At 33.1% G+C, this 72,089-nt stretch overlaps 2 protein-coding genes across 3 annotated transcripts; one reads left to right on the top strand and one right to left on the bottom strand.

The window, feature by feature from the left end:
• Positions 1 to 8,884: 8,884 nt before the first annotated feature.
• LOC145324189 (uncharacterized) lies at positions 8,885 to 24,114 on the bottom strand. 2 transcript variants are annotated; one of them, XM_080166812.1, is made up of 23 exons: positions 23,985 to 24,114; positions 23,718 to 23,750; positions 23,295 to 23,352; positions 23,029 to 23,081; positions 22,612 to 22,670; positions 22,159 to 22,242; positions 21,596 to 21,664; positions 20,813 to 20,864; positions 19,920 to 19,999; positions 19,321 to 19,409; positions 18,874 to 18,922; positions 18,218 to 18,349; positions 17,512 to 17,630; positions 16,542 to 16,641; positions 15,763 to 15,844; positions 15,156 to 15,217; positions 14,829 to 14,904; positions 14,332 to 14,442; positions 13,675 to 13,732; positions 13,176 to 13,251; positions 9,901 to 9,942; positions 9,392 to 9,466; positions 8,885 to 9,020 (listed from the first exon to the last, which is right to left on the bottom strand). In XM_080166812.1, the coding sequence occupies exons 1-23, from the start codon at positions 24,037 to 24,039 to the stop codon at positions 8,940 to 8,942; spliced, it is 1,695 nt and encodes a 564-aa protein (XP_080022938.1). In that variant the 5' UTR covers positions 24,040 to 24,114; the 3' UTR covers positions 8,885 to 8,939. The 2 variants fall into 2 exon arrangements, with proteins under 2 accessions (XP_080022938.1, XP_080022939.1); XM_080166813.1 differs by having other exon boundaries at positions 15,156 to 15,202.
• Positions 24,115 to 30,020: 5,906 nt separating this feature from the next.
• LOC145325019 (uncharacterized) lies at positions 30,021 to 69,460 on the top strand. Its single transcript, XM_080167811.1, has 14 exons — positions 30,021 to 30,640; positions 33,026 to 33,396; positions 33,724 to 33,797; positions 42,185 to 42,259; positions 44,798 to 44,855; positions 46,572 to 46,661; positions 46,972 to 47,025; positions 47,254 to 47,359; positions 59,731 to 59,788; positions 60,192 to 60,263; positions 63,328 to 63,411; positions 64,015 to 64,382; positions 67,471 to 67,573; positions 68,049 to 69,460. Exons 2-14 carry the CDS (start codon positions 33,028 to 33,030, stop codon positions 68,134 to 68,136), a joined length of 1,599 nt encoding a protein of 532 aa, XP_080023937.1. The 5' UTR covers positions 30,021 to 30,640; positions 33,026 to 33,027; the 3' UTR covers positions 68,137 to 69,460.
• Positions 69,461 to 72,089: the final 2,629 nt, after the last annotated feature.

The following is a 72,089-nucleotide window of genomic DNA, read 5'->3' as shown; positions in this document are numbered from 1 at the left end:
CTAAATAATAATCAACATCTATTTCAGTTGTCACTTTATTGAAGGTCTAAGAGTTACTAAAGTTGTACAACATAATATAAATACATATGGATTAGGAATAAAGATAGTTAAAGATAAATCATACAAGTAAAACATAGATAATTGCAATGGTTAGGTAGATAGCTATCCCTGTCTGGGGAAGGCAGGATAGCCCATGGAACAGCACAATAGGTAGATAAGCATAGAGGGGTTGAGTGGTAGGTCTGGGTACTAAAGAGGGAAGGTTTGATGATTTCTGTGACAACAACAGTCTGTGTGGGGGGTGATTCTATCAGGTGAGGGAAGGCTTAGATCCTTTATCCTCAGGGTTGAGGTGGTGCTGATAACTTGGTGGTTGAAGGGGAAGGTTCCGGTGCTTAAGATGGGAGAGGGAGGGGTAACACCCCTCCCTCCATTTGCAGGACAACTGAGAGATGAAATCAATACCGTTATCTGACATATTTTCAGGTGGCTTTACAATTGTAGAATAACAGGATTTAGCTGGGTGCGTAGCATCACTATAATGTCTTGGTTTCTGCATGGTCCAGAGTTGCCGCATACCACAACTCTCCCCTCGGAAGGCTGGGAGGGGTTGTCTGCACCGCCAGACTTCCGACAGTGGTTGCGGCCTTCAGTTTGTTGTCCTTGTGGAATGGGTCCGCCAGGATACCAGCTGCTGAACGGTGGTGGACTCCAGCCCTCCCCAGGTCGAACGGAATCTGCTATATCTGCTGGAGTAGCTGGTCCTGTTGGATGTTCTGGCCGTTGGATGGGTACCTCTGAGGCCACCCTGGCAACCTCCAGGGGTGGCACAGCACATGAGGAGGCTTGGACCAACAGCCGCCTGGTATACACCTCTTCAGGTTTCTCTACTGGGCTGGTGGTCTCCATCGTGTTGGTCACCTTGCTGCTGGCAGGCTGGCTACTGGATGCAGGCGCAGCTTCTTCGCCCTCGGGGCTGGTCAGGTTCATTCGGCTTCCAGGGTCTCTGTCAACGCGGGCAGGTGGTGGTTGCCATACTGTAGGAGCGTTGCCTCCCTCAGGCTCATCCTGGACATTGGCAGGGTGGTGCATGGCAGTCAGACCTGCGGGGTAGGGGAAGTTAACAGTCCATCCCTTATTCCAGAGGCTGTCTTGGATCTGCAAGGGTGGCTCCGCTCTAGTTGGCTGGGAGACAGGCCCATCCACGGCCACTGCTGCTGGTGGACTGGAGGCACAAGGCTCCGGATTTCCTCCCCTAGCCTGAAGGGGTCCAGGCACATCGTCTCCATCTTGGGTAGACATAGTTGTTGGGGATCCTCTACTTCTATGGTTGGGCTCGGCACTTGGCACATCTAGCTGAGTTACTCCCCAGGCAGCGGTCAAAGCTTCTTCAGTTTGGCTGGTAATGGCTGATATCCTGGTTCCTGGGGCAGATGCAGGGGGCGTAGGCAAGTTTGACCCAGCCCAAACTTCCTGGTACACCGGTGCAATACAATTACCCTGGCTTGGTTGAGGGAGGTAGACAGCTGGATGCAGTTGAGGGTGAGGGACAGCTGGACTCTCCCTGCTGGCTGGGGGCTCTGGCTGGCTGGGGGTGATGGGTGTCACCCCTTCCTCTGGGGCTGCGGGCTCGTTCCGGGGTCCAGGTATCTCGGTGGCGGCGACGGTTGTCGCCCCAGGCACCAGCGTGGGGGCGCTGGATAGCACCCCCCAGTCTTCACAGGGGTCCAGGTCTCTCGGTGGCGGCGACGGTTGTCGCCCCAGGCACCAGCGTGGGGCGCTGGATAGCACCCCCCAGTCTTCACAGGTGGCGGCGACGGTTGTCGCCCCAGACATCAGCTTGGTGGTGCAGGGAAGCACCTCTCGTTCCTTCCAGGTGGCGACGCCGGTTGGCGTCCCATACATCGACTCAGACTCGCTGGCTAGCGCCTCTTGCCTCTCCCACTCGGCGGCCGCCAGGGCCTCCCCGTGCCCCGTCCCGGTGGCGCTGGGTAGCGCCCCTCGGCTCTTGCTGGGGGTGACAGGGGTTACGGACACCGGTCCCCTGTGGTTGAGGCTGAGGTCCAGGCCAACCCGGTTGGGTTCAGCCGCTCCTCCCAGCACGTTGATCCTGGCCACTATGGTCCCAATCTGAGACACAGACTCCTGGGTAGCCGCGGCCCCAGCGGCGGCAGCTGGTTGGAGTGACGGCTGGGCATCTCCCTCCAGGTGGACCTGGGTGTCAGACTGGTTGCATGCAGGTTGTTGGGCGGCCTGGTGTTTCTTCATTGCCTGGTCCCAACCGGTTCTACACTTGGCGGCTGTGTGGCCGTTGAAGCGGCAGCGCTCCTTCGTCCAGCTGGGTCCCATCAGGCCGGCTTCCCCAGGGTGTATCAACCTGCCAGGTCTCTCCTCCTCCAGTTGGGGCACCAGCTGACAAACAGGGTCTCCCCTACTAGGGGTCAGGCGGTGCTGGGCTGCTTGTGGTGGCTCCTTGGTTACATTCAGCCTCCTCCCCATACACACAGGTCCCTTCCATCCAACAGCGGCTCTCCTCTCCTGGGTGGCGAGGCCAGCCTCGGCCTTAGCTTCTGCAGGTGCTTCTCCACATGAGGGATCCTGCCTCTGGGTACGCCAGGTAGTTGGTAGCAAAGGCCGTTGATGGTGCCAGTCGGAAGGGGGGCTATGATCTCTGGGGGGTACCTGTGGCCAGTGTGTGGACAGGTACCCACAGTTGACCCAGCAAGGCCCAGAAGATGCCATACTGATGGTAGCCTGAACTGTATTCTGGACTGCCAGCAGGCTGTTGGTAGCCACCTGAGTTGGGCCAGAGTTGCCAGCTGGTATTGCGTCCCTGCCAGGCTCCGTCAGCTGCTGGTGGGGAGCCCCTGCGGTGGTTCTGGTTTTGGCAGGGGGTGGCCTTCTTATTGACTTCCCTAGTTGGAGCTCTGCATCCTGGTGGGCCTCCATCTTCAGCAGCATGGGGGGTCTTGGCTGGGACATGTGCAGTGGTTCAACAGAGTAGAGGCATCTGGTCTTGGAGTGTGGGGGAACAGCCTCACTGCTGCTGGTCAACCCTGCTCCCTTCGTGCTGGGTAAAGCCTTCCACTGCAGCAGGTCACCATTCCCCATCCTTAGGCCGGTCCCCAGTCGTTCCATGCCTGGGGGCTCCCAGGGAGGCTTGGGTGGCGGCTCCCCCACCCCCAGGTACGCGTCGGGCATCTGGGTGAAGAGCCTATTCCCCTGGGACAGCTCCTTATCCTCCAGCTTGGTGAGGCCAGCGCCAGGGAGGACCTTTCCACCCCAGGAACAGGTGGTACTGGCCCTAGGGCTGGGCCCCTTTGGAGTCTCGGTTCTGGTGGTAGTGTCCATCTTGGGGCTGGCCACTAAGTCTCTGAAGCTTGTCACCTTCTCATTAGGCTCAGTTGCATCGTTCAACACCCCCAGGAGGACACCTACAGGTTCAACAATCCCCAGTCCAGTATCGCCATTTCTCGTGCGTTGAGCACCAACTGAACAGGAGCTGTGCAGCGGACATTCAGTCACCCTTCCAGACAAGGGCATCTCAGGGACCAGGGGTCTGTGACCTGGCATGTGTTTGATGTTCACTGTACTCAACACAGTAGGCCAAAGTAATAACAGAAGCAGTATCTTGTATGAAGAAGCAGAGAGTGGTGGGGTACAGATGTTGGTGGTTCTGGTCCAAATGAAGACTTCTGTCCACTACAGTGCCAGCAGCAGGCCTAGGCACACAGTTAATGCCCAATCAGGAATGTCTTCTATTGCCGCACGTCTGGCTAGGGGCTGACAATTTCTTATCTTGCAGATATAGGAGCAGAGTAGAGTAGCCGCGCCGCAAGGAGGTTCGAGCCGGCTCACCCCTAGTATAAATACTATAGCTGTGTAATTAGGGTGGTAGTCCACGTAGCCGTAGGCTCGGTCCTCCTGGCTCAAGAGTTTCTGTGGCTGGCGCGTCCCCATGATAAGTAGCAGGGGGTTGGTCTGTTGGTGCCAGCGTCTTGTTTAACTGTTGAGCCTGAGTTGTTCTCCTTTCCAGTATAGCTCTTGATTTCTGTGATAACCAGCGGATCTTAGCTTAAAGATAAAAGGGAATATGTTAGGTATCCCTAGATGTCTCTAGGAGCGTATCCGCTAGTAGATATATGGATAGGTAGGCTATCTATATATATATGGCTACACTCCCATATATATTTATACGTGTATAGGAATATCCCCAGAGCTAGCTAGCTTTCCTCCTTGCTCCAAAAAATCACGCTTCCTCTGTATATAGTTCACAACTATGAGGGTCGATGGTCCAGGTACACACCACCACTGCCCAGTGTGGGGCATCAAGTCAGGCTATGTCCACAGGTTGGGCGTACTTTCGTTCAGTTACCATATCAGTTTCCAGTGTTGTATGGTGAGGTTAGTATTCACTTACTTGCACCCATGATACAAAAAAAACAACACTATTTATCACTTGGGTATTTATATATACATATATTTGTTTCACTAACCAATCAGCTTTGAAGTAGGGTTGGCAGGGCTAGGAAGATGTTGAGGGTCTGAGCGGGTTTAAGGAACTGGTTTAGTTTTCCTTATCACACTGTAGATAGGGAGGGAGGAGCTTGCAAGTTTTTCTCCTAAAAAAATATCTCTGTTGTATGCTATAGAGTGGCCCCTCTCCTGTGTGTGTGTGTGTGTGTGTGTGCGTGAAATCTCCTTTCCTTGCAGCGCGCTTACGCACCGTCAATCCGCGCACACAGGTAAAAACGCGCACTTATCCCTCAACTCGCTCTCTCGTTGGTCCGCTTTGTCCGTTGAATTTTATGATATTTCCGCACTCCGTTGCGCTACCCGTAAATGGCGCTCTGTGTTCCCGGTCACTAGCTCCACACCGTGGGCGGACTTAGTCAAGTGTGGGTAGGAGGGGGGAAGCGCGTGAGGGGACGGGGTGAATCCGTCCGTTCCCCCTGTGAGGAAGGGGGGAGTGTTGTGGGTTTGAGGTAACTGTGTGATGAAGTAATGGTGCCCTTTCTCCTTAATCCTAGGCTTATCTGTTATATCACCTTGATTGTATTTCCTTCAGTGGAGAATGGGCCCCTCCCTTTCCTCTGAGATAAGGGGTGTATTGTTGTTGTGCTGTAGGCTTGAGGTGATTAGATTGTGTATCAGGGCATTTGTTATATTACATCTAGCTTCTATTTTTGTCCTTATCACAATTACATAACAGATTTGTTTACCAACCCTGTTCTATTTTTAGTTGTTATCACAATACACAATAAATCCAAGCCTGTTCTATTTTTAGTTTTATCACAACACAACAAATTGTTTGCCAATCTTTGCTCATAAATCTATTGTTTAGCCATCACACCAGGGTGGTAATCCCTGCAATGTGATATAATATCTGTTTTTCTAGATGGGTGGCTGCGTTGTAGCCTCTCAGGATACTTGGAGTTGACGTAGTTTTCTCTGCTTTGGTGCACTACACTCGTATGTTGGCTCGCAGCTTGCAGCTATGTGGCGTGTTTCAGCCTATCGGCAGCAGGGAATGTCCCGTCCTGCAGCGCCGTATATCCGAATCCGACTGTTGGCGGCAGGGAATGTCCCGTCCTGCTAGCGCCGCTGGTTCGAATCCTTGGCTTGTTTCAGTCTATCGGCGGCAGGGAATGTCCCGTCCTGCTAGCGCCGCTGATCCAAATCCGGCTGATGGCGGCAGGGAATGTCCCGTCCTGCTAGCGCCGCTGGTTCGGATCCTGCTATCTCTTGCAGTAAGGTTGGCCTATTTTCAGCCGTTTGCACTTATTTGGCTTGTTTCAGCCAGTCCGCAGGCCTGTTTCAGCCCTTTGAGCGCTCAATTCTCCGTTAGATGTCGGCGCTTCTCGCGGTTCTCCGTCAAGTTTCGCTGTTTCACTTCCACAACTGCCGGATGCAGAGTTAGACCTTGCTATCCAGGGTGGGTAATTCAGGTTGCTTGTGTCAGTTTTGCCAGTTTCGCTTCCATAACTGCCGGATACAGAGTTAGACCTTGCTATCCAGGGTGGGTAATTCAGGTTGCTTGTGTCAGTTTTGCCAGTTTCACTGCTGGGAGTACCTTAGCCTCAGCTGCGCGTCTGCTCTACACTTGTGGTTCGCCGTAATCTCACACAGCTGTCACCAAAAGTTGTGGTATCCGCCGAGGATAATGGCAGACACCGGAGTTCAATTAGATTACGGCAGTGTGACAGACGTGGACACCTTACTATAGAGAAGCTACGCTTCTCTAGCATTCACTAAATAATAATCAACATCTATTTCAGTTGTCACTTTATTGAAGGTCTAAGAGTTACTAAAGTTGTACAACATAATATAAATACATATGGATTAGGAATAAAGATAGTTAAAGATAAATCATACAAGTAAAACATAGATAATTGCAATGGTTAGGTAGATAGCTATCCCTGTCTGGGGAAGGCAGGATAGCCCATGGAACAGCACATAGATAAGCATAGAGGGGTTGAGTGGTAGGTCTGGGTACTAAAGAGGGAAGGTTTGATGATTTCTGTGACAACAACAGTCTGTGTGGGGGGTGATTCTATCAGGTGAGGGAAGGCTTAGATCCTTTATCCTCAGGGTTGAGGTGGTGCTGATAACTTGGTGGTTGAAGGGGAAGGTTCCGGTGCTTAAGATGGGAGAGGGAGGGGTAACACCCCTCCCTCCATTTGCAGGACAACTGAGAGATGAAATCAATACCGTTATCTGACATATTTTCAGGTGGCTTTACAATTGTAGAATAACAGGATTTAGCTGGGTGCGTAGCATCACTATAATGTCTTGGTTTCTGCATGGTCCAGAGTTGCCGCATACCACACTTTAACCCTGGTAAAAAAATAAACTATGGAAAAAATTTGTGTAGATTAAGTGATATAGCTTAACAAATATGTTTTGTTTTAGTCATACAAATGAGAGCTTCATCAAATGTTTTTTTTTGCTAGGTTTGTTTTAGGCTATTTTACTCCCCTCCAGCCCCTCAATGCTAACGACAAAGCCACTAGAATGACATAATCTAAAACTTTACAGACACAATTACGTACAAATAAAATAAAATTGCTAAAAAATCATGCATGAAATTAAAATAAACATAATATATACAATTAGATTTATATCACATTTACATAATAATATGTAACATATTTGCAGCGTGGCTACTCATTAATACATATTTTCAATAGGAGTATGTGTGGTGATTTCAAACAAAGTTTCCTTGAGCACTGAAACTCCACTTTACATCCTTCCACTTATTTTAAATAAGATTGATTAAAGTAGGGTGACGCAGGTTTTGTTTCAATTCATTTTAAAAGTCAATGTTGACCACTTTGCTAAAAAAAAAAGCATAAAATGTTATGCAAAACCATTGGATTTTTTATATATATATTTCTTTGCTTTCTATGAATTCAATCATCCTTGTTTTATAGATTTAAATACTGACCTTTTTTTATTTATCTAACAAAAACAAACGAAAAAATAGATAGGGTTATCCTATTATATAAAGTAGTAAGTGTTTTTTGTCTGTCCCGAATGATCACGCTAACCGCTGAACCGATATTGTTCTCCTTTACAGTATAGCTTCTCATAGGTCCTGGGAAGGTTTTAAACTATTTTTGGGGAGGGTGTCTTCACCCCCTTCCCTTCAAAAAAACTTTTTAAAATCTTTTGAAACTCAAATTAAAAATGGGACGAGGTCGACTTTTCTCTTCCTACGCCCCTAGAGGCTTCTAGGGGCGTAGCCGCTAGTATACATAAAAGTATTTCATGTGCTTTTTTTGAATAAATCGTTTTCTTTTTGAAAACGTTTACTCGGCCGCTTTTATTTATCTAAAAAGTATTAAATTTTTATGATTATTTTCATTAATCAACCCCTCATTGATACATACAAATATATATTATATAATATATCTGTCACTTTACATCCCATTGTATATTAGCAAAAAATCCTCCTCGGTTGACTAAACTTAATAGGTTCATCTGAAAAATTGCAGACTCTAGCCTTGTACTTCATTCAACATGTATTTTTTTTTATCTATTTTTGTTTGAAAGGTTTCGTGATTATTAAATACAAATATGTCTTATTAAGGGGGTAATCTGTTGTGTAATACACCCGTCTAAATTAGCCAAGGGAGATAATACATTAAAAGTTAACACTCCTCTTAAAATTTGCATCCTTAGATAAGCTTAGACTTTTATTGACTTCCGACCTAAACATTAGCGCTGTTCCTGGCAAAATCGTGTGCACGCCACTAAATAAGTAAGTTCATCTTATAGAGATTTTGAACTTTGAAATAATAAAAAAATAAAGAAACGTTGACACAGTATTGAATTTTTAAAAGCAAAGCTTTTCTTTAATTAAGGTCGGTCCGTCCGTCCGTACGTCTGTAACAGATAGCTTTTTTCATTAATTTAGGCATGTTAGATTTCAAACTTTGCATGGTGATTCCTGTAGTAGTTAGGAACGATTTAGAAAGCCTAGCAACTCTATAATCATTACCAGAATGTCCGTACGTCCATATTAAACATGTGGATTTTTTAAATTTTTTAACAACATATTGTTATGTGATCTAATTATCCAATTGATCTGATTTTTCTTATACTGATTCCTGGGACAACAAAGTACAATATTATAAGCGAAGCAACTTTATAATCAAGTCCTAAATATGTAAGTATGTTAACAACCATTAATCTGTATAAAGCAATTTTTCAACAAATTTACTTATAATTTGCTTTGACTCTCATACATTTAGATTCTGCTTATTCAGTTCTGACAAAATACAAGTGATAATGTCCGTTTGTCCTACCGATTCAGTGCTTCGCTTTTATGGATGTTGTCATCCTTGTTTAAATCAAAAAATCTCTATACTGATACCTAATTTTATTGTTATTCTAATGTTTTGTAATAATATACATTGTACATTAACTTAAATTTTTTATTCCATAAAATCTTGATGTTCTTCCTTTCTAAGGCCCAGCTTCGTTGCCACATTTTTAACTTTGTCCTTCACTTCTTCCTGTAAAAATTTTTATTTATTTTTGAAAAGTTTGCTAGGATCGAAGTTTGGTATAGGTTAAAACTGCATTTTTTTCTGGTTGGTTTATATAATTTCATTTCAAACTGGGGTGCTTGCTCTTAAAGTGCCTATCGAGCACTGACACTTTCCACCTTTTTAAAAATAAATTTAAAAAAATGAAGTACCAAATAAAATCTAACATAACCTGACAAAGTAAAAAAAAACCTTCCCCCTTTTCCCTTTTATTTTGTATTTATTTCAACTTAAAGGAGGGATGGTCTTTTTTTGGCTCGACTATGTACTTTTGGGAAAAATGCAAAATAGTAAATTAGATCATTTCAATATGTGAAAACATCTTGTAGACTTCTTACCCCAAGTAGGCTGAAAGTAGTTGCAATCAAAGCCATACCAAACATCAAATACAGTGAATTGATCAAGATACTAACCTAAACAAACAAGCACGTATGTATAGCTGCAATAACAAACTAATATTTAATTTGAAAAGGGCAGTTATTTCATATAAGGCCTTCTTTGACCACCTTAATGTTGGGCGAAAGATGTACTATATAGGTATTGAAAATTTTTTGGTTATAAAAATTCATGATATAAAGTAGAAAGGTTTTTTTCTGTCTGAAGCTAAAGATCTCGGAAACTACTGGTCATAATTGATTCTGCTTTTTAGGAGGCTTTATATATGTCGTAGGCTGGTTTTAGGCTACGTTTTTTTTACCTACTTTGCCCTGCCCTAGGGGCTAGAGGCGAAGTAACTAATAATATAAATGGTAGAACTGCCTTTAATAAGATGTTCATTTTAATAGATAAACAGGTAAGTCAAAATTCTAGGTATTTGTGTAAAATTTGTAGTTTTAAAAAATCTTACTAGTCCAGCATATTCAGGTGACACTCCTAACTCTTCCATCGCCTAAATAAAAAAATATCATAAAAAAATTAAAGTATATGATAATTATTGACAAAATGTTTGATTACCTAAGATTTTTTTTGTGCTTCGCAGATAAGAATATTGTCATCTATGTTAAATCATAGATAAAAAAATTGTACAAGACAAAACACTTTACATTACTTATCACAATATGACTTCAAGATATATTTTTACTGACAATTTTATATATTATTTTAGGTTTAGATACACTCAACTTATGTCCTATTGGGTTGGAGATAATCTAGGAGCTAGAAAAAAATGCAGATGATTCGATAAAAGAATTTGTTAGATACATGAAATGTTTATATAGAAAAAAGACGCTGACGATTATTCTATTTTGTGGCTGACGGTTGGCGAAATTAAAATCTTTTGGCTGAGTCCTTGAAAGTCGCGTGGATAATTAATCATGTTTCTCAAAGCCACGAATTTGTTAGTGGCTGTAAACGAGGCTGCCGAGCCCTGCAACAATTGCAATGTGTTAAGAACACGAAGAAATAAGTTGGAATGACTTTAACTTGTTATTATGCATTTTTTATAATATTCATACTGTATTGTTACCACATGTTTATGAATTATTCTCCTATAGCCTTTGTTTGTCTTATATAGACAATCACCTATAGTAGGCTTGATAAGAAGATTCATATTTTTTTTTATTAAGCGGAACTTTTCTATAACTAGAGTCGGTCTATGCATCCTTGACGGATAGCTTTTTTCATTATCTTAGGTATGTTGCAATTGTTTTATCTGTTTCTGTTGGAGTTGCGATTTAGAAAGAGTAGAAACTCAATAATCGTTACCAGAAAGTCCGTACTTCCATTTAAAACATTTTGATCTTTTATTTTTGTGACAACAATTTTTGTATAATATAATAATCCTATTTATCTGCTTGGAAAAAATTACTTGAAGAACAACAAGATACAATGTTAAAACAGAATCATGTCTATAATCAAGTCTTAAACATTATCATGTATCTAAGCAATTTTAAAACAAATTACTAATGAAAGGCAGTGAAAAAAAATAATGATAAAAATTTTCATTTATTTAATTCCATTAATATAGCTAGATTAATAAGATTTATGGCATTGCCTTATTTATTTGTTGCAAGCCTAGTATTGTTGGTTAATGGTAATGACTTGCCTAAGTGTATATTTTTGCATGTTTCTAAGTATATGGCTGTTATGCTCTTACAGTTGGGTCGTTGGAACCACTTCTCTAATAGGTATTCTAAGTATATGGGTGTTATGCTCTAATAGTCAGGTTGTTGGAACCTTGTCAATTCTCTTTTAGGAATAATATAAGATAGTTATTTTCTTCTTCTTTATCTTGTATAGATTTAATTTGCCTTTATGACTTTACTTATCTTCATAGACTTCTTTGAAAATCAAGGTTTTAATTGGACCATAACCAATTGATGAACGTTTAAAAAGTATTTTCATTAAAGAAAATATTAAAATATAATTAAAAATTTGCACTATATATTGGACACAAATTTGCAAATAAAAAAAATGGAGACAGTTCTTTAAAACAAAGCTTTTCATGTTTATAACTATATGATAGTGTCGTATAATTTGCTTAAATTTTTAAACACCTTTGGTGCCATTGAACGTTATCGTCCTTGTTTTAATATCAAAAGATGTCCAATCGTTGCTACTCTGTGATTGTTAATGTTCGTTTGTCCGTCTGTTTGTTTTGTCAAGCTTTTATTTTATGGTTATTGTCATTCTTGTTTACCAGAAGTTTTTGGCCATCAGAACATTTACCAATTTTTTATTTTAATTCTGTGGATTAATTTACTTTATAAATATTCTCAAGTGCCTGTAAGGGTAAGTTTTAATTGTAAATAAGAGGATGAGTGATAATATACAATTTGCTTAGGAGAATGGACTTGTTTTCACTTGCCCAACTTTGTAATGTTATGGGGGTAAGAGGATGATAATTAACGATGGCATAAAAATGCCTCTATACTAAATACTCTTAGATATAATAGAGATTATTCAAATAGAAGACCATTTAAAGATTTTATTTTTACAATTTCTTCATATCATATATTCATGATTATTGTTTTAATGTTTACTTTTTTTCTTGCTTGGGAGTAGAACAAAACTATTTTATAGAATTAACAATAAAAAGTGTTAACAATAAATTTATAAGTATAGATATATAACCCAGACAACTTCCTAGTTCCAGTGTTGGGGAATTTTTTCGTCTGCTAGCAAATTGCTTTCTGCTCACTTATAGCGTTTTAATATTTCCGACGCCATAGGCTGATATTCAAAGGCCCAATTGAAATTCGGCACAGGGTTTATACCCCGTAAACTTACAGTTATTTAACTCCTGTCCCCTCTATTCTTTTACTTTAATATGTTAACATAAAATTCATCAAATCTAAAGAGAATAATGAACAAATATACATTTAATGACTTTCAGTATTTAAGATTCATATTTATTATTAATTTTGATCAATTTTCCTATGCTTTTAAAAACCGTAATCTTGCTAACCGTTAAGATTTTGAGTTTTTGCTAATTCTTTAGACTTTAGACTTTAGAAGAATTATTATAAAAAGAATACTTTCAATTGCCATGTATATTTACAAAAAAGTAAATTGGTCAAACTATTAAAAATATACCTCTCCAAAGACTCACTCTAATAATATTTTTAGTTTAGGCATACAAAAGAAAAACAACAACATATAAGATTAGTTATTGGCAACAAACAACATCTTTTAAACAACAACAAAAAATTATGAATAGTGGTTACACAGTAACCATCAAATTTGAATGGTCCTTCTTACAAAAATACAGGCAGGGAGGGGACATTAGACTTTTAATAATACTGACATTCAAAGTTTTATAAATACTTTCTCTTATTGGCTTGACGTGATTAGTTGGTTCGAACTAACAGAGTCCAAACACTTTAACCAATAATTTCTGAACAATGAATATTTTTGTTTATTATCATTTTGATGTCAAATTCAAATATTTTTGGGACAAAACAACATATACATTTAATAATCAACATTTATAAATAACAATTACATTGCATTAAGAATTTATTAATAAACTATTCCTTTTGTAAATAATGAATACTATAGGTTTAACACAATATAATATAAGTATCCAAGGACTGAAAAACGCCATACTTACCCCATAAGATTCTTGAATACAACTTTCAATTAGCAGCGCAGCTAGAATATAATAATATAGTTTATCTTTACCTTTTGATTGAGACGATTATTTTTGGGCACGTAATCTCCAAACCCAATGGTTGTCAATGAAATAAAACAGAAATGCCTAAAAGAATTAAATACAAATATACAACGTTAAATTAAAACTGTAATATTGACAATTTAGATATTTACTTGAAAGGTATGTTTTTACTATTAATTAATTTTTAAAAGCGATGATTTCCTATAATTATATTCTGTTTGTCTGTCCGTGACGGATACACATTATCCTTATTTCATGCATGTTAGAATGTCTTATAAAATTCAAACTTTGCAAGATGATTCCTGCACCAGTTGGGCATGATATAGAAATCAAAGCAACTACATAAGTACTACCAATAAGTCCGCAAGTCATTTGTCTAACTTCGAAATAATTAAGTTTTCTATTCATGGATGTTGTCATCCTTGTTATTTCTATAGTTATTATTATAGGTAAGCTAATATTGGAATTATTGTACTTGTTGAAATTGGATAAAACTTAAAACATTACCAGGCATTAAAATAGTCATCAAGTTTTCCTTTCTCAAATCCACTGTACAAGAAAGCACCTATAACAGTTATAATAATAGAGTTTGTTACAACAAAGTATGAGGAATGCCTTGTCTAAAAACAGGGGCAACTCATTACCATGCACAGTACAAAGCTCGTACAATTGAAGGGTTTGCTGTCAAGTTCAATCATGCTCAGCAATTAAGCAAGATTTGGTTCAGAGATGCACCAAAAAGGGTCGAGTTCCTTTCATGACAACGTCTCATAGGGGGCGTTTCGTCGTATTTTCACATTAGTTTTTATAGTTTATTTTTAGGTTAGGTTAGGTTAAATTGGGTTAGGTGATCGCCCCGCAGGGTTAGGCAATTGGCCAAGCAGGTTTAGAGCCCCCCGCATGGGCTAGAAAAGGAGAAAAGCTACTGTGAAAATACGACGAAACGCCCCTTAAGAGGCGTTGCCACGAAAGGGACTATACACCACCAAAAAAATAGATCCTTGGTGTAGTCCTCATAGGCTATCTCCAGGCTAAACCTTGTTGGGTCAACCAGGTAAAAAGCAAAACAACCTTAACCTTAAACAATAATAAACCACTAAGTAATGTTCTAATTAACTAAAACTAACAATTTCGTCCTGTTCTTATTCTTGTAAATAAAATTACCTAGACAAAGATAGGAAATAAGAAGAAGAAAGCTAATCCAAATAGGTATTGGTTTTGTCACATCTATCTCCTCCCAATCTTCATACTCAAACTCATGGAAGAATTCTCCTCCTTAAAAAAAAGATTTTTTTCGATGTTTTTTTCAAATCATAGATTTTTAGCTTCATAAACTCAAATTTTACAAGTTGTCAACTAAACCATAACCCTCCTCCCCATGAAAAAAATACTATAATTTAAAAAATCGTATGAAAACAAAAACGTCTATAATTACAGATTGAAAGGGAAGTTTTATAGATCTCACCCAGGATTCTAAATATAAATTTTAAGATTAATTTTACCAATATGTGAACTTGTGCAATGTAATTCAAAATGAAAATTATATTAAATGAAAAAAATTATCCTTACACAACAGCCATAAGTATCTTGAATGGAATAATTAATTACTCAAAATGTAAGTTTTATAGAACACGCAATGCGTGTCAACTAATTTGACATACCGGTAAGCCTAGTAGTTCTGGTAGGTGTTGATGGTGTTGCAACCATACTTCCTGCTCCACGCGTTGGTGTTGACACCTTCAAACATTAGATTTTATCTTTTAATGCAAATATAAAAGTTCAGAGAGCGAGGGTACTTTGGATTGTAAAATGTCTTTTGTTCACTATTTAAAAAAGGTTTCGTTACTTTCTTAGAGTATGCACATTATCTACTTCTTTTTGTTACAACTTTCATAACATCTGAACATCTGCTCTTTTGGGTTTTATGGTTTGCTACTTGTGGATGATATCACTCTGAATATTTTTAGAAGATGAAATATCATAAATACCTTTGATAGGTCACAGCTGCTACTGCTCGTGTCATCATTTTTCCTCGCTATAACAGTTGGCACTTTTTAAAGTCAATATTAATTTATATAATTGGGTTGGTTTCTCTTAATGTGTCTAGTCGAGCAGAGAAAACTCCCTGCCACCAACTTATCTTAAAATCTATTAGGTAATAAGGGCGGTGGGAAGTTTTTCGTCGTGCTAGTGTTTTGCTGTAGGTTAGGTTACATTTGGGACAAGAAAACCCTGTAGAAAGCACATACAGAAAAAAATATTTACCCCCCTCCCATTAATTGAAAAAAAATCAGGAGATTGTTCCTGTGCTCGCAAGGTACTATGAGGGAAATCACCACAGCCTCCCATTATTGTTAATTTACCACAAATTTAACTTTTTGAGAATAAAAGCACATATTAGCAATTTACGTAAAAAGATAAGCTATTCAATCAAATAATTCGGATCAAATAATTCTTAGGTTGTCACATTCATAAGATTAAATTACTTGAAAAGTCAGATATCTATAACTTTTTATTATACTTAAGTAATTTAAGTAATGCCTATAAATGAAAACAATAAAACTGATTGTAATCTTAACATATGATATAACTTACTTGGTTTTATTGGCAAAGTTAATGATTTAGAGCTGTGATTGCTTTTCCTACTCTCTCTTGTTGAATTCTTCCTTACAATTCCCTTAATAATGATTTATGAAGGATAAACACAAAGTTCGGTGTATTCCCTTGAAGTACCTAGTCTAGCACTAAACCCCACCCTCTTCCCTTATATTAAAATTAGGGAGTGGGTAGTTTTTGGTTTGATTCTTTATTAGGTTGTGTTAGGTTATATAGGGAGCTGGGAGCCCCCTAGGGTTAGATCACCACATAGAAAATAAAACTAGCTCCTCCCCCCAACCCCTGTTTTATTTGAAGGTTTAATAAAAAATAATGATGTTTAAGAATGTTTTTAGTCAGGGGCTGCTACTAAGCCAATTAATTCGAATTGAAATTGCCTTAAAATTTAATATTTTGTTGGGGTAAAGTTGGCGTACAACTTGTTTTTTCTCTCTATGTAACTGAAGGGGAGTGGGTAACAAGGGGGGGGGGGGGGTTGTGGGGAAATTTTCTTTCATAATTGTTTGTCAGAATCACATTCCCTTTTCCCTGATTTTTAGTCCTCAAAAAAGCACCCAAAGTATTAAATTCAGTATGTGTTTGATGAAAATATATTACCTTTATTTGGAATTAACTTACAAAGACTTTACGAAAGCTGATTTTTTTCCCTTTTATATTGCTTTATATGTAAAACTTATATTCTCACCCATTTTAACTTTATGGCTTTTTGTGAGAGCTTTGCTTAAATGAATTATTTATTACTATTTTTGTATACTTACCGGATGATGTGATTTAAGATTATCCTGATCCTCATTGTCAATAACAGATTCCTGTGCGTTCATAACTATTGGTTCCAATTGGGGCAGCTCGGATTCAAATCTAAAATGATAAAATATAAATCTTTGACAATTTTATGAACATGTATTAAAGTACAATAATAATATAGATGTTGCAAGTTTTGTTTATTCTTGAATTATGATATATTAATTCTTCTTGAAGATTTCACTTTGGTATTTTGTACATAAACATAGATATGAGCTACCATTCTATTAATAGAGTTTTTTTTGAGGAAGAATAACTAATTATACATTTTCCTATCCCTGATTTGAATGCTGTCCAAGACTTTTTGCGGGGGTAAAATTAGGGGCTTCAAGAGTTTTGAGGGAGTGTAATCAAACGTTTTTTTGAAGGGTTTCAAAGTTTTAGGGGTTAAACACCATTTTAAATCCCAACTTGGACGTCTTATTTGTCCTTGATAAATTTAAATACATTAACCCTTAACCATAAAAATTGACTTTATTAAATTCTTTAAACCACTATGTGAAGAGTTATTGCAAAAATTAATTAATGCAATCCTTAGTTTTCCTGATATGATTAACTTATTTAATCTGATAATTCAGGTTAAGTTTACATAAGTCTTTGCCCCACAGTGCATTTAATTCTTACCTTTTATCAAGTCCTAGATCCCTTATTTCCCTGATATGATTAACATCCCCCATGTCCATGGCATCATAGTTGTACACTGTGAAGCTTATTACATCTTTTGATTAAAGTTGAGTTTACAGAAGTCTTTGCCCCACAGTGCATTTAATTCTTACCTTTTATCAAGTCCTAGATCCCTGGTTTCCCTGATATGATTAACATCTCCTATGTCCATGGCATCATAGTTAGATACTGTATAGCTTATTACATCTTCTGATTAAATTTGAGTTTACAGAAGTATTTGCCCCACAGTGCATTTAATCTTACCTTTTATCAAGTCCTAGATCCCTTGTTTCTCTGATATGATTAACTTCCCCCATATCCATGGCATCATAGTTTGATACAGTAAAGCTTATTATATCCTCGGCTGTAATGCTTCCAACTCTAAAAAAAATATTTTATTTTAGTAATCGGTTAAATGTCCTTTTAAGATCTTTGAAACGTTGGTTTTTGAATTAATACTGGTAAATTTCAGTTTAATTGAGATCATTAAACAAAGTGTAGAAACAAGCAATCAAAAGGATCGATTTTTAAAAGATTTAATATAAGAAAATTTGTTTACATCCATTTCAAATACTAAGTTCTTTTCTAAATTAATCTTTTAGATGATACAGTATACACAATACATACCTCCTTTTTCCAGTAAAGAAATATAATATTTCATGAGAAATTTTTTTTCAAGAAATTCAAATGTAAGGTTGGCAATAATTATACTTTAAACCAGGAATCTTAAGGATAAGAACAAAAATATTTGTATTCAACCCAAATGATAATAAATAAAAATTACAACTTCTTTATGATTACAATAATGGTTACAAAGTTTGTACACTAACCAATTAAAATTCGACAGTACCAAAAGTTTTTCAGTCAACAAATAATTTAATGTTGTAACAAAAATTTGGATACCAATGTAATTTGCAGTATAATGTACTCCTATATATCATTATCATTATTTCTCATAAACTATATCCTGCCTTCTAGCAAGTCTGGGGGAGGCCCCCACCCCCAAACTAATTGTATCCTTAAACTTGAGGGAATGGCGTGGCGCAGTCATTCTGGATCCAACTGTTGGTGTACGTATGCTTGTACGACATTTTCTTTTCACCTGTCATCAAGAAAAATAATTAAATCAATACAACTAGTGCTTTCCCCGAAAACACCCATTGGGCAACATTATTCTTCCCAAACATAACACAAATAAAGGGAGTTGGATTGGTTGGGAAAAAATAAGCGGACGACGACTTTAGTGCAGAATTTACATACTCTCTAAAGATTTTGATTATAACTGCTGTGGTGATGATCTGACCAAAACTGTATAACAGTTCTATTATCGATATTGAATGACCATTTTTTACAAAGATAAATAGAAACAGTACCACGGGCAATGGGTATTAAAAAAAAGGTGTAAACCCTAAGGGGTTAAAAAAATAGGAAGGCTAGACTGGAATATATAACAGTTCAATTAGCCGTTTTTACAAAGACACAGGAGCGTGCACAGGATTTTGCTTGGGATTGCAAGCCCAGAGGGAGTAAAACAAAAATAAGAAAGGCCCTCTCAATTTCAAATTCAAGAAGGGGGGGGGGGGGATGCTGTAACTACCCTTCCGCATGTCAATGAAGAGAAAATACCTTTTTCCTAGCTGTACAAAGAAAGCAACAACATCTCCAATATAAAAATCTAAATAAAAAAAAATTAATTTTAAAAGTAATTTATTTATACATAATTATATTACATTTAGCAGAATAGGGTTACTTTGACTAAGTCTGTCATAAAAAAGTAATTATTTGTTAGGAAAAATATTTGTATCTAACGAAAATAAGATCTATTGAAAAATGTTAGGTTGGTCATACCAAAGTAGGGGGAGAAAGTCACTGAAAATCAGACACGTGACGTCATAAAAGTGAGTGAAAATCCATTTCTATTTTATGGGTTTTCTTTTCCACTTCTCCTCTCATCTCCCTCATTTTTATGACGTCACGTGACTAATTTTTAAGTGACTTTCTGCCCCTACACACTAAACAATATAATTACAATTATTTTGATAATGTCTTAGATTTAAAATTTTACATTATTACCTAAACATGTTAGCCATGGTGTCACCAATATTTGAAAGACAAATCATAAACAGAGGTATTCCAATAATTGCATATATAACTGTTACAATCTGAATAGAGATACTTTAATAAAAGATAATTTATTTCTCGAATAAGACCACAAATTTTAACTTTTCAAACAACTAGTTGATAATATCTGTAATCAATGAGCAGAATTCTATACATTTCCTAATCTAGCCTATCTTTTATATCTTTATATCTATGTTAGGTTTGGTTTCCTATCTCTTATATTCTTCATTATATATCTATGTAAGGCTAAAGAAACCCCAACTACTAGGCAACCCAAGGAAATTTTATTGAATATGGTCCAAAGTTATTCGCAAAGAGTTTCATGTTACTAAGTCACAATAGAAATGGGATATGAGAGGGATAGTAAAATAAGAAATATCTACTAATTGTAATAACAGTTTTTTCTTTATTTCAATATCACAACTAGATTGCTTTTAAAATAGTAATAAAAATACATTATTTATGCGGCATTTAAACAATTTCCTTTGCTTTTTTGTAGACTTATAAACTTTTAGTTTCCCTTTGCAAATGAGATATTTTTGTTCACTTACTTTACCCCATTGAGTCTTAGGCGTTTGATCTCCATAACCAATAGTTGATATCAGTATGATAGAATAAAACAGAGAGCCAGCTATATAAAAAGATATCACATTAAGGAATTTTATAATTTATCGATTAATTGAACCAATTACATAGCTCCATGTCATCCAATAATACGCTGGTATTTTGACAAAAAGTTACTAGATTGGCAGATTTTAGCGGCAAATTATAAAAGTCTAAATTCATTTAATAGATAATTTATAATAAACTGTTATAGTTACAATAAAAAACTGTCAACACAAGTTTTTTTTTACAATTGACGTTGTTTCGTAAATATAATATTTTTTGTAAATTCTAGAGAAAACAAGGATGACAACATCCATAAAAGCGAAGCACAGAAACGGTGGGACAAACGGACGTATTAACACTTACATAGTGTCAGAACTGAATAATCAGAATATAAATGTATAAGAATCGAAGCAAAATTGTAAGTAAGTTTGTTGAAAACTGCTTGATACAGGATAATGTTTATGGACATACTTACATTTTTAGGGCTTGATTATAGAGTTGATTTTCTTATAACATTATAATTTGTTGTCCCAGGAATCAACATACCAAAAATCAGACCAATCGGATGATTAAATCACATAAAAATTTGTTGTTAAAAAAGTAAAAAAAATCAACATGTTTAAAATGAACGTACGGACATTCTTGTTAAGATTATAGAGTTGCTACGCTTTCTAAACCCTATCTAACTACTAAAGGAATCCCCATGCAAAGTATGAAATCGATAGGACAATTCTAACATGCCTAAATTAACGAAAAAAGCTATCCGTTACGGACGGACGGACCGCTTTTAAAAATACAAACATAATATCTAACAGCTAATAGAATGTTTTCAAACCTAATGTCCATTTTCGTTTCTCAGGGTCTTCACTGCCATTCCAACCATTAGACTACAATATAGGAGAAACAATAGAATTATAGGCATAATAGATACATACTACAGACAAATATTTTCCATGTTTTTCAGTGACCCTAGGTAAACCATAACAATTATTCTTAAGAAATTTTAATTTCACACGGCATGCACCACTATTGGCATGCATTTAAGAAAGCGTCGAAGTTTTTTCAAGTTTCTGTCCGGATGACTACGGTAAAAAATGTTTAGTTTACTTTGATTTTAGAGTATATGCATTTTTTTATGTAAATCTTATTTAATAACATAAATGTGTAAGAAATGGTCTTTTACAATGCAAGGTGCTAAATATGAGATTTAATGTTGTCTTTTTAGTAGGTAATTACCGGATGGAGGAACTATATCTATTTATTTTTATTAATAATTGTTGTAGTTTAGACTTCACCAAAGCATTTGCTAACGATAAATACATGAGGTAATTGACAACAATACTTTGACTTTTTAATAATTATTACATAAAATGGGGGTATAAAATACATATATTTGTAGTAATTTTATTTTTTTGTGATTCTCCCTTAGTTTTTTTTTTTTATATATTTGAGTGAAATTTTCTTGAATGAATCAATTATTACCACAACTATAAAATGATTTCCTCAATTATCTATAAAGCAAAAAGCAAGCGAAAAAAATGGTAACCTAGTCTGCGAATGTATGTATTAGATTACCACCGCCCCCCCCCCCAAAAAAAAAAAATACACAAAATGTTACCCTCATAGCTGTTAGAATATTCTTTTCAAATTCTTTAATCATTACTGTTACATTTCCAGTCCAATTTTCCTATAAATATACAATTTTTATCAAGCGGAATGGGAACTTTAATTGCACGATTTTTTTTTTTCTCTAAAATTCAATATGTCTTTAAGCAAAGGAGCTAATGTCTGCTGTAGAGATGAGACTTTCTCAGCTGCTATTGAAGATAAAAATTTAAATTTTATGTGATAATTTTTCTGAATTTTACAGTGTAGAGCATTGTAAGTTTACAATTATTTGCATCTTCATTTTTTATCGTCCTTAATGGTTGCTATTAGTAGTACATCTACTTTATACTTACGGTATGTCTGTCCGTAAAAATGTCAAAAGTACTTTACCTTAAAACGTTCCGTGAATTTTAAATATTTCTTACAGTTTATTGTTAAATTCTTTTTTATTTTCTTAATTTCACAAATTTGCTTTTTCATTCCTATAAAAAATTAATGTTCTCTTCTCATAAGCTTTTTTTCAATGTTACGCTAGTATATGCACGTAATTGTCCTTGTATTAAAAAATCTTACCTTATGTAGAAATACAGAGTTATTTGTAAAAGTCCAGATATTCATACCAAGATCTTTTCGTGTTTTTGTCATATTCCTTTTTACCTTAAATTTAATAAATACTAATTAAAGAAAAAGAGTAAAACACCAGAGAATTAATTAAAGATTTTAAAGTTTTGTTTTAAAGATTTCTAACCAACTAGAAGTTAATTAATTGCAAAATGTTTGTATTCTCAATTTTCTAGAAAGAAATCCTCCCCCTCCGCCACTAAAATTAATTTTGCTATTTTTCGTTAAAACTAAAAATTGGAACTGGAGTGTCGACTTCTCCCTCCCCCTTCCATCAAGTGTCCCTACGGTCTGTAGGAGCGTATCCTCTAGTTATAAGTTATATTAATCAAAATTTTAATTAATTATAAAATCAACAGTGATTTTCAAATATAGCAGCAGATAACTTTTATTCTAAATTTTTACCTGTAACTCATATTCCTTTTCAAGCTGTTCAAAAGCAATAGCCCCAAGAAAACAATAACCTAAATGAATTGAAATCTTCTAATATTAATGTACATAGAAACTAGGCATATTTATCAAAACTATGTATTTATTAGGCAATGCATACTTTTAGTGAAGATATATATAGCTAAAATAAGAAAAATATGTGTATCAAGTCAATTTGAAATAGTGTGTTCTTCCACTCAAATCTATTTTATATCTTCAAAATGTGGAGAAAACAACCACATTTATAGTTTCTGTAAGGTTCTGTAAACATCGTTATATGGGGATTTATATTATAATTTATCCCTCAAGTAAGCAAAAAAAACATTTATTTCAAAACTTTTCTTCGTTTTTGTGATATGAGGAAATCAACCAAACTCAACTAAATTAAATTACCTGTTACTAAACTAACTAATCCAACATGGGAAAACAGAAATGTTATTCCACGCCTTTAAAAAAAAAACAATATTATTGAGTAACAGTTTATAATACAGAGAACTTTGGGGATAAGACAATAAATATAATAAATTAAAGTAGATATAAACTATTTGTGAAAAAAAGCTTGGACACCGCTAGTATTTAGAACCAAATTAATAATGTCTACAAATTGCTAAGCCATCAAATGAGAGAACGTGATGTGTTCTTAAAAAATAAATGTTTACCATGTATTTAGCCAGCACCGACTAAGCCTGCTTATTTCAACCTCTTCAGTGTCTGTTACTATACAATACAAGATTGATAACATTCATAAGTACAAAAAAAATCATGAATGGACAAACGAACAAAATGAGTTATAGACAGGTATCTAAAGGGATAAGACAATAGCCGATAAATTGATGCATTTACCTCATGATAATACAAAACATTACCACTTTTGAAAGTTAGAATTAGTGGTTGAAACATTTAAACACTCAACCTGATGAGCCAACCGATAAAAATCCACTAAAGTCCCCAAAATTGATAAGCCAACCAATTAGAATATTATAAAACTTTGGGTACTAGTGTAATAAACAGCCCAATGTCCCCTCCCTTTGTGGTAAAAAATCTATATTTTTCATCCCCCCCCTCCCCTTCGCTTTATATACCTGTTCCTGTTCCAGTCCCTTCTGATCTTGCATCTAAATATTATTTTTCATTAATTTAATGCGTGTTTACCTCCCCCACCCCCCAAATAAGTTTGGTGATGCTGTAGGCACTGCAATTTTTTTTGAAATATTTTTGTAATCAAATTTATTTATTCAGTAACTGACCCCCCCCCCCCCCCCCCCAATAATTTGTTTTCTATACCGCTTATATTTTAAATGCAGTGAAAGGAAACGACATGGAATAACTAAATCTATATAAAATCTCACCACTACTTCCACCTTCTCCCTTACCGGGCTCAGAATATAAAACTAACCGAGACATTTTTGAGATTTTTAACACATAATTTCTTTAATCATTTAGTTAGAGATATACACTTTTTATATATCACTGCTACTATGTAGGTAAAGAACGTACTTTACTTTTCAATATAGGATTTCAAAAATTTATGATATGTTTTATATGAATAGTTGGATATATTCACTATTTGAAAACTATTCACTTTAGGCCTTTAGAAACATTACTGATACATTAAAGTCAATTAAAGAGAATGTTATTTTTCTAAATTTTGTTTAGATTAATTTCAGAGCCTCTAATATATACTGTCACCTTTTTGTATACCCAAATTTAGATAATTAGATGAGAGATTTAAAGGTGCTCTCACACAAAGTTCCTTGTTGAGCACTTATAACCCTTTCTACCTAAACTTATTTTAAAAATTTATGATAAAGGGGGGGGGGGAGTTTTTCTTTTGTTTGTTTATTTCTTTAGGTTAGGTTAAGTTAGGTACTAAGAAGCCCGATAGTGTTAGGGCTTCACATAAATAGTCTCCACAGGTTTAGCCATGTTACCGTATTCAATTGGCTTTACTTGTTCTAGGAAGGCCCTAGAAGTTCTTATATGTAACCGAATCATTAAATTAAAAGCTATTCATACTATAACAGCTGTGGCGAATGGACAATAAGAATTTAACAGCAACCGCTTTACTTTTTAATTTAGGGTTCTTAGTTAAGCAAAAACTACAGAACATTCAATTAATATCTGAAATTGTATTTAATTTTAAAGCTTGCTTTTGTGTTCTAAATATGATTTTTTTGAAATGTGGTTCAAATAGAGATACAAAAATTAATTTCATCAATTATTCTTTTAATTTTATTAATTATTTTTAAAATCAAATTATTTCTTAATTTCACTTTCTTGTACGGCTGTTATAGTGTTTACAATAAGAAGTATCTGTTTTCTGTTCTTTACAAGCTTTACATTAACATTGCATTAATTCAACATTTCAACTAGAAAAAATTAAAATCAATAAAAATTTTGGAGAATAGAATTTCTTATCATTGTTATATGACCATTTGTATATTGAAGTAAGGTAACAAAAAGTCACAAAAAATATAGTATTGACCTCAATTAATTGGCCTTTTTGTTGATTATTAATACTTATATAACTTTAAAGGGATTGAGTAGTAAATTTAAATACTTGGATAGAAACATAATTTCTAGCTACATAGAAATGTCCTTTAACAAAAAATGAAGGCCTCTAGAGGCAAGCCGCTAGTTAAAGTATATAAGAACTTGTTTAATGTATCAGATACTTGTATACTGCATACATTTTTTTCTTCTAAAACCAATCATAGACATTTACAAATTTTCCATGAAAATTTCAACAAATACTGACAAGCATATTCAGAGATCTGTTACCTCAGACCATAAATCTTACTACTTTATAATATCTGAGGATTACCTAGTTGTATCATATCATTTGCATATCTGTACATTTGTCTGAAAAAAAGTAAAATGAATTTAAGAACTTGGAAGTTTCAACTGCAATATGTTACTCCGATTACAAAAGCCCCTCTGTAAGGCGCAAGGTATTATAAGACACCTAACAAGCCTAAATGTCAGCTTTGCAACCTTTAAAACCACCCAGTAGTCCCTACTGTAAGCTTCAGCCGTGTATTCAATAGCAGCCGACCCCTGATGATCGTAATTGGTACTCTATGCAATATTTTTAAAAAAAGTTTTCATAACTAAAACTAAGCAAAGTTTCAAGGGGTCAAATGAGGCTCAATGTAAGGTTACAGTGGCAGGTTTAGGTTACTTTGAACCTTATTGGGATTTTACAAATTTAAGGTTTCATAAGAATCTTCTTATTTTATTAACCAGGAGTATTTTTAATTTCTTCTTTATTTTGAATAAACTCAATTTTCCTCTAAAATTAATGATAACAATAAAACACAAATATAAAAAAAGGAAGCTAACTGTATGTTAAATCTCAGCAGGAAGCAAACAGAAACTGCCTGTAACACCAAACAGATCAGAAAACCTGGCATTCATAACAGGCACAAGTTTTCATCAAGGATTATCAAATAAGAAGTTAAAAATAATTTTCAACGAAATATTTCTGCAATAAAACTTGCAATACACTAAAAAACAGGGGATGGGGGGGGGGGGGGGTGGGGCTTGACTGGTTTTTCTTGAATGCAATTTTTGTTTTTTAAACTCCAACCCTTCCTTCCTCCTGAAGTGCGCAGCTAAATAATAGGATAATTAGGTTAGGACTTAAAATGTGAGATTCTACACCAATAAAAAAGCTATAGTTTTATGATACCTACTTATTTTAAGACTATAAGTTACATATCCTTGTGTAAACCTGGCATACATAAGGTGTTCTATATCCTATCTTTGATCTCTTGTCTGTTTTATTACAAAATATAACTATCCAAAGACGTATTCACGTTAAATCAACATTTTCAGAAGCTCAGCTACTCTAAAGTGTAAAGTTTATAGCATAGGTGTGCGGTAGGGGGTGTATATTTGGTAGGACTCCCTTCTCCTATTTTTTCCCCACTTAAGGGCTCGCACACCCGAGGGCAAAACCCTGTGCTTGTAACTTGATTTCTATCACTACATAGCTTTTCTTTCCAAAGTAACAAAAACTAGACAGTTTTCTTCTACAAATCATTTTGCAGTCTTAATTTGTGTATAACAGTTTACTGTTTTTTGTTGTTATCAAACTATACCTAGCTTGATTTTACTGCGCTTTTTTTCGATTTATAGAGCTGTTTTAGTGCTTACAACCTAATGCCATTCATGACGTAAAGATAAATCCAATAGTATAGAGTAGCTGCGCTACTAAAATATAACACGACTTTGATGTTTTCGTGAAGAACATAAATTAAACTCATGTTAATATTTACTAGAGATATGAAATCCTTCTGATTGGAAAATAAACTTTCAAGCATTTCCTATTTTCCCCCAAACAGTTCTTTTACTTCTCCTTTTTAGAATGCGAAGCTATTAACATATAGAGTTTTTCTGTTCTCTGTGAAAATTGTTAAAATTGCTCCAGAAATTTCATGCCTTATTATTTCTTACACTATTAATTGAAACTAATATAAGTCTTTAAAATAATAGAAATATACAGGGATTATCTAAAGATATTTGGTAAGATGTTCAAAGGATTTTTATTTAAGGCATAAAGTTATGTTTGTACATATGTTTGTCGAACTGTGCGTTTATGGTTGTTTTCATCCTTGTTTTATGTTTAACTTATCTAAACTTTGTATATTATGCATTTAAAAAAAAAACAAGAGTGTCAGCATCCATAAAAGCGATGCTCTAAAATCAAACGGTATAACAAACGAACATGAACACTTGTAGAGTGTCAAAACTAGGGTTGGGCCGGATATCCATTTTCAATATCCGGCCGGATACCGGTTATTGAAACTATCCGGCCGGATATCCGGTTCTATAATTTTTTATACTTTACACCAAAAATCCCTGCTTTTTAAAATTTTAAATGGCTATAATTTTCTTATTATTGAAGCTAGAAGAACATTTTTCTGAACAAGTTTAACTTTATGTAAATTTATATAAGATTTCTGAGAAAAATTTTTTTTTGCTACCTTAGTATCTGGTAATTTGGCCGGTTATCCGGCCGGATATCCGGTAATTTGGCCGGATAACCGGATATTTGCCAGATATCCGGCGTTAGCCGGATATCCGGTATCCGGTATCCGGCCAAAAAAGTATCGGGCCCAACCCTAGTCAAAACTAATAACAAGAGTATTATTTCAAACATAATTGTATTTCTTTAAACTTGTTGCAAAATTACGTAAATACAGGATTCTGTTAAGGGACATACTTAAATTTTAAGGAATACATTTTAGATATGCTTCGCTTAAACTATTGTACCTGGTTATCCTAGGAATCATTGATACAAAAATCAGATTAATAGGATTACTTTATGTAACTATTATAGAATTGTCACGATTTCTAAACGTACATTGGAATCATAATCCAAAGTTTGAAATCGATATGACAATTTTAACATATTTTTAAATCAACGAATTAACACTTAACAGTGACAAACGTACCTTCTTAATTATATGAGAGCTTCGTTTTTTTTTTAAATCAGGCTTGTAAGGGAGGTTAATAAAAACTTGATTTATCTTTGGATTATAGATGTAGTCTACTACCCTAAAACAGTTTCGAAACTTCCCTGGACGTATAAGAAGCTTCACTACGAAGGAAAGCCAATCACTCCATCCAACAGTTAGTGAGATCATTCCCTTTTTACAGACACACACACACACACACACACAGACATCCGAATTTGAAGGGGCAGAAAGGGGCTAGAAAAAAGCTTGAAACTATCCCAAGACCTAAATCTGAAAATAAATAGCCTATAACCCTCACGGGACCTGTGTGACGCTTACTGAAAAGTAGAGAACCGGGGTAGTTACGTATCTGAAACGTCAGACAAAAAAAACGTATTACTTGAATTTTGTCAACTATTTAGCACCTTGACTTAAACAAAACAAATAACTAATCTTAGACTTTAACGCTTTTTAAAAAAAAATCTCATCAAAACGACGACCTTTATTCTCTCGTTTATTTTTTAGAATATAAATCAAATATTAAATCATTTTAATCAATATAAAATTGACCCTTCATGAATTAAGGATAAGGTTAAGAATTTTAATAAGGACGATTATGTCTAAGAGTAGCAAAGATTTTTCACTTTAAAAGTTTAAAGAATTAAAAATCGTAGATATCAGATGAATTTATTGTTCTTTTTTTTTAAGGATTTTAAATATCTATAATACAAAGTAGAATAATGTCTGTCTGTCCGTCTTTCGTTCTGTCTGTCCGTCTGTCTGTCCGTCTGTCTGTCCGTCTGTCTGTCCGTCTGTCTTTCCGTCTTTCTGTCTTTCTGTCCGTCTGTCTGTCCGTCTGTCTGTCCGTCTGTCCGCCTGTCCGTCTGTCTGTCTGTCTGTCCGTCCCTTAAGTAACCACTGAACCGATCGGATTCTTCTCTTCAGGGAATATACCTACTGGTCCTGTGGTGGTTTTAGGCTATTTTCTTGGGGGGGTAGGACACCCCCAACCCCCCTAAAAATGAAAAATGAAAATGGGTGTTTTTAGATATGGCAATAATCTAAGACAATAATTCTATAAAATAAAGTTTCATTGAGATTTTGATTTACTTGATTTTGTTAGACAAATTGTGTAAACTGAAACATATCTAGTTGCGCCAAATTCGCCAGATTCCGTGAATGCTATTGAAATAGAGATTATTTTAAAAGCCATAATGAGAAAACAGTGTCTAAAGATAAAGGGGTATATAGGTTGTGCTAAAATTCCGTAAAGGTGTGAGTTTTAAGGCTTAAAAACAGGTGTAGAACGATAAAAATTATGTTTACTTAAAATTTTTTTGGGTCTATAGTTCTTTTCAATAAGGAATACACATATTTAGTAAATATTATCGTTCTACTACTGTTTTTAAGCCTTAAAATCCACACCTTTACGGAATTTTAGCACAACCTACCTCCCCCTTTTTATCTATTGAAAATAAAGAAGACCATATTAGAAAGTACTGTTTTTTAAAACTTAACTTTGAATTAAAATCTGAATAATTATCAAATATTTATATAATTGCCCTCCCCTTGTCAAAATAAGGGTTTATGTGATCGATTAGGAACTGTGATGGAAACCACTCATACGAAGGGTCAAAATTCAAAACAAGAGATATTTGAAGGTTAAAAACTAAATAAACTAAGCCTAATTTTGTCAAACTGGTAAGCAGAAGTAGTAAAAATTTGTACGAGTTAAAATAGAAATTTTATAACCCCTTAATCTTAAAGAAGTAAAACTTCCCTTTAAATCTAAATCTTCAAAAAATATTATCCTTATAAATTTGAGTTTTCTCCTCTCAGAGCCAGGCGAATATGTGTGTGTGTGAGTGTGTATAAGTGTGTGAAAAGCTTTCCTATCCAGAGTTACCCCCAAGAATATTCTCTCGGAGTATCTTTCTGAACCTGGCACAAGACACGTCCTTCAGAGCAACTAAATATACCGGGCATTTTCCAGAATCATGTTCAAGCAGTGATATTTGACTTTAGAACACAACAATATCACCAAAAATGTTATAAAAATTGACTGTTAATGTGAAATTATTAATTAATATTGTATGTACATAATATATATATGTATGCAATAATTATAAACGCGTGTATGTGCCCATAAGTGACATAAAAACAAGGTTCGCGTGGACAATTTCTCAAGCACACACGAAATTTAAAGAAAAAAAACTTCTTTAGGAAGTGAAGACATTTAGGAGACGGGCAAAGGAGACGAAGGGAGGTGAGGCTAATCCCTCCTTTTCTACATCTGTCCTGCATATCTAAATATCAAAGGAGAGAGTGTGTGTGTGTGTGTGTGTGTGTGTATGCAAATTTGCGTTTACATGTAGGACACAGAAAATCACCTGGGCGCGTCAAAGTAACAAACTAAAACATACAATATCACAAACTTTTTGAAGAAAAAATTTGAACTTTTAAGTGAATCAATTGAAATTTTGAGATAAATAACAAACAATTAAAAAGAAAAAAAATTGTTTAGTGGCATGTAACAATATCAGGTAAATATTGCTTTTCTAAATTTTTCCATTTTTTCTTACTTTTTTTAAAGTTGAAATAGAGAGCTTAATTTTCGGTGCTAAAAAAAATCATAATGGTAATCATTATTTTTAACAACGCACTATAGAATTAGACAGCTTTCCGCGCATAGTAAATTAAAAATATTAAGATTAAGTCTAGTTTTGTTAGCCCAGGCCTAAATGTTTATATTTTATTATTGAAAATAAAATAAAAATTTTATAATGCGATGCAATACATGCTTTTTCATCATGTCCTAGAACCGGTTCTAATCCAATGGATAATATTCTATTTTGAAAACTATTCTTTCATTTAAAAGGTTTGCTGACGTTTATATATAGACTTTACAAGCAAACACTAAGTAAGTTTAAAAATGCAAGATGTTTAAAACCTAGACTGTCTGTCAACCTATTGTGAATTTATGCAAAATGATAATATATATTTTCCAGTACGGCTTTGAAACCGATTAATATCCGGTTAATTAGATCCGGTTATCAGCCATACTGAAAAATCATGTATAGCATCGAATTACAGACAATTTTTCACAAATACGAGAATAAAAATTACGAAATTAAAAACATGGTTTTGTTGGTCCGGTCCTTCGGCCCCTCAGGTCTAACAAAACTGGTTTTATTCTTTAATTTTTTATTTTAATTTCCACTAAAAAGCTTTGTTTGTTGACATACTGTCAGTTACAACTTTAACTTAAAGCTATGTTATTGGTCAAATTAAGGCGGCTATGGTTGAATTGTTAGTAACAATAGACTTGATATTGGTTGAGGTTTTCAAGGTTTCGTTACAGCTTCCTAATTCTGGGTATTCCAGACAGTTTAGCAGTTGAATTTTCCTTGTCATGAGTCAAATAGTTAAGAGAAATAAATTAGTTAGTTTTGTCTTATAAGATTAATAAGATTAAAATCGAATACCCCTATCAAAATTTGAAGTTAATTATTTCTAATAATATGACGTTAAACTGTCTTGAATAAAAAGTGTAACCCAATTAAGAAAATTGGAATGCTCTTTTTCAAATGACTGGTGTAAATGTATAGCTTCCAAGGTTACAGATAAAAGTAGGCAATATATAAATATATATTTATGAAATACCACATTAAATTGAATATTTTCAATTGTGAAACGGGACAGAAATTTTGTTTAAGGTTTTAAAAAACTATTAGTATACATTGTTTTAAACTAACCCTACACTCAGATTTTTAAATCAATTTTCGTTTGTTTATTCTTTATGTCAGGTTAGGTTCGGTTATATTGGGTAACGGGTAGCCCTGAAGGGTTAGGGCCCCCCAGCAGGAGTAAGCATAGGAAACCCATTTCCCCTACGATATTTTTCCATTTATTTTAAAACTATGGAGAAGGGGGTTTAGTGCTCGATGGGCACTTTAAGGGAAAGCACCGAGAATTGAAATTTTCCTACTCGTACATATATCCTTGTCATCCAGCTTGCAGTCAGGTCAAAAGTGTTGATTATCTAAAGCTGCATCTTCAATTAATGCGCCCAACATTATGTATGTGTGTGTGTGTGTGAGGGTATGGGTGTGTGTGTGAGTGTGGGTGTAGGACGCGTGTGTGTGTACTTTTATTCTGCATTTTTGATGTAGGAAAATGTATTTCTGTCATGGATAAAGGATTTTTATTTTCTGCTCAGACTATGATTTAATTAATCTAATTAAGTAACTTTGATTGTTGTTATGCCCTTAGTAAATATATATTTATGGAGATGAGTTACAGTTATGGATGTTAAAGACAACTTTAATTGCAACAAACTTATTACTGAAAAATTATATTAAAGAAATGTTCAGATATAACCAATTGTGCTATCTCTTTATTTGTGATAGTATTTAGTACTAGTATAGTATTGCACTTGAAATGAAAGTGGGGCGCATGGATATCAAGATTACAAGAAGGATTACAATAATAGGATACTAATTAATTCAAATTCTTTCAAACAGCATTGTCCCAAAATTAAAGGAAAAACAATAGATTTATATATTACTTTAATGGAAAAACTTAGGTTATAAAAAGGGGCGATTATTTTCATATATTATGAATTATAATTATAATGACAACAACAAAAATATTTTTGGCAGGTATTGTAAGTAAAATTTTTTTAGCAACCCAATAAAAAATAAAAAGTCAATGAAAGTTTAAAGCTATTTATGATAATAGATTTTTAAGTGATAACCAAGAAGTTATTGTCAGTTGAGTATGGTTAGCCTTTGTTTCATGAAAAGATATACCCTTTATTAGAAAAGCTCTCTCACAAAAATAAAACTATTCTTATTTTTTGGACTAAAGAATATAATCCTCAAAAATATAATGAAACGCGATATTTGTATCATAATTTTTATTTTCAGACATGGTTACCAAAAGAAAAGAAGCTGCTGACAGAGATGTCAGCTTATCTTGTCAGCAAAACAACAAAATTTGTCAGCAATCAGCAATAAGTAAATCAGCTGAACACATAAACAATAAAAGTCAATCAAATGTTACCAAAAACAGCCCCCAAATGAGTCCAATAATAAAAAGTTCTTACTGCCAAACCGCTGTAACAAACAGCAACTGCAACAAAGTCATGACAGCATACAGCCAAAGAAAATCTGCGAAAGAATATATGATGAAAGATACTCCTAATATTGTAACCGATGCATCTAAAGAACATCAAGATAATACCAGTGAAAAAGCAATAAGGCCCAACAGACAAGGGCAGTTATATAAACATTTAAAGGTAAAGATTTTATTTTAGTAGCGAATCTACTCTATGTAATTCACTTTCTCTGTCCGTCTGTCCGTAACATTTTGAGGAAAATGTTGTTTGCTCGTTTGTTATTCAAGATAAACGGGTGATTTTTTGTGTGAATATTCTCCTATAACTATTTCTTTTTCTGATATTCTATTCAGAAAAAGAAAAAAGGGATATTTAAAATGTTAGTTAGATAGTAAAATAATAGATTTTAAGAAACTAGCAATGAAAATACATTCACAAAAAAAAATTTCCATAAAATATTTTTTACAACTTACTATTTGAAGTATTTATATTTGTTTCTTAATCCAGGAAAGATGGAATCCACTGTACCTGATTGTGTATCTCATCCTTGTACACTCAACAATACCAGTCAACTCTTCCAGGTAAAAAATTTTCCTGGTAGGCAGCTCGGCAGTCGTATGCTGCATCATGTCACTATTGACTTACAAGTTAGAGGCAGGATAAAGTCACAAGTAAGTCAACAATATGATGCATGGCATTATTTTATGCACAAACACACCTGGAGTATTATTAAAGTAACAGCCAACAGACAACCAGCCCTTTGATTGCATAGCCTTTATCTGGAAGTCTAAACCATATAATTATAGGCCATTAATCTTACTAATGATATCCCGCATCTGATATAGCAGCAGTAGGTTCCATTTTTAATGTTTCTAGTATGAAGTGGTTTGGTCCAGACTCAAACTTGATACGTTACCAATTCAATGGTTGAAACACAATTTACATATATATTGAATTACTAAGTTGTTCTACACCATCAAAAAATATTTCTATTTTTATTAATAAAATCAAAATAGGGCTTTATGTAAATTTATTAATTTCTCCAACAAAATGAAATCTCATTAATTACCAATTAATTAAATTGCTTGTCCGTGGCTATTAGTTCCATTATTTTGACCGAAGCTTTTCCATCAGAAAATCACTTTTCAATTCTTGAGATTTGATGCATGCACTCTAAAAAAGCTTTCAGAAATTCAGAAATTTTCCATTATGTGCAAATAAACATTGAAAGGCATTCATTGCTTTAATTTTAATCTTTCAAAAAGTTTATTATTCACGGGGCAACCATCCCAACTATCCCAAAAAGATTTTTTTTTGGTTCGGGGGTGTAAGAAAAAAGTGCTTCTTTTGGCTGTATTATGTTTCATTCAAATTTTTAAAAAAAAATTTGCTATTATGTGTATGATGTATCGCTTTTAATTTGAAAGTGTAACAAATTCTAATTAATTTGAAATCCTATCAGCATTTTTCCGCTAGAATTCAGAAAAAAAGTTGCGGATTTTCTAATTAGTTAGATATTGCCTATTTTTTGTTAGGCCTGTAGAAAAATAAGCATTAAATCCTAAAAAATGCACTTTAAGAAACGTGTATATTGTTAAAAGCAAAACCTTTCTATTATGGTGTCTGTCTGTGGGGAGTAACGTATGTTAGAATCGTCATATTATTTCAAACTTAGTATTATGATTCTTACCTTTTTGTAATCGATAACATACTATCTAAAATTCCGTTTGACACATTTTACTTTTGAAATTTTACCTGCAAGAAAATCATATTATTAATTTGATAATTTAAATAATGATTCCTATGTGATAAGGCATGAATAGGCGTAGCATCTCTACACTTGTTGGGTTTTTATAATTATCTAATTTCTGTAAAGTAAAATTAATTTCATTGTTAACTTACTTTACCTACATCTGATTGTTAATGTTGAGCTATGCTTTCATGAATGTTTTGATCTTTGTTGTATAATGTTCTGCCCATAACCTTTCTCTTTCCTCTTGAATAAGCATTATTAGTGTAAGTCAGTTTTTTTCTTCTCTTTTTTTCTCTTTTCTCCCTAAGGGTACAAAATGTAGAAATAAAAATCTGATCTTCCTACAAAAAAGCCAATAAAATAAATTGCTTTTGTAAATAGGCATAGCTTTTAAGTAGATAGGTTACATTATTTAATATAACACATGTTATTATGTAAGCAAACATATCTGTAATACAAAGTAGCTTGATGTTTGTCTGTCCGTCCCTTAAGATCTAGGTAACCACTGAACCGATTGGATTCTACTCTTCAGGGAATATATCTACTTGTCCTGTGGTGGTTTTAAGCTATTTTCTTTGAGAGGTTGGACACCCCCAACCTCTAAAAAAACAAAAAAAATCCCCCTCAATTTAAAAAAAATTATTTGAAATATAGTGGTTGCACCACCAGAGTTACTTAATTTATTTTTAAATTCCTTTTTGGACAAAGCCCCAAGAAGTCGGTAGTAGTTAATCCAGCTATAAAACTATATTACTGGTTATAGCTCTCGTTTATGTAAATAAATGTGAATATTAGCTGTTTTGCTATTTTTGCAATATTATGCGATAACCTTAAAATTTGCATAAAAGACATCTAAGGGACGGAAAATTGGAGAGAAGTTTATTAGGGGAAAGTGTTTAAATAAAATTAGCAACGTTTAGTCATGTTTGTTTGCCGGTATAATTCTCCTATTTTCCGGAGTCTTTGCTCAATTTTTATTTTAAATAAATTTGTTTTCTCTTTCTACTTTTTTTTTTTTTTTTAAAAAGCTATTGCATAAACTCTATACGTTTCTTTTTAAGTTTTATTCTTTTTTTCAAAGAAAATAGTTTTAATCTTTTTTCTAATCTGACCCCATATCATATTATATTTAGCGAACCTACTCTATAATTCCCTTTGTCTGTCTTCCCGTCAGTCCGTAATGATAAAGGGAAACGTTGTTTTCTCAGCTTCTATTTAAGATAGAAGGGTAAAACTTTTGTATATAATTTGCTTAGTATGTCAAGCATGCTTCAAAACTAATTTACTATTTAAAAAGATATCTATTATTTTCCAAAAATAAAAGTATTCTATTTCACTATTAGTTTTTCTAAGATAATCTTCATTTAAAAAAGCTTATTTTTGCCGTGCAACTTTTGGAAATAACTTTCCTTCGTTTATTTATAATATAGTTTATTTATTTGTATTAATAGTTTATTAATAGTGGCTACGTCCCTTGATTCCTACTAAGAGAAGGGGAGACAGCTAAACGACCTTACACTTTCCATTTTTGTTTTAAAATAAAAGTTTAAAAGAAAAAAATTCCTTTTTTTTTTGGGGGGGGGGGGGGAATTCAGACACATAGACAGACAGAAAGACATTCTGTTACTATTAACATACACTTTTTAAATGGGTCAAATCATGCACTTAATAACGTAACAAAAAATGATTTAAATCTTTTAAAAGTACTTTTACGTCGAGCAAAATACGTAGTTTGGCATTCTTTCCGTTCTGGGAGAAATGTCAAGCTATTATTTCAATTGTTAAAAACTCTTTTAAAGTAAAACAGCAACAATTTGAAGTCTTATTCTGCAAGACTATAAGGATATCCTTTCATATTCTTTTATACAATACTAGCGACTGCGCCCTTAGAACCCGGGGGCTTTGTATTAAAAGGGGTAGGAAATGGTAGAAAAATAGTCATACCACCTACGACTTAGATCTGTAAATAAAGAGCCTAAAACTATCCTGGGATCATTGTGAAGCTTTCCTTAGAAATCAAATGGTTCAGTAGAAATCAAAATTTAAAATTACAGACAAAAAAACTACCCCTTTATATAATAGATAGTTAAAATTTAAATAATTGACGGGTTTTAGATGGTTATATAATTTTTAGAAGTCAATTATGTTCGAGATATCATCCCAAAAAATATCATATTTGAGGTAGGTAGATTTATTCGCCCTACTTCATATAATATAGCCGAGAAGACTTAAATCACGATTTTATAATTTTTTATAATTCGTCCATGGACATTAGCGAGATCTAACATTTTCTTCGGACAGTTTTTTTTTTACTTTGTGTCATGGAAATAAAAATTGCATGTAACATGAATGGTAGACTACACAACAACAATGCAAAATTCCATCCTTGTCTTAATTTGGTGCTTCATAGTAGTTTGCCAAATTTAAACATTCAGACATTTCACATTGAAATAAACTTTACTTTTTACAAATTTTCAGGAATCCTGACGGATAAGACATTGGACGGTAAATTGGTGTACATCCCCAATGAATGATTAATAAAAATACCCTTCTGTAGATTAAAGTTATTGATTGAAAATTTAGGACAGTACAAATTAAGAAATTAACATTTAAAATTCAATAAAAAACAATTTTTTGGGCCAACAAACATGGTCTAAAACTTTGGTACTTTGTAATTTACAGTCCATTGTCCTCTCACTCCCTGTCAATTATGTACTTTTTTCCAACTATTTTCTACTTTTGTATGCATCACTACACATTAATGAACAAGTTACACATTCATTCTTTTCTTCCAGATTTTCTTGGAGTTTAATTTTATTGAATTTATGTTTATTATTTTATTTTTCAATTTATTTCATTAATTGTACGAGCATAGTCTTCTTTTGTTAAAGATTTTAGTAGCAAATCTACCTGATTATTCACTTTGTCTTTACGTAAGCCCGTGCGTCCACCAGTACATTCCTCATTCTGTCTGTAAGTTAGTCAGTCATTAACGTTATGTTTAGAATGTGATTTTCTCGGCTACTATGTAATATATACAGTTGAAATTTTCAGTGAAAGTTCATATGGCCTGTGCGCATTGTCTATATACTATTTTGTCTGTGTGTCTGTTGTCCATGCTTCAAAAAACTTTATCATAAAGTATTTGATTTTTGGTATATTTTCTTCTATCTTTCTTTTTCTGACAACTGAACATCTACTTTATAACTCACTTTGTCTGTTTATCTATATTTTTTTTGATTTTACTTTTAAAGTTATGTATGTCATATTTAAATTATACCAGCAGCTTTTTCTAGTCGTGATTTACTTTCCCCAGAATAGTTAAAACTTTTCCAGAGACCTATTAGAAGCCTCACCTAATAAGAGATCCTTAACGGTTCAGTGGTGAGTGAGATCAGACATACAGACAGTCAAAATAACAATTGAAATTAGAAAAAAATTATATTCTTTGTAATATAATTATATGTCTACTTTTTCCCCCTGTATAATGTTAGTGCATGTTATGTATGAGATACTAAAACTCGTCCATGCATACAAAAATGCCAGAATAGTCATAACACTCAAGTTATTTGAAAGGTATCGCTCCCTGTCCTAGTTACGAGCAAAGCTTCTCTTACATTCATCAATTAAAGTTAATTTTATAATTAAATGGAAAAACAAGAAAGAGTTTTTTCTATTCAAATGTCAAAATTTGAAAGTTGTAATATCATATCAATATTGAAAAAAAATCTGAAAAAAATCGTTACATTTAATTTAATATTAAAGTTAAAACGTCTAGTCTTTATCATTATACTCAATCGACCTAAGAATTACCATATGAAATATATAGGATAATCTTATCATATAATTTTTTTGAGGTAATATAACTCAAGTATTAAGTACAGGCTTTCTAGTAATGATTTGAGATGTGTTTAAATTGTTACAAAACTTTATATTGTAAAAGAAATAACATCAAAAGGTTTGGAAGCTTTATGACGATATTAGATAACTATATTAAAGATCATAACTGTCCGCTAAGGACGGACAGACATATCCTAAATGTAGAACTTAAACCCGCAGTACTTTAATGTTATCAGTTTATTGCAAAATGATATCTTTCTTGTAAGCAAGTATTTTGTGCCAATTGTGCAAAATCTGCTCAGATTTGTTGGCGAAACAAAACCCCAATGTGTGCAAGTACATTTTCATATTGGCTTATTCCATTTGTACTTTCTGCAAGATTTGGTCAATTTCCTTGCAGGTTATATCCAGACCAGCCATATATTACATGATAACATGACAAAAGGACGTCCAAGCTTCGTGTAATGTATCGAGATTCGCCTCTTCCGCCCTTTTACATAAATCAATAATTCTTATACTAAAGTAACAGGATGTTTGTCTGTGTGTCTGTACCGAGGGATCTCGCTAACCGCTGAACCGATCGGGTTCTCCTTAACAGGGTAGATTCTCATATGTCCCGGGAAGGTTCTTAACTATTTTTGGGGAGGGTACCACCACCCTCCCAAGAGAAATCACAAAAAATCGAAATTTTTTACGTTCTCGATTTTAGAAAGAGAGTTCAACGCAAACATAAACGTCAAACGCAACATAGACATATTAAAAAAAAAACATTTAAAGTGCCACTAGAGGCCTCTAGGGGCGTAGCCGCTAGTTCTTCTATAAAATAACAGGATCTGTGCTTCTGTCTGTCTGTACCAAAGGTCATTTCAAATTGATGAACCAATTAGGTTCCACGGTGTAGCTTATCATATGTCCTGAAAAGATTTTCAGCTATCTTGTGGGAGGGTTTGAAAGAAGTGAATAACGAAAGTCCAGACAGAAAAAAATATTCCCCCCCCCCCCAAAAAAAATCCAAAAAAATGGCATTACTGTTTTCATAACAATAAGCTTCAATATTATTGCAGAATTTAAAGTCATTTTTAATACAAGCTGAGGTTTTTTTTGCTAACCAACGGCACCTAATAGCATCTTGGGGCAATTGAGGTTAATGGGAGGGGGGGGGGGGTGGGGGGAGTCAACATCCTCTTCCGATTTTTGTTTTAAAAAGAAAGGGTAAACATTTTTTTAGGGGCGATTTATCTTGAAAGTGTGGAGCTACCCCCCCCCCCCCCCTAAAATAGTTATAAATCTTCCCTGTACCTATAAGAAGATCAACTGTTAATAGAACCATGTCGGTTCAACGAGATCCAACACTAACTTATGCATATAGACATTCTATTAGTTGTATATAAGGATAAATTATGACCTTATGAATTCCATTACAAACTTATTTCATAAAAAATGTTGTCTGGAAGGGGGATGTTGATTAAATTCCATGGACAATACCAACAATTTCTTGGGTGTAATATCTTTATCTAGTGTTGTCTGTTTGTGTGTGTTTGTGTGTGTGTGTTTGAGTGTGTGTGTGTGTGTGTGTGTGACCCAAATGTGTCTGAAATTGTGTGTTGACGTTGACTGGACGTGTACATGGACACTACCAAACACAAACACACAAAACAAATACCATTTAGGCTGCAGGCGGATTTTCACAAATTGAAAATGTTCAGCAAGTTTAGAAAAAATATTGTAAATGATTAAAAAGCAATTATTCAAATCTTATTGATTTTTAATGTCAAAAGCTTTGATTCATAGGGTTATTGTAATAAGAAAATTAGGGGTATAGTCCTTTCCACGACATCCCTCCATAAGGAGCGATTCTTCGTATTTTTCACAGTAGCTTTTCTCCTATTTCTAGTATACTATACTTAAAATTAGTTGTTTCCCGAGATAAATATGTAGAAGCAGTAAATTTGTTCTTATATGAAAGGATACCTTTAAATATTTAATAAATTTATTTTTACAAATATAAATGTTATATTACTATGTTATTCGTTAAAGCTGTCTTTAATAATTGGTAATCTTTTGGATGAAGTCATTAAAACAGTAATTTTTTCGAATTAAGTAAAAAAACAAGTGATCAAATGTTTTGTGAAAGTCAAACTGACTAAAACCATCCTAACACTAGTTTTATCATTCTTACCGCAGTTATGTTAAGAAATTATTGTCTGGGCCCTATCTCTCTCTCTCTCTGTCTCTCTCTCTCTGTATCTCTGTATCTCTCTCTCTCTCTCTGTCTCTCTCTCTGTCTCTCTCTCTGTCTCTGTCTCTCTCTCTGTCTCTCTCTCTCTCTCTCTCTCTCTCTCTCTCTCTCTCTCTCTCTCTCTTTCTCTCTCTCTCTCTCTCTCTCTCTCTCTCTTTCTCTCTCTCTCTCTCTTTCTCTCTCTCTCTCTCCTCTCTCTCTCCTCTCTCTCTCCTCTCTCTCTCTCTCTCTCTTTCTCTCTCCTTCTTTGTCTCTCTCTCTCTCTTTCTTATATCAACTTATCCGCATATATTTATTTATTATGCCAAAGATAAGAGGAATAGGATATTATTAGAAAATTATAGTACATTACTTTTTTAGAAAGATTTTTTTTCTAAGTAAAGTCTTTTAGTGATTGTAAGAAAAAATTGTAATGCCATATTGGATTGATGTGTAGCTGTTTTTATTGTTAGAACCAGTATTATGGCATGTTTATTGTTTAAATTGTAAACATGATCATTAAAATTTCTAATTTCCATCGATAAACAAGAATTATTTTGAACGTTTTCTGTGACGGACGGTCGGATGGACATATCCTATTAATATAGTAGCTTCTCTACTAATGCTACTGAAAATTCTGATAAATATTCTTTTTAATCCCTGTTAATATGACAAAATAAGATTATTATTTGCATTCTTATATGGTATTTATTCTTGCCAAGCATGGACATATTAGTGCATTAATACTTTACACTCGCTGAACAAATCTGCAATTATTAGATGCGATTCTACAACTAATAGCGACACAAGACTTATTCTCGTGTATGTAAAGTGTATAAGTTTATTATTAATAACTATAGTTATTGCTATAGAGATGCACAAAATGTGAATATTAATATGAATGTAGATTATACAATATACATAGTAATTTTACTGCATCTATCATACAATTTTAAAATGAATATTAATGACTAAAATAATTGCAATCAAGAAGTAATTTGATAAGGGGGGTTGTTGGCTGTATACAACTTATACCTATTCCAAAAACCAGTATACAACTTCTCTGGAAATCACAAGCGGTTAGCCTTGCATCAAAGTGTAAATAGTCGGAGAGAAGATATTGGGAATTGTTGTTAATCATTTTTTTTATGTTTTAGGTTAGAGTGCAGTTCTCTACTAGAGGAGAATCTTGATGAATCAGATCTTGTTATCAAGGCTGTTCTAGCTTCCAGGTAAATACACCTCTAGAGTCTTGTTGAATCAGATCTTGTTATCAAGGCTGTTCTAGCTTCCAGGTAAATACATCTCTAGAGGAGAGTCTTGATGAATCATATCTTGTTATCAAGGCTGTTCTAGCTTCCAGGTAAATACATCTCTAAAGGAGAGTCATGATGATTCAGATCTTGTTATCAAGGCAGTTTTAGCTTCCAGGTAAATACATCCCTAGAGGAGAGTCTTGATGAATCATATCTTGTTATCAAGGCTGTTCTAGCTTCCAGGTAAATACACCTCTAGAGTCTTGATGAATCAGATCTTGTTATCAAGGCTGTTCTAGCTTCCAGGTAAATACACCTCTAGAGTCTTGATGAATCAGATCTTGTTATCATGGCTGTTCTAGCATCCAGGTAAATACATCTCTAGAGGAGAATCTTGGTGAATCATATCTTGTTATCAAGACTGTTCTAGCTTAAAGGTAAATACACCTCTAGAGTCTTGATGAATCAGATCTTGTTATCAAGGCTGTTCTAGCTTCCAGGTAAATACACCTCTAGAGTCTTGATGAATCAGATCTTGTTATCAAGGCTGTTTTAGCTTCCAGGTAAATACATCTCTAGAGGAGAGTCTTGATGAATTAGATCTTAATATCAAGGCTGTACTAGCCTCCAGGTAAATACATCTCTAGAGTCTTGATGAATCAGATCTTGTTATCAAGGCTGTTATAGCTTCCAGGTAAATACACCTCTAGAGTCTTGGTGAATCATATCTTGTTATCAAGACTGTTCTAGCTTTAAGGTAAATACACCTCTAGAGTCTTGATGAATCTGATCTTGTTATCAAGGCTGTTCTAGCTTCCAGGTAAATACACCTCTAGAGTCTTGATGAATCAGATCTTGTTATAAGGGCTGTTCTAGCTTCCAGGTAAATACATCTCTAGAGGAGAGTCTTGATGAATCAGATCTTGTTATCAAGAGTGTTCTAGCTTTAAGGTAAATACACCTCTAGAGTCTTGATGAATCAGATCTTGTTATCAAGGCTGTTATAGCTTCCAGGTAAATACACCTCTAGAGTCTTGGTGAATCATATCTTGTTATCAAGACTGTTCTAGCTTTAAGGTAAATACACCTCTAGAGTCTTGATGAATCTGATCTTGTTATCAAGGCTGTTCTAGCTTCCAGGTAAATACACCTCTAGAGTCTTGATGAATCAGATCTTGTTATAAGGGCTGTTCTAGCTTCCAGGTAAATACATCTCTAGAGGAGAGTCTTGATGAATCAGATCTTGTTATAAGGGCTGTTCTAGCTTCCAGGTAAATACATCTCTAGAGTAAGGCCATGATGAATTAGATCTTGTTATCAAGGCTGTTCTAGCTTCCAGGTAAATACATCTCTAGAGGAGAGTCTTGATGTATCTGATCTTGTTGTATTGTATTGTATGACATAATTTTTTTATGGGCACTATAAGCTGCTTCATTTTTTAACATCATCGATTTTAATTTTTGATGATTCTGGATGATATCATATATTTATCAAAAAGGTTAAATAATTTGAATATCTGTCTGATAATGACTGCCATTTTTAAAATATAGGATTAAAGGGAATATCCCAGATTCCGCTGTTTTTTCAAGAATATAAAGGATATAAAAGGTTTAATTATTCATTATTTAAAAAATAAATGTTCAATCTGAAATTTTCAATGATAAAACTTATTTTAAAATCTTTATTTGCAAATTTCTTTTAATTCTTCCAGGCAAAATTAACCTTTTTACTTTTGAATTTTTACATAATAGAAACATGATAAGTATTATTGAAGTTGAAAGTTCTCTGGCTTACTGAAAAAAAGAATAATTAATTTTTTGATTTTTTTCTGATTGAAATATTTTTTTAGACGTCCGTTCTCTATTAAGCTGTGATAAATAAAGTATTTGTTAACGTCATGGATCATATCACATCAAATCAGATGCTATGAATGTGCCATAATTTGTAAAATTAAATTCCTCAATTCAGATTATTTATCTACGTGTCAGATAAATATTTTTAGAAAATGTTTAAAATGTAGATAAAAAAAATAAGTTATAATGACTAAACTTTTCCCCCGTTCATTAAATTTATACAAAATGTTTTTAAATTTAATTTACAATATCATATTGGCTCATAATGAAGAATAAAAATTCTCGATTTTCTAGATTAAGATAAAAGATTAGGGTAAATTGTGATTTTTCTAAAAAAATAGTTTTAAAAGAATATACATTACAATTTATCATTTTATAAACTTGATTTAACCGTCTAATTATAAATCGTGAGTGTGATGGAAATAGTTTTTGGGTCATGGAAAGAAACGAAGTTGCGGGTTTCATTATATTTTGACAGTAGCTTTTGAAGGTTATTTTGTTAGGTTAAGTTAAGTAAATGTTAATAATTGCCCCGCAGGGGCTAGAAATAGGAGCTAGACTACTGTGAAAATACGACGAAACCCGCAACTTCGTTTTCTTTCCATTATCCAAAGTTTTAAATAGTGCCCCCTAGTGAGATAATAATTAACTATATTTTTAGATCATCGCCCCAGGAAGATGGTTACCTGGCCACATTTAGGATACAAAAACTTTTATATGTAAGTATTATTTTACCTTAATTATTTTTTAAGCAAACCGATATCCCTATATAAAAGGATGTCTATGTGTCTGTCTGTACCAAAGGATCTTGCTAACCACTAAATCGATATAATTCTCCTTTACAGTGTAGCTTCTAAAGGGTTCTGAGAAGGTTTACAGCTATTTTAGGGAAGGTCACTACAACCTTTCCATGAAAAGTAACCCCACAAAAAAATGTATTACTTCTTCTGTGAAACTAAAATTTGAAATGGAGGCCTTTAGGGTCGTAGCCGTGAATAAATACTAAAATACAAATATTTTTGTAATTTTGTAACGCTAATAGTATATTAATACTGTCAAGTAATCAATGAAAATATAGACATAAATGCTATAATAATATTCTCTTTTCCTTATATAAACTTTCTCACAGACGCTTTTAATTACATGGAAAAAACAGCAGTATAATTCCTATGATAGCTTTTAATGAGCCTTCAAATACCCCTACTTTCAAAAACTTGTAGCTCCTAGCAGTATGAACATAAGACCTTAGTCCTGCAGGCTTCTAGGACCTTTTGGTCATTGCCTAAAATTAGCATGACAAAAACTTTTTTTCTACAGGTAATAAAGGGGTTCGGCCCAGAGTTTATGTGTCCCACTAACAGTTTGAGGGATAGCGCCCAACAGGCGAATGATTTTTAGCCAAATTGTGTAAAAACTCGGACGCCAAAAATCTTAATGAGAATGTGATTAAATGCACAATTAGGATTTCGCACTTCAAATCTGCTTGCAGGGAGAAAGTGACACTCTTAAGATAAGACAAAGCATAATTTTATACAATAAATTTATATTTTTACAGCTTGCTATTTAGTTTAGGTTTGAAGAATATGGATAGCCACTTATAGTTAGGACTACAACTAATGGGCTATACGAAAAGTGTCAAATGTGACGTTATAAAATTACAATTAAAAAGGAAGGATGAGAGAAGAAGTAGGAAAGGAAACCCCTAAAAAAGAGATAGATTCAGATGAATTTTTATGAGGTCACACAGGACACTTTCCGTATCTCTAGTTTCTTTGTATTAGAGTTACTTTAAAACAAAAAAAAACATATATACAAACTTGTAAAACAAAACATATTAACCAATTTTACTTTCTTTTCATCCTTGCAATTAAAAACAAGCAACTGCTTACTGCTAATTCATTCTGTAGAACCTTGAAATTTATTGATTGATGTGATTTACAAACTATTTAGTATTTCAAAACCTTGAGATGAATCAAAATAATTTATTCTGTCTCTTTGACTTTGACAAATTGAGTTTTTAACACACTTAATAAATTGCATTGTGAAGTTTTTTTCTTCTTTTTAAATAATTTTATTCGTTTTCTGTTAATTATAGTTTTGAATGTTTCCAAAATTACACAATAAAAAATATCAGCCCTATTCATATTACGACTTAGGTGTATGGATGGGCATACAAGTGTAATTAGATAATCATGACTGATTTAAATCTTCCCTCAAAAACAAAGACATAACCGTCAAGCCGAATTATAAATCTGACATAACACTAATTAAAACATCGTCTTCAGAATTTTAAAGGCGTATCAGATATATTTTTCAAGTAGAGCATCGAAGCCAACGAAACTGAAATAATCTTTTAATTTTTCTTTTTACTATCCGTGGAAAGCTGTTTATACTACGATATATAATGTAACTATTAAATAAAATTGTATGTGCAGGCAAGTCCAGAAGGTCTCCAGTCCAAGTATCTCAGGTTAGAAGTTCCGACAACAAGTGTTATTGATGGAAACTGCCCTATGTCAACGAAGGTACAAAGCTATCAACTTTATTAATCCTATAATTCAATTTTTCTTATTCTTAAAGTAGTTTTTAAGATTAGAGAAAAAATTAACTGCTATGTTTTTTTCATTTTAATAAACAAACCAACAGAAAATTATCCCTTCCACTTTTAAATATTTATTTCAAAATAAGGGGGTTGATGTTTCTGTAAATGATTATGCACTTTAAGAAAAACCGATACATCTTTAGTTTAATTAACATCAAATAGAAAATAAAATAAATAAAAAAATGATACCTGCTCAATCTCATTGTTTACCTCATGTAACTGTTTTATTTTAGGTGAAACCAAGAACAACTTATTTGCTATTTGTCAAACAGATGAGGGAAGCGAAGGTAAATATAACTTGTTCGTTTATTTTATCATCTTGATATGTTTATTTGTCTTTTCATACCTTTTGCATTATCCGAATTCGTTTGGTCCCATGGACCTTTAAAACAGGGGTTTTCATTTGTCCATTTGTGTCAAAATTTGATTTAATCTATCTTAACTGTTTTTGTGAAGTGACAATATTATAGTTATATAATATTTATTTAGTCTAGAACTTATTAATATTAATTTAGGACGGTCTTTTTGCCTCGCACGAAGATTTCAGCCTGGTATCAGCGCCTGTAAAGGTCACCAGACATATTCTGAGACATGTCAGAAGTCTCATCAGCCAAACTAAAGGTTAGATACATTTCAGAATTAGGTATCAGATTGAAGGGCGTATGGGTCTTGCAATGGAAAGCACAAACGGGGTCTTAGATAGTTTTTCTAATGATATTTCATTTGGTATTTCATTTGAATAAATAAGATTTTAATGGGGATGGTAGCTTTCGTGCATTATTGTTTTAAACTTTTTTAGTTAAGGTTATATTCATAGGCGTCCAAGGGGGGGGGTAATGGGCCATTTGGCACCCCCAAAATTTTTTGAACAATACCCCCCCCAAAAAAAAATTACCCCTACCTTGGGGGTGCCGTAGGCACCCCCAACGATTTTGGGGGGGGGGGGTATTTACCCCCCCCAAACCATTTTGGGGGGGGGGTAATTACCCCCCCCAAAATAAATGTTCTTTAAAAAAAAATTTTTTGGGGGGGGTATTTACCCCCCCCCAAATTGAATGTTCTTAAAAAAAAAATTTTACTGAAATTTTTTTTTTGGAGGGGGGGATCTATGATGTAATTGTAAAGCACTGAAGATTCCATAAAATAGATACCTAACTAAATTAAATGTTTCATTAAATAATGAAAAAGAATTTCTATAGGCGATTTCTTTTGGGAGGATGTCAAGGTGTCTCAAAACTAGTTATAAAACTTACCAGGACCTATAAGACGCTTCACTTTAAAGTATAATCATATTGGTTCATTGGTTAGTGAGTTAATTATTGTATTTTTATGTTCTAAAGAATGAGATACTACTAAATATATATTTGAATAGTAGTGGCGCCCTTAGCATCTAAGAACTCGTGTTTTCTAAAGGGTAAAAAGGGAGGAGAAAAATAGCCTAAAACCACTCAAAGGATTGACCTATAATAGTGTGGAACCATCATGGGATCTATGTGAAGCTTTCCTAAAAAGGAGAACTCAGTATTAAAAGTAATGAAATCTGAAGCTATAGTCAAATAAACCTTACTTACTACTTTATGTTATAGGATAGTACTTATTAACTTAATAGATTAGGTAGGTGCTTTTTTTACATAATTAAATTACCCCCCCCAAAAATTTTACCCCCGGGGTAAATTAGTTTGGGGGGGGTAATTACCCCCCCCAACAGATTTGGGGGGAGTATTTACCCCCCCCCCCCCCCAATCAAATTTTACCCCCGGGATAAAAATTTTGGGGGGGGTAAAAAAAAATTTCGGCGCGCTTCGCGCGCCATTTTACCCCCCCCAAACACGAATTACCCCCCCCCCTAAAATTTTTTACCCCCCCTAAAAAAAAAAGCTTGGACGCCCCTGGTTATATTAGAATAGGTAAAGGTATAACCCCCGTGGGGTTAGGGCACCCAGCGGGGGGAAAAGTAGTATTCTGACAATATTGTCTTAAATAAATAAAAATTAAATTATATATACAAATTCACAAATATATGTGTGAATTTTATGTTTAACCACCAGATGCAAACTTTCATATAGGATTTCCGTATTTACTCTTGGAAAAGCATTTATCTTAAGCAATGTTTTTTTATGCTTTTAAAGTTGGTTGCAAATGCAATACACCTATATATTTACAAACACTTCAAAGAGTGCTTATTTCGATTGCATTCTTTTAAAAGGGACTTTACTACTGTAGAAAATTTAAAAAAATGTTTTTTGCTTGTTAGTTTTCATCCAAAAATCAATTAAACCCATAGGGTTTAAGAATTTATAGATCCTTAAGATCCGTTAATCAAAAAAAGTTGCTACATTAAACAAGAGGACTTACTGACAGAATTTAAACGCAGAACATCCTTCTAAACATGGGCTCGGCAGCCGCACGTCAGTCGTATGTAAACCTCAGTGAAATAATCATATCAAACTTTAGAATTAAGCTTGATGTCTAAACCTGTTCCCAAACAAACAATCCATCTTTTCGGAATTTACTTATTTGCCTACAAGCAGGTTTAAAATTGAGGTTGATGCGCGGCTTGGGCGCAGCTGCCGAGCCCTGTTCTAAACCTAAGCCTGTGAACAAATATTCTGCACGGTTTCTCAATTTGCTTATTTATTTTGCAAACATGCACACAGAAACACACACACAAACACACAGAAACACACACACAAACACACACACACAAACACACTTAAGGAAATGTTATTAAGAAGTTGTTTTCTTGGTACTTAAGAGCAATGTTAAATATGGTAAAGTGAAAAACAAGCAATTAAGGTAATACAGAAAATTAACTTCCTTCAAAATTTGATTAAGCTGTTTTATTATGACTAAAATGTAATTACACAGACAAATTTAATAGTTAGATTAATAGAGACAAAGAACGTGCAATCAAATTATTTACAAATCAAATCAAAGTATATTTACGGCCTTCAATAAAGAATTAAACAGAAACTCTACTTTAAAATTATATTTAGATTGCTTGCGAATTTTTTATTTCATTTAGGGACAGAGAAAAGAAATAAGATTATTGATTAACATTAGAATCAATTACTGCTGAAATTTTTAAGCAACGTTAGATTTATCTTGCAGTGTAATATCCAGAATCCCTGTATCCCTTGCAAATAAGAAATGGTATAATAAAGGTTTACAAATATTTGCTGTTCTTGATTTAGCTTCTTTACACAAGAAAATTGAAATAAACAAGAAAGATAGAATTCATGTTTGCATAGTAAACAATCTAAAATATGTATATTTCTTTCTTTTTTTGAAAAAAAAAATAGATTTTATTTTTTTTGTGTGTCTTATACTAGAGGCTACGCCTCTAGAGGCCTACCACCTCACTTTATGGTTTTTAAAAGTAAAACTAAGTGGGGTTGTGGTGTCTTTTCTAGGGGCGATATAATTTGAGAGAGTTAAGGGACCCTACCCAAAGTAGTTACAAACCTTCCCAGGGCCCATTAAGAGGCTTTACTGTAAAGAAGAACCATTTTGGTCTAGTGGTTGGCGAGATCACATACAAAGGGACAGACCCACATACATCCTGTTATTTTTATAAAAGGATTCTTATTTTACTGTTGATGCAATTGTTTTAATTTCTTAGTTTAAAAATCACAAAAGATCAAAAGGAATAGTGAAAAAAAAGTTAAAATTTTAATTTATATTTATCTAACTTTCTTGGTGCATTTTTATGCCTAAACGTAAACAAGTATCATTTGTCATATAACTACTATTTTCAAAGTCTGTACTTTTGTAATTTTTCGTACTTGTTTACCCCAAATGGAAAGTTACGCATTTTAAACATCCATCTGGAAACATAAAATACCTTATAAATCCTTTAAGTTTAAACATCACCTAAAGTCTAAAACAAGAATAACTTTGTCCAAAGGTAGCGCATTCAAAAGGTCATAGTCGTAAAAATGATAAAAGTATATGGCAATTTCCCTTTAAGTTTCCAATCAAGCACAGAAACCCCCAACCTTCTTTGTTGCGATATATTTAAAATAAAGGTGGGTAATTGTACGTGTGTCTTTATTTAGCTTAAGAGCAAGTCAGGTTAGTTTATATGTGGTACAAGGAAGCCCCACTGGGTTAGTGCTCAAGAGGCCCCGCAGGGTTCCGGCATAACTAAACCTCCTTCATATACTAAATTTTTAAAAATACATATCAATGGGAGGGTTTCTGACATTTTGATGAAAAGTACCAATGATCTTTCAATGACATACTGTCGGACGGACGTGCAATATTACCGTAGTTGTATAGTAGCTGCGCTACAAACTAGTAAAGGGCACGCATCAAGTACTATGCCGAGTGTCTCAAATTTTGCACATTTTAAAGGATAATTCACCTGAAAGTAAAGAAATATAGATTAATTTTACCACAGGTATGGAGGAGATATTGTCTGTTTATTACTATTAGTCCCCAAAGTTTATAATAGTGTTTTCTTATTCGTTGGCTCAACAACTTCGAGGACTGTTTTTGAATTTTGATTAGTTGGTTTATTAAGTTGAGTGACTAAAAGTTATGTAAGGGGTAATTTTATAATGGGGGATGTACAATACATCGTCCATTGTCTTATCCTTTTAGAAAAAAAGTTTTATGTGATTTAATGGTCTAAATTACAATGTCTTTGATGGTCCAAATATAGATGAAAATGTACACAATTTTAAAATTTTGTTTTCAAACCTTTTAGTAAAGTTACTTTTCTTTAAGGGATAAAACTAAAACGCAGGACGAATATATGTATGCTCAATATTGCTTTTTCTTAATGACTTTTTTTTTTACAGAAATAAGGTTTTATTTAAAATCCAAATTAAGAATATTTTTCAAACAGGGGTTGTTGTTTATATGATCAAATAATGATAAAGTATAAATAAAAAGTAAAAATTTGATTTTAATTTTTTTGCAATGTGAAATCTTGAAGAATTTAAACATTCTTAGGTGCAATCTTGCTTTAACATTCTTATAACTTAAGTTACAAACAAATGAAGAAAGAAATTATAAGCAGGAGGTTACAAATTAATTTATTAAATAGAATTTTCACTTGAATTTAAAATATTTATCTATCTTATTGTTTTTTTTTTATATCTAAGTAGAGGCACTTAAGACGAGGGAAGCCCCCCGCCCTTTCAATATTATTTTTAGAAGAAAAAAGTAAAATGTGGACCATGAAAAGCTACTGGTAAAGGAGAACCATATCGGTTCACGAGTTAGCGCGATCCTTCGGTAACCACACAGATAGAAAGACAGCCTGCTACTTTTTTCTTAAATATATGCAGCTAGAAATCCTGTAAAGGGATCTTTTACATAGGCTGTAAGTTTTTAGGTTTAACACTTTGCCTCACTCAATTGATCTTTATATGTTCTGCTTATTTCTTTGATCTCTGTGTCTAAAATGATGTTTTATCCTATTTTCAATTGGGCATGTTATATATAGGTGTAATTGAGAATAAGCTTGCATTTTCACAGACAGATCCCAGATATAAATCCCCTTAACTTTTTTGTGAGACAAAATTGTACCCACTTTAAATAAAAATAACTAAATTACCAATGCAATTTAAAACATTTTAAACTTATTTCTCATAATTGCAATAGCTTATAGGCAAAGCTATTTTTTGAATATATGAAACAAAATTTGTAAAATAAACTTATTTGAAGTGAATTATATTAATTGATTAATAATCTAGGCAATATCTATATTTAATTAACAGCGGCCTAACTATAACTAGGGAGTAAGGGAGGGGACAACGGATCGAATATTCAATTTTTAGGAGTCTCAGACCTTGGGTTCTGGCCTTAAGAGAATGTCCAAGAATTTAGCAGGTTCTGACTGACTTTGGGACACTAGCGCATCAAATGAACCTAACTCGCTGTGTTAGTTTTGAATTTAGTAGACGGATATATTTGTTATGGGATAGCTGGTTTTAAAATTTTTTTTCTCCAAAAAATATAATTTCATAGATAAAAACTTTATTGTGATATTTGTGTAATAAACAATCTAATAACCCTTAAATTTATAGTGGCATTTAAACTGTAGGAATATTGGTTGAAAGAGTTCCAGGGAGATTTTTCTAGTAATTAATTACAGAATGGATACGTCAGTCTGATGCACAATTAATCTAATTTTCAAATGAATGCATTTTTACTTGGAACTCTTTTCTGATTTTATAGTTTTCTAAATTTTATTAACACACTCTTTACAATTGTCTTCAAATTTTCTGGATAAATCTGGATTTCATAGCCTTTCAACAAAAACTCTTAAATTGAATTTATTGCCCATTATCCCCTCCCTTACTCCATGAACTACAACCGTACCTCAACTTTCAAAATCAAACATAATTGCAGTTTATCTGAACTGTAAAAAAAATAAACATAATAAAAATGCCCAATCCTAATTAAACACTGAAAAATAGTGTAAGGAGGGTTTATTACTTTTCTTTACTTGATACTTCAGGATATTTTTTTATAGTATTCAGTGAGACATTTTATTACCTGAAATCCAGAAATAATTACATAACATTAACCTTAATTAAATGTAAAATATATTAAGGTTAATTATTTGAAATGTAAGCATAATTCAGTTTTTTTTTATTTTATTATTAGTCAGCTTAGTCAGTAAATATGAAATACAAAATCTTTATTTATTTATGTAGCAAGACATTTTTTATACCTCGTCCGACCTTAATATTTTCCCATTTGTTAAGGTTAGGTTATATTACGTACTGGAAAGACCTACAGGGTTAGGGCAACCCAGGGTTAAAAGCTCTCCAGGTGTTAGGCGAAGAGTACGAATTTCTCACACAACCACCTTAATTTTAGTGCTCTATTGTATCTAAAGATTCTCAGCTATTCTCATACATATTGTTTTTTACATAAAGTGTTATTAGCCTTTATCTTTTAAATGCACTTACTTATGGCAAGATTGTCCTTGTTTTGTAATGAATATTCTTATTTATCAGCTCAAATATTATATTGTAAACTAATTATCCAATATCAGAGATATGCATAATTAGAGACGGCGGACCTTATTTGCATATTTTGTCTTTATTCCCTTTAAAGAAGCACTCTTTTTCTAAAAAATTGTTCTAAGGACTCTGCTAGAATTTGACTAATAATTATGTAGGTAGTGACACTTTAGTGGGGGTCTAAGGATTGATACCCCAACCTACCCCCTAAAAAATAAAAATGTAAAATTGGGGAAGGACTTTTAAGTAAGGCTACAATTACCGAAAGGGGTGTATACTATTCAATTACTATTTACGACTTGTCTTTATTCGACTATGTACTGGTTACACATAAGATATTTTGGGTAGAGGCCTTTTCATGACAACCCCGCTTAAGGGGCGTTTCTTCGTAATTTCACAGGTTATAGCCCCATGCAGGGACTAGAAATAGGAGAAATGCTACTGTGAAAATAAGACGAAACGCCCCTTCAGAGGCGTTGTTACGACAGGGACTATACCCGATAAAGGGATTTTTTTTAATTATATGAAAATATCATGATTAACATAAAGTTAAAATTTGGCCATTATAAACATTTATCCAATACACTAAAAGATTATTATTTATTAATAGTTTGATTTGAATAAAATTGTAGAGTGTCATTTTTATGGATGTTTTGTTGCTAAATTTTGCTTGCACAATTTTAATTGAAACTGATATTTTATTTAGAACTTGGCGTTAGCGCATGCATAAACAGTTCAAATTATTGCAAAACAAATAGATTTTTTAATTCTTTTATAAAAGTAACAGGATGTCTGTTTGTTCCGAGGGATCTCGCTGACCGCTGAACCGACATGGTTCTCATTTACAATGTAACTTCTCATAGTTTCAACAAAAGTTTTGAATATTGTGGGAGAGGGTACCATCACCCCTACACCTCAAGAAGTAAATTATGGGTTTGTCGGGTGGGGGGGGGGGGGGGGGGGGGGGAGTGTATGGGAGTTAATTATCACATTGTGGCTTATAACCCCCTCTGGGTGGAAGGCAAATTTCAATTTCAATTTTATTTACCCAAAAATTCTGAAATTTCAAAGCTTTAAAAAAATATATTTTTTTTATCATTGTTTATCATATTTGGTTGAGCATCTATTTATCGTTGATTGTCTTATCCCTTAAAATCCAGGATTTAAAGCCACTACACGTTTTCTATTTGCTTACATTAAGTGACCTAGACAAATATTACTTTTTCAATAGGGAATACATCAATATACTTCTAGGGACAATAAATATAGAAAGACTAGATCCCCAATACATTAATTTGGCCAATAGGAATAATTTATAATTGAGGAATTTAGTCAGAAAGTGTTCAAATTTGGTATGAAAGAGTCGGATTTTATTTCAGTTCATCAATATCATAAATAAATATTTTAATTTCTCAGGATAAAGCTAACTTTGACTTATTTGACCAAATCTTCTTCTGGTGAAATATAAGAGTAAAACACTAGATGGAGAAAGGTTAAAATAACTAGTTGTATCTCCCCATCGCAACCGCCCTGTGCAACCTTTTTATTGGGTCATTGAAAATCAACCAATGGTGTCGTTTATATTAACACAGCTAAGTAGCAGAAAATAACTCAAAAGCAGACGAAACAGGTCTTTGAAAAAGGAAGGGAGGTAGTTGTCTGTATATACATCTATACTACAGGATCTGTAGCTGAAATCCTTTTTAATTGTATGAATTGTTGTGAATGACTAACCATCTAGAAAATAAATCTATTTTTAGGGACAATATTTTTTCATTCCTATTTTGTAAATTGACACTATGTCAGTTTTAACTTGCAAAAAAATTGAATAAAAATAACTAGATAAACTTATTTTGGTTTATGTTAAAAAATAATATATATTTTTGTATTAAAGGTATCATGCGAGATAAAAAAAACCAATGAGATTTTTTCCTTTATTTTTTGTATCCATTTAATTTTAAAGGCAGAAAATACCAAAACATAAGAGTTTGGTTTATAAACAGCTTTTTTATTATTCAAAGGTGGTTGGAAATAAAAGACATAATTTAAGTAACCTTTTAAAAATAGTAACTTTTTCAACTTTGACTGTACAATGTACATTTTATGTTTATTTAGCAAGAATGAATGACCACACATTGACATAAAACAACTTGCAAGTTCATACAGTCGGGATCATGAAACCAAGTTTAACATTGTTAAACCTTAAACTATAATTTTAACAATAATGTTATCTCATTTGCAATTTGTTGGGTTAGTTATAAGTTATTATTATAGCCAAACCCGGTTTATGACTGAAAGATTTGAAAACCTACTGTTTTTAGAACACGTTGGCATTTTTATTCAATTTGTCTTCTAAAGGGATCAGTAATATTTGACATAATATCATTTGCCATTAATTCATTTCACATAAAACATTTGACATAAAATCATTTCACATAAAGGTACATTTGAAATAAAAACATTTCACATAAAGGTACATTTAACATAAAGGTACACTTTACATAAAAACGTTTCACATAAAGGTACATTTGACATAAAGGTACATTTGGCATAAAGGTACACTTCACATAAAGGTACATTTCACATAAAGGTACATTTCACATAAAGGTACATTTCACATAAAGGTACATTTCACATAAAGGTACGTTTGACATAAAGGTACATTTCACATAAAGGTACATTTGGCATAAAGGTACATTTCACATAAAGTTACATTTCACATAAAGGTACATTTGACATAAAGGTATGTTTGACATAAAGGAACATTTCACATAAAGGTACATTTCAAATAAAGGTATATTTGGCATAAAGATACACTTCACATAAAAAAAATTTTAACAGAAACATTTTACATAAAGATACATTTCACATAAAAAATTTTCTCATTAAAGAATTTTTCACATAAAGATATATTTCACATAAATTTGTTATAAATTATATTTGTCATAAAAACATTTGTCATGGGTACAAGAATAAAATTTTGGGTACCAGTATAAAACTTGGGTACTAGTATAAAACTTTGAGTACAAGTATAAATTTTTGGGTACCAGTAAAAACTTTGGGTACAACTTACAAGTATAAAACTTTGGGTACCAGGAAAAAACTTTGGGTACCAGTATAAAACTTTAGGTACCAGAATAAAATTATAAAAAAAATGATTTTATGCGAAGTGTAGTTTTATATGAAATGTACCTTTATGTCAAGTTTACTTTTATTTGAAGAGTACCTTTATGTTAAATGTATCTTTATGTCAAGTGTACCTTTATTTAAAATGTACCTTTATGTTAAATATACCTTTATGTGAAATGTTTTTTATGTGAAATGTACCTTTATGTTAAATATACCTTTATGTGAAATGTTTTTTATGTGAAATGTACCTTTATGTTAAATATACTTTTATATAAAACGTTTTTTGATTGTAAAATATATGTCAAATGTTTTATGGGAAATGTACCTTTATGTTAAATGTACCTTATGACAAATGTACCTTTATGGCAAATGTACCTTTATGAGAAATGTACCTTTACGCCAAATGTACCTTTATATGAAATGTACCTTTGTGTGAAACGTTTTTTTTGTGTAGTTTACCCATATGTAAAATATACATTTTTGTTTAAAATTTTTTTTTTTATGTGAAGTGTATCTTTATGCCAAATATACCTTTATGTGAAATGTAACTTTATGTGAAGTGTACCTTTATGTGAAATGTAACTTTATGTGAAATGTACCTTTATGTCAAATGTAACTTTATGTCAAGTGTACCTTTATGTCAAACGTACCTTTATGTGAAATGTACCTTTATGTGATGTGTACCTTTATGCCAAGTGTATCTTTATGCCAAATGTACCTTTATGTGAAATGTACCTTTATGTCAAATGTACCTTTATGTTAAATGTACCCTTATGTCAAATGTACCTTTATGTGAAATGTACCTTTATGCCAAATGTACCTTTATGTGAAGTGTACCTTTATGTGAAATGAGTTTATGTGAAACGTTTTTATGTGAAGTGTACCTTTATGTGAAATGAGTTTATGTCAAATTATACTTTATGTTAAATGTTTTATGTGAAATGAATTTATGTGAAGTGATATTATGTCAAATATTACTGATCCCTTCTAAAGCACGAAACCCTCCCACACCTCAAAAAAAGGAAAACCCTAAATAGAAATCAAGGAGGGGTGGGTTAGTTTTTGAGTTACTTTTACTTTTTTTTTGTTTAGGTTGGGTTATTTTAGGCAAAGGTTAGCCACTCCGGGTTAGGGAACATGAGGTTTAACATTTTTCATTTTTTTCAAAACCAAGTGGAGAACTGTCTAACGTGCTTGACATGCAAAATGAGGAAAAAAAACATCAACCTATCAATTTATGTTTCTACATATTAAGGCTTGATTTCGTGCTCCCAGCTGTTTATACAATCTATACTCATCCCTTTGACAGCTTAGAAAAATAAATATTGTTTTGTGGCGGATTATTTGTCCTAAATATGTTGAGACAATGAATAATGTTTTTATAAGGAGGGGGAGGGAGGCTTCTCTAACCCCAAAGGATAAGTTTTAAGCCAATTTTAGTAAAATTCGTCAATTTTAGTGTTTTATTTTAAAAAATTATCTTAAACGGCTTAAAATCTAGTGAGCTATTAAATTGCTATGATTAATTAAATGACCTACCAAATAAATAAGTTTTTTACTCATCTAATTCTTATTTGGCGCTTTTTAAAAGTGAAGCTTTTCTATAATTAGAGTCGGTCCGTCCGTCCGTCCGTCCGTAACGGATAGCTTTTTTCGTTAATTTAGGCATGTTAGAATTGTCCTATTGATTTCAAATTTTGCATGATGATTCCTGTAATAGTTAGGTACGATTTAGAAAGCGTAGCAACTCTATAATCATTACCAGAATGTCCGTACGTCCATTTTAAACATGTTGATTTTTTTTACATTTTAAACAACAAATTTGTATGTGACCTAATTATCCGATTGGTATGATTTTTGATATACTGATTCCTGGGACAACAAAGTACAATATTATAAGCGAAGCATTCTGATTATTCAGTTCTGACATTATACAAGCTTTAATGTCCGTTTGTCCTACCGTTTCAGTGCTTCGCTTTTATGGATGTTGTCATCCTTGTTTGATGTTGTTCATTATAGCCAAAGAAGGATCAGGTGATATTAGACCGTAAATTACACTGTTACCCAAAGTTTTATAACTGTGTAAACCAGACTTTTCAACCAAAAAGTAGAATCTGCACTTTTGGTAATCTTATTTATCTTTATGTGTGTATTTATTGTATTTTCGAACCTTGATTTTACCACGTGAAAGAATAAGAATATAAAAATAACACATGGAGTTTCTCTTTAAGCTGCAGTATAAAAGTCGACAAAGATAAATCTGGTAAAATTAGGTTTTTACAGGGAGGGAGAGGACACTGAACAATATTTTCTGAATTATCTAAACTATTCTATAGCTTTTCTAATTCCTATCTTTGGATATCTACAAAAAAAAAAGATAATTTGTGGTTAATCTCTCATTGCCATATCCCTCCCCCCAGGGTTTAAATTGCGGGGATAATGTTAAGTATTGTTTGAGATTACTTGGGGTTATTTAACATTAGAGGCCATCAAGATTTTTAGTAGAACAGCTCAGGAATAAGGTATAACAGACAATTGAAAGATAAGGGAAACAATTAGGGGCAGCTGAAAAATATTTAAATTAGATACTTTATTAAGAAAATTCTTTCATTTTAGGTTTAATAATAAAACCGTTTTTATTGGGGGTGGGGGCTATTCATTCGGAAGGGGTGTGTAAAATACCTCCTGAAAATAGCCAAAAACCATCACAGGATCAGTTTATGTATAATAATCTCTGAGACGCACAACCTTCCCAGTTCAGCGGTTACTAAGATCTTAAGCTTCAGGTGGACAGACAGACATCGTAGTTTTTTACATTTTTAATTCCAACATAAAAAGTTTTTTTTAGTGAAACTTCACATTCACACATTTTTTGTTTAGGAGAGAAGATGCCTCAGCCAATGCCCAGCTCTAAAAAAGTAGTCTCTAGATACCACAGGTACAATTTATTTTCGGATGGGGGGAAGGGGGCAGTTGACAAACTGTAGCAATTGATTTAAAAGCATACGACTATTGAAGTGTTGGTTTGTAATTGTGAACTTTTTTGTTTCCCTCAAATTTATCATAATGAAATTGTATCAAATGCTTCATTGAAATGAAAAGATTTTCAATGAGACCCTATTTTCGTTCCAGTGGAACCTTTTGATTATATTAATACCTAAGCAACTAGGAAATTTCTAATTCATATCCAATAAGGTATCTCTTGAAAAATATATAAATGTTCTTTATTTCATTGAAACTATTGATTTAGACAATAATATGTAGTTGCTCCGCCAGAATTTTCCGAGATTTTTAGCTTTATACAAAAACCTTACTGTTAATACAACAGGATACTATTTTAGAGAGACAGCTACTGAAGTTCGAAGACACAAATCGCATAATCCGAAAAATGAAAAGTTCACTTGTTCTGCCAGGTAAAATTATTTCTTTTAAAACCTTTTAATATAACGGTTTTTATTTTAAAGATGCACATCTGATCTACATGTCTTAATGTATTACACACTGACACTTTTTAAAAGTGAAGCTTTTATATAATTAGGGTCGGTCCGTCCGTCCGTACGTCCGTACATCCGTAACGGAGACATTTTTTTTGTTAATTTAGACATGTTAGAATTGTCCTATCGATTTTAAATCTTGCATGGTGATTCCTTTAATAGTTAGGTACGATTTAGAAAGCGTAGCAACTCTATAATCATCACCAAAATGTCCGTACGTCCATTTTAAAAATGTTGATTTTTTTACTATTTTAACAACAAATTTTTATTTGATCTAATCATCCGATTGATCTGATTTTTTGTATATTGATTCCTGGGACAACAAAGTATAATGTAATAAGCGAAGCAACTCTATAATCAAGTCCTAAAAATGTAAGTATGTCCATAAACATTATCCTGAATCAAGCAGTTTTTCAACAAATTTACTTACAATTTTGCTTAAGCTTTGACTCTTATACCTATATATTATGATTATTTAGTTCTGACACTATTCAAGTGTTAATGTCCGTTTGTCCTACCGTTTCAGTGCTTCGCTTTTATGGATGTTGTCATCCTTGTTTATAAATGCATTCTTTCATTTGTTTAACTTAAAAATTTTAGCACCTTTTGTATTACACCTTGACTTGTTGCAGTGTTCAAACTTTTCAAGAAGGGGTAACTTGGTTTATCATCAATTATTGGATGTACACCAATTTATCTTCTATTGTCTTATTCCTGACACAAATCAAGAACGAGATAAATTTGATTTGATGGCTGCTATTGAATATAGACCGAAACGTTATTTTTCAAAGGTTTTGTGATTTTCTTTTAGTTTTTGCTTATCATCTTCCTTCCTTTTCTTCGTTTTGACCATTGTCATCTTCTTTATAAATCACTTTGTGCGTTTGTATGTTCATTAAAGCATTAAAATAATGTACTTTATTATTTTTTATCTTGTGGGTTTCGTCGTATACCTAACCCAAAATTACCTATCAAAAGTCCCTCCGCAAATTATGACGTCATACTATAGAATAACCAATGAGAGGCCAGTATACACTGTAATTGACCAATTGTAGAATTTATGCTGGCCTCTCATTGGTTATTATATCTTATGACGTCATAATCTGTGTAGGGACTTTAATCATCTTCTGATTCATTATTTTTACATGTTCTCCAAGTTATATGCATGCGTCTGAATTTACTGGCTGTAGAATTACATAATCATTATAATTAATTGTCTTTATAATGCATGTATTATCAAAGACTGTTTTCCTACATTCTTTCAAAGAAAAAAGTTTAGAAAATACTTTAGAGTGTGTGAATGACTAGCCATAGATACAGGTATATGTTTAAGCAAAAGAAAATAATTCTATTTTTATATTTCAACTATTTTTCTAATGACAAATAGCATTGTTAGTAGCGAAGCTACTCTATTATAAATTTTGTTTGTCTGTCTGTCCGTAAAGCACTGGGGGAAATGTGATTTTCTCAGCTGCTATTTAAGAAAGTCTGCTGATTTATTTGTGCAGATATTCTGCCCAGAGCATCAAGCATACAATTTACTTAATACGTCAGTATGTTGGTCAAGTCATTTATATATTGACACGTAAATTTCCTTCTGGCTTTTTTTTATTTATTCCCTTTTTTCTATGACCCCTGAACATCTACACTTTCATTTGTCTAACCATAATCATTTTTTGCTTCACTACTTATGGATGTTGTCATTCTTGAGTAATGAATAATTATTTAGAGGATGGAGAGTGTAATCAATGACAAAGCCCAAATTGTGTTGAAATTGTGTCAAAAATGATCCATAAAATGAGGGAGATGAGAGAAGAAAACCCCTAAAAAAGAGGTGGATTATACCTAATGGTTATTACGTCACATGGATCATTTTTGTAACAATGTTAACACAATTGGGGCTTTGTCTTATAAATTTATCCTTCATGTTCCTATTCATGCATCCATGTAAATAATAGAATAAGCTAAACGTGCAGATTTAAGTGAAAATGTCAAGGATTTGTCCAAGCTGTATTCATACATTCAGTTAAGGAATCTAAAAAATACTCTTTAATGCAATTTTTTACAATTCTGCAGCTAGAAAAAAATCAAGTAATGCCAGCGGCTTACGTTTAGGGCGGTTGAATTGCATGACAGACAGACAGACAAACGGACAAAACAATGTAATGAATAGATGCGCTTATGTCATAGAAAAATTCACTGAAAATTTCAGCTGTCTATCTTTAACAGCAGCTGAAAAATTAATGTCTGTTATAGCGGACTGACGGACTGGCTGACTTCAGGACTAACGGACTCACTGATGGGCAGACACAGCGAATTGTGGAGCAGCTTTAATTCTAATAAAAAATATTCTAATTAGAATAATTGTACAATTGCATCAATAATCCAAAATGTTTTCCTTACTGTCTTAAGTTGAAACAAATCATTGATTTATCATATGTGTGTCGACATAATTTCTAAATTAACAAGGATGACAACATCCATACAAGCGAAGCACTGAAACGGTAGGACAAACAGACAATAACACTTGTATAGTGTCAGAACTGAATAATCAGAATATAAATGTATAAGAGTCAAAGCAAAATTGTAAGTAAATTTGTTGAAAAACTGCTTGATTCAGGATAATGTTTATGGACATACTTACAATTTTAGGACTTGATTATAGAGTTGCTTCGCTCATTACATTATACTTTGTTGTCCCAGGAATCAATATATCAAAAATCAGATCAATCGGATGATTAGATCACATAAAAATTTGTTGTTAAAAAAGTAAAAAAAAATCAACATGTTTAAAATGGACGTACGGACATTTTGGTGATGATTATAGAGTTGCTACGCTTTCAAATTCGTACATGCAAAATTTGAAATAGATAGGACAATTCTAACATGCCTAAATTAAAGAAACGTACGGACAGACGTACGGACGGACCGACCCTAATTATAGAAAAGCTTCGCTTTTAAAAATAACATTTTTCTTTTGTAGAGGGAACCCAGCTCCTACCCTGTATTGGACTGTAGATGGGGTAGTTGTCAAGAATTCAAATCAAGCCAAGATCATAAATAAAAAGTAAGTTAATCTGTTACTATTTACTATTACTAGCAGCTTCGCCCCTAGCCTCTAGGGGCTTTGCCCCATGAGGAAATTAAAAAAAAATTAAGTACTACTGGTGCTGCTGCTAGTAGTTTTATGTGAACTAACTTCCCCACAAGAAAAAAAATTGTGGAAAAATAGGTACCTACGCAAGAAAAAAATTGGGGTGAAGGGGGGGTGTCCCACCACTCAAGAAAATAGCCTAAAACTACCACAGGACCAGTAGGTATATTCCCTGAAGAGTAGAATCCGATCGGTTCAGTGGTTACCGAGATCTTAAGGGACAGAAGGACGGACGGACGGACAGACAGACATCGTTCTACTTTTACTATTTACTATTAGTGCTCAAATTGTATAAAGGCATGAATGCTTTGCAATTTTTATTTATCACTAAAAATATATACTTTTTTATCCATCTAAAATTCTGATGTGGTTATTGTTTGCTTTAGAAAAAACTAAAAAAAATTAACCCTATTATCCTAAAGTTATCAGTATGTTAAAAGTCAGAAACTATACTTTTCACACAATTTTAATGAAAGGCATCTAAACAACATCTAATAAAAATTTGTTTTTACTTAGGATCTCGAAATATCTGCGAAAATCAATTTTACGAATCCGAGGACCCTTAATGGAGAACACCTACCTCCAATGTCACGCAGTCAATACCTATGGCCGCGATTCCCGCGTCAAACCGCTAAACCACAATGAGGAGGAACCTCCGCTTGAGGAAACCAACCGCCAAACAGCTGCAGTTTCAGCATTACCCACCTTCAGCTCCATATATGCGGCGATGCAATCGGCTGCCGAATCTACAACACAGCCGCCGCAAACGTCTTTCTATCCGGTGTCGTCTGCAGGTTCTGGAAACAGGATGTCTAAAAAGCTGCAGGGGTTCAGATCTGTACAGAAAATGGGGTCACATCATCATTCTGCCGGCAAATACAGAGGTAAAGCTTTACATATTATTTTCGTTAGACGGTACTTCTATTTTAAAAATATAAGTAACAAAAATATTTCTTAAATAACATCTAAAAAGAAATTTGCCATATTATGAGGCAATTAGCATTAATACTAAAACATATATCTACCAAATGATACTAATTTACTGCTTTTCATATATAATTAAGAATCAACATTTTTATAAATAAATAGATTTTAAAAATACTTTTTTCTTCAAATCATTAACTTTTGTACATTTTATATGTTGAATATGCAATTTGAATATAAACAACTTATTTGTCCATCCATGTACGTCACAAAATTGAAATGCATTTTCCAAAGTTGTTTTTATACTTGAATCTTTGTCAGTTTAGACACATTTTCATTTAACTTGAAGGTCAATTAATAGTATTTGTTAAAACTACATAATTATATCTTTTTCAATTGCTAATCCAAAGTTTATGTTATAAAAAAAACATTCATAAAAAATACATTGTACATTAGGGTAGATACAAAAATGATTATTTATTAACAAAACTTAAACTAATTAAAATTAAATTTCATTTAAATTCGATGCCCTTTTTCTGTTTTTATGTTATACGCTGTCATTTATTTAATCTGTTGAAAGGAACTTTATCTTAGACTTATGTTGCAAGTAAAACGCCATAATCTGAAATGTAAACATTTTTGTAGCTTATAACAAAAATATATGTATGACTTTGAAAGTTATTTTGATTAAAACTTTTAATTTTAACACTTAGAATGTTTGATAATGGTATGAATGAAAAAAAAACTGTTATTTAGAAAACACAGAGGAATTAAATCAATAGTAATTCACCTGACCTAAAGTAACTGGTACATTTTGACGGATCAGATATATAGAAAGACAGATGGATAGACTCAATTTATATAAAAATCCTATGGCAATGTACTAAAAAATTCTGAGAAACAATTTGTACCTTTTGACATTCACTTGGTATAAAAAATGTTTAAACGTTCCTTTTTTATTGTGACACCTTGAATCCTCTCGGGCAAAGAAAAATATTTGTTGTCTGGGCTTGAGAGTGGATAAAATCAACATGGCCTACATTTAATATACAGCACTGAGCCCAACACAGGCCCATACACAAATATATAGGGTGTCCACCAACAAAGTTTTCGATGGTGGGTTAAATTAGGGTCCGATTTTATAGAGTAAACATTTTACATCTGGGTTTTCTCAAGTTTCACAACTATGAACAAAACAAAGAAATACTCCGAAAAAGATAAATTGATCAGTATTTTAGTATATAATATTTATTTAGCCTATTGCTTTTAAACTAGAGTGCACTATCGATGAAAAGTTGCCTGGCATTGTATATTCAAGTACATATCAATTTACAATTGTGATTATTTGAAAGTCTCTTATTATAGAGATATTTTTTCTCTTGAATTTTTTGTTAGGCCTTTTCTTTAATAATTAACAATTAAATACACGGGTTAAAGTATCTATTGTTAAATTGAGGATGGCAAATTTATATAGAAATTTGCAGATATTTTATGGGACACACTGTAAACTCACAATATCATTATACAACAATTTTTTATTTCTTTGGCCACGTGCATTTGAGGCTATAAGGCCCAGCTGTAACCGACCGCAATAAACAGGAAAGGACTTTAATAGTTGAAATTAGTATATGATAGTTTATATTACTTTGGATTTATTTCAATGTTTTATTTGCTGTTTAATAGTTAGCTCTTTCACACAAGGTAGGGGGAGGGGGGGGGGGGTACGTTGAATCTGATACCTCCCCCCCTCTCCATTTTGTAAAATAATTTGCAATACCAAAAACATACAATTAATTATTTAAATGGCATTATTATCATAATCTGCCAATATAATTTGCATTTCTAAGATTAATCTAAAACCGGATGCAACAGGGATTCAAAGGATATGCATATTTTTTTCATGTTGTTTAGGTTTTGTTCTGATTTTTAAGTATGGCTTAGAACCATTTTTAATTAATTAATTTCGAATACATATTAGAATTTTTTTCCAAAATAAAAGAGTTTATGGGAATGCGATATAGTTGACATTACTTGTTTTTTTAAAGCAAAAAAGTTACTTGTAGAAAAATTAATAATTATCAAAGAATGTGTCTCTGATAAGGACAAAACTAATATAGAGATGCTTTATATTAGTCTTGGAATCATTTTATTATGGGAGTAGGACTACCATAGAAATTAAATGACATAGCCTAACCATCGTATTCCTTGGGCATGGTGCAGTCTTTAACTTAAATTTAATGTATATGTCTAGAAAACTTACTAAAATCCTATTAAATAGCTTATCCCTAAACCCGAAGGATGCATACATCAATAATAGTTTACATTCTCTACTCACAAGGGATTTACAACTTTGATTGGGCTTAAACTTCAGATTATAGCTAGGCTTGGTAAGAAATTTACAAGGTTATTTTACACTACTGTATCACATACTAGCGACAACGCCCCTAAAGGCCTTTAGGGGCACGTAAAAGGTTTACCAAAATATATCCGCTAAGAGCCACTTTGTATTTTTTTACGATTTCTCATTGGAGACCTTACCAGGACCTATGAGAAGCTACACAGTAAAGGAGAACCATATCGGTTCAGCTGTTAGCGAAATCTTTCGATGCAGACAGACACACATATACACACGCAGAGATCCTTTTACTTTATTGTAAGGGTTAGGAAAATTTAAATTTTCGATGCAACCCTAAATATGAGAGAAATATGAAAACAATACCAATTGGGTTTTAGCTTTAAAACTTCTTATCATTCCAAATTAAACTATAAAGTGTAAAAGCTTCGAAAAATATATGTGAAAATGAGGTTAAAACCCACCTTAAATTTATTTTTAACTTAAAGGGGGGGTTTAGATACATACACACAAACATTCTATGTCCCTTAAAGAAAAAAATTAAAAATCCTATTATAAAGTTGATTTTCCAAACGTTACAACCAATAATTGTAATTTCAAAGAGTAATTTTGTGTATTATTATTGGTGATGTATAACAATTTAACAGCCATTGTCGTATCCTTTAAGATCCCAAAATATATTATCTTATTTTAAGGCTTGAAGAACCCAATGGAGAGTACAGGTTGCCCAGTGGAGAATTACTGTATGAATGGAGGAACTTGCCAATACTATTCTAATATTGGAGAACTAACTTGCCAGTAAGTACATTTTTTAAAATAACAATAGTTTTTGGGCATTGGCAACGTTTTTTCAGTATTCGTTTTCGTAGATTTTGTACTTTCTTTTCTCTCCCCCACTAATTACAGTTAGGTAGAATTTCAAATGTATGATATGAGAGAAGATTAGATTAGTGACTATCAATAATATTTCGATCAAACGCTTTTCTAAAGTTACACTACTATTTCAAAAGTTTACCCCATAAAGTTTTTTTTGCCTCTTTTTAATTAAAACTGTCAATAAGTGACTTTTCAAATGGCACAAATATGAAACTTTTTTAAACAAAATTTTGCTTTAGAGTGTGTTTTGATATTTTTACCTATAGTTTCAAAGATAGGAGGGGGGAATAGTAACTACTTCTGTATTTGGACGCACACTGGAATAAGGATTAAAGGGTTTCACTAAATAATAATTGCTAAAATTAAAATTCTTATATATATTAAACTTATATTTTAGTTGTTCCAAAGGATTCCAAGGCCGACGGTGTGAAAGAAAGTATGTGAGTACGACAGGACAACTGCCAAGCACAACCATCAACTTCTAAATATAAAAATTTAAACTTAAACTGGTGGATTTTAGTGATAATGTATTTGTAATTTACATGCTCTATATATTCTTTAAACAGAAATCGCAAGAAATTTTTGTCATACGTCTAAATTGAAAACTAATCTTAATTATAATAGCAAAACATCAATTAAACAATTTTTGCTGGTTGATGTTTTCCTTCTTGTGCGTTTAGTAATTTGCTAAATATTAAGGGACCAAAGTAAATTCTATTTCTATTTCTAAAACTCTTTGATGGACCAATATTTCAATCTTTAAATCACGTTCTGAATTTTATATAAAAAGTTATATTGCTAGCATAAAATCATTTTATATTAAACAATTTGTTTTGATATACATTTACTTAAAATATTCATCTCATATGCTTATAATATAAATCTTCCTATTTCCCTTAAAGTGAATTTTTCTATATCAAGCTTTTTTTGCATATTCTCATTAATGTAAATTTTATCCTTTTTAAAGATCTCATGTAGAGGCTTATTTATATGTACTTAAGTCAAATATTATATATACTCAACAATACAAATATAATAAATCTAAATGTAAAATATAAATTATTCTAAAGGTTAAAAGTTAAAAGAAAGTCTTTTTAAAATTCTACAATTTTTTGACAAACAAATTCTTATGTTATCGCTTGCCTTTTTAAAATTGCCTTAGAAAGTTGTTTTAATTATTTATTCTTTTGAAGTTAATAATATAAACTCTGTTTATTTTTAGTTTATCTAAAATGTTTATAAAAGTTGAATTTTAAGATGAAAAATTTATGATCATTACAAAAGAGATGGAAATATCATTTCTCGTATTCATTCGAAACCGGTGGATTAAGACCGGTTCTAATCCATAAGAAAAAACTATGTCTAGCATCGTATTATATCCAGTTTTCTACAAATATAAAAATTTTGTACAATCATATAAGATTGATCCGCGGAAATCTGTTTATTATACGATGCAAGAAATAACTATTTGCAGTTACACAAAATAAGATATAATCCCATTATGGCTTAAAGTGGTATTGCAAACCTACAGGCGGGCGCCATAATACCTTACCTAACCCAACCAAAAATAATGACCAACGAAATTTTTTTTAAAAATGGGATCCCTTTTCGATTATAGTTTTTGAACTTTTCGCTTTGTCAATTCTAGTCTTGATTTAGATGTACCGTAAAAGAATAATGTTACTACTGCCACTTTTGTTTATTGCTGCACAAAATCTATTTTGTTAATTTAATCGTTATCTTATGTTTTGTTAGTCTTTTTATCATTATTATTATTATGCTTATTGTTGGAATAGATTTATAATGAAATGTTTGGTTTATTTTTTGCTAACTATATATATATATATATTAAATTTGATCAGACCTAACCTACCTAAAATACTTTTTAAAAATTCTGTATATTTTAAAATTACTGTTTGGTCCATATGCAATTGCTAAGGAAACCGCATAAAAATTAAAATTGGTATCATACTTATGTCACCAAAAACCTATTGGATAAACAGGATAAATGTGTTGACCGTAATACAGGCGTATGTACCATTCATTGGTAGAATTTCTAAGTGTTGTTAGATTTCATGGTGGACGTCGAAAATGTAATCCAAGTCGCAAGATATATTAACAAACTACTTAATTTCCAAATAGTTTGTCTAGCGTCAGCCGTTTAGTCTCATACAAGTACTGACAGCTGCGCCACTAGAATCTAGGGGCTCTCTATTATTAATGGTATGCAGAAAGAGAAAAATAGTATAAAACAAATCTAATTTGCAAATAAAACAGCTAAAAAACTCACCAGAACCTATGTAAATCTTTTACAATAAATTCAGAGGTTAACAAGATTTTAACTTACAGACAAGAAAACCTTACTACTTTGTATGATGTGATTAAGCCTTCAATAAAAACAATGAGCTAACATATTCTTAATTTAAATGACTATATGTAGATTGTCTGACTAAAAACAAAGGTCGTCTTGCTAAAATTAAATATAAGATAATTCATTAAATGTATAAATTTTATATTGAGCATTATTTTCAGCATATTATCTACTATATAACAAGTGTCTGTCCATCGCGTCTTCAAAGTAAATTAAGCAAAAATAGTTTGGCTGTGCCTTTCATATTTTTGATGGATTTCCCTTCTTGAATTTGTAAAGGTTGCGTGATTTTTTATATAAATTTTTTAGTGGAACCAAAAGCCACCAAATGATCCTTACCCTCAGCCACTAGGTTTTTAAGTATCAAGACCTTTAAGTCATTGTTTCATTATCTGAATTGTAGATCCATAGTTCCCTGCACTTCCCTGACCCACTGTATGTTGTTTCATGTATAAGGTTTTCAAAGGGGTGCAGTGTACAGAGGATGTTTCCAACCCTCTGATATCAAAATAGCACCACTCTGGCTGTATTCATACCCTACGCATTCTTGATTTAGGTTTAAAGCAGGTATCAAAATCTTAGGGTTGATGTCAAAATTTTCGAGTCGCGCCTCACGCACCCCTTTGGCAAAACCCTGTGCATGCCACGGTCTAAAGTAGATTCACAGCTAGTAAAACTTCCATGACAACTGTACAACAATTCAAATTTCATAGAATCCTACAAGTAAAATATAATTCTTATATAAAAGAAAGCTAGGTTTCTTGATTTTTCCAAAATGTATATAACCTAAAAAATCACTAATTCTACTTATTGTCTTTAGTTCTGTTGTCTCTCATGCTAGCTACTTTATAGATGTGGCTCTGATTTTCAGGAATGCTTAACGTGAGCATGTTTAAGAGATCACAAATGCGGAGATTTTAGAGCGTAATTGTATGTCAGACACCAAACAGACAATAAAACAGAAGAAATGGAGATGGTCGGGGCACATCAAGGTGAGGACATGATATATTAACATATCAAAATAAAGGTACTAAGAAAGAGAGGGAATGTCTGATTGAGCCAATAGGAGAATCGCATTGGTACATACATTTAATTTCATTGGTTGAAATTTTGTACAAATCTTGTTACGAATGCATGTTTTTTTTTCATTTCATATATAGATAAAAGTCAGCTGTAAACAGTATTTTTTCTTAGTAGAAAGCTTTGCGGAATCAGAATTAATTGCCCAAAAAATTTCGTTTAAAATTTAAATTTGAAAGCTTCGAAACGAGGTGGATTCTTTAAAAAAAAGTTAGGCTGGCTACTCGCTGGTGAGGCAAAATTATTTTTGTGAAAAATCCTCCAAAATCGAATAAAAAAAATTTACAAAAATTAAATAAAATCTTAAAAGGGTTATTAACATATGATTTTGTTTAATTTTTGTAGATTTTTAATGTGCTTTTGGATGATTTTTAACAAAAAAAAATTTTGCCTCACTATCGAGTAGCGAGTCTATATTTTTTTAAGAATCCACATCAGCTAGAAATGTTCCTTCTTAGATTTGACGAAAAAAGGATTCAGAATATGCCTCTATTCTTCTATTTTTATTCCAATCAAGCCATGACATGGAATCATCAAGAAAGGGGAACACCAGGTAGAAAAAAAACCTCCATGGAGGAGGGAACTACTATGTAAATTGCATGATGAGGAAATCTTATATCTCAGGGATGCCTCAAGTGGTGCCAAGTCCAAAGAGGATTGAAGAACCATTGTGAGTGGCCTACGTGGCGTACAAAGAAGATAGAAATGACAATGATGATAATTTTTTTATAATTTTGACATATGGTTTGAGTACACAGTTGTATTGGACGTGACTTAAGGGGGGAAGGTTTCAAAAGGCTCCTAGGAATTATAATTTAATTGCTTTATTTACTTCCTCATGACAGTTCCCCTTTCTGACAAATCTTGTGCATACTATTAATTGTATCATATTGTATGTTAAATGTCTCATGTGTAAGCAAGTGGAAGGGGTTAAAAAAAATCTATCACTTCCAATTGATTTTTGAAGGCCTACCTTTTTCTATTCTG

Source organism: Acartia tonsa, chromosome 7, assembly GCF_053477335.1.
Source record: "Acartia tonsa isolate MP-2025a chromosome 7, ASM5347733v1, whole genome shotgun sequence".
NCBI classification, from domain to species: domain Eukaryota; kingdom Metazoa; phylum Arthropoda; class Copepoda; order Calanoida; family Acartiidae; genus Acartia; species Acartia tonsa.
The sequence above is the reverse complement of the archived record's forward strand: the minus strand, read 5'-3'. Positions and strand labels throughout refer to the sequence as shown.

Bases quoted from the DNA above. Each gene is read 5' to 3' on its own strand.
- LOC145325019 (XM_080167811.1), top strand. From the start codon at position 33,028: ATGGTTACCAAAAGAAAAGAAGCTGCTGACAGAGATGTCAGCTTATCT. The intron at 33,397-33,723 runs GTAAAGATTTTA...TTCTTAATCCAG, and splicing joins AGTTATATAAACATTTAAAG to GAAAGATGGAATCCACTGTA. The intron at 64,383-67,470 runs GTAAAGCTTTAC...TCTTATTTTAAG, and splicing joins TTCTGCCGGCAAATACAGAG to GCTTGAAGAACCCAATGGAG.
- LOC145324189 (XM_080166812.1), bottom strand. From the start codon at position 24,039: ATGTCTCGGTTAGTTTTATATTCTGAGCCCGGTAAGGGAGAAGGTGGA. The intron at 20,000-20,812 runs GTTTGAAAACAT...CTTTTTATATAG, and splicing joins GAAACGAAAATGGACATTAG to CTGGCTCTCTGTTTTATTCT. The intron at 17,631-18,217 runs CAGGATATAGTT...AATATTTTTTTT, and splicing joins CCCCCAGACTTGCTAGAAGG to AGAGTTGGAAGCATTACAGC.